This window comes from Pleurodeles waltl, chromosome 10 (assembly GCF_031143425.1).
Source record: "Pleurodeles waltl isolate 20211129_DDA chromosome 10, aPleWal1.hap1.20221129, whole genome shotgun sequence".
In the NCBI taxonomy this organism is placed as follows: Eukaryota; Metazoa; Chordata; class Amphibia; order Caudata; family Salamandridae; genus Pleurodeles; species Pleurodeles waltl.
The window spans coordinates 697,353,468-697,425,556 of NC_090449.1; positions in this window are offsets into that span (position 1 = coordinate 697,353,468).

Here is a 72,089-nt window from a genome sequence, read left to right on the forward strand (position 1 = left end):
TTTCTTGTGGTGATCAGAACCGCGCATCTCACCTGGAGTCTTATATTTCTCCTGACATCTGGCTCTCCTACTTTAAGGAATTGTATGGACCATTGTCGGCAAGTCATACTTCTGACATAATTTCGGAGGAGCCAACAACTTCTGACGAGTCTATGGCTTTCTTGCCCCCTTTTACACTGAACGAAACTGTGTCGGCCATTGCAGCCCAGAAAGCAGCAAAAGCCCCTGGGATGGACGGGATCCCCTCTGATATGTTTAAAGTGGACCAGAACACCTGGGGCCCATATATTAACAGACTTTCTAATGCCATCTTGACTAGCAGAATTTATCCTGACTCATGGAAAGAGGCGATTATAGTGCCCATCCATAAGAAAGGAGAGAGGAACAACCCGGGTAATTATAGACCCATCAGCCTCCTCGACAACCTTCAAAACATTTTCTGTTATCAGTTGTTGAGCAGGCTGAACAAGTGGCTAGTTGAAAATCAAATCTTAAATCATCTACAAGCGGGCTTCAGAGAAAAAACTAGCACATTAGATCAGATATTTCGTTTTACTTCTATTAAATGGAAAGTTGTCGATGTTGACTTAGGCCACCTATATGTAGCATTTGTAGATCTAAAATCGGCCTTTGATCTAGTACCCCGCCACAAACTGTGGGAAGTTCTGTCTAAAATAGGAGTCCCGTGCTCTATTTTGAATATTATCAGGGATCTTTACACTGGCAACTATGGTAGAATTAGATGGGGCCCACAAGGTGAATTAACAGAAAAATTCCTTACTGCCCGAGGTGTAAGACAAGGTTGTGTTCTTGCCCCTACCTTATTCCTTCTCTTCATAAACGCATGCATCCCTTATCTTATGGAGTGCTCTAACGACTCGCCTAAAATAGGAGGGCAGAAGATCCCCTGCCTTCTTTTTGCCGACGACACCCTGCTGGTTTCTCAAACAGCCACAGGCCTTTCAACCCTGCTTTCAAGATTCATTGACTATTGCAATGATTATGGGCTCGAAATCAACCGATTAAAAACCAAGTGCATGGTGTTTGGCGATAGGAAAGGCAAAATGAGACGACCTATCTATTTAGAGGGTGCCGCGCTGGAAAGAGTCAGCGATTTTGATTATTTAGGCCTGAAACTAGAAGACTCGCACAAGTGGCAGCGCCACATCCAGAAGGCAACTTTACGATTGCAACAGCGAGCGAGTGGCATTGCAAGATTTGCAGCTAGATCTCCTTGCTTTGCCATGACGCCCGCAGTAGAAATTTATAAACTACAAGCAAGAGGGGGAGCAATCTATGGAGCTGAACTGTGGGGCCACTGTTGCCTGGATGATTTGATAAAAGTGGAGAACTCTTTCTTAAGGTCATTGCTAAGAGTTCCTTCCAGTACCCCAATGCTCCCAATACGCATGGACCTAAATCTCCCTTCTATCAGCCAGATCGTTGCACTCAAGCCCCTGTTGTACTGGATTCGCCTATGGTCATCAGATTCTCTTGTCCATTATAGATGTGCGCTAGCTAACTTGATGGCCAACAACACTAGCTCCAAAATCAAGTGGTGTGCATATGTAGAAAGGACCCTCTCGCTTCTTGGTTTGGGGTCCTATTGGAAGGAACCATTATCTATCCCTAAGAACGCAACCCAGACTCTAAAGGATGCTTTCTGGCTCCACGTTCAACTTTCCCAACTGTCCGCTGTCTCGTCATCATCCATGACGGGAAACTTTTTATATTTTAAATGTCATTATGAATTTGCACAATATATGGATATAGTATCTTCCCCGTTTGCTCGTTCATTATACATTAGATTCAGGGTGGGCTCTCTTCCTTTGCGTTCCCTCACTTATAAATGGCCTAATTTTAGTTGTTCTTCTAAGATGTGTCCGATGGGCTGTGCCAGAGAAGAATCAGTAACTCATATTCTCTTCCAATGCCCCGCATACTCCAAACAAAGAGCCCGTTGGATTATTCCTCTGTGCAGAAGTAAGGGTTTTAAAAACTGCTTGCTAGCTTTGAGAATTTTTAAATCTGATTCATCGGTTTTAGTGGTTTGTTGTTTGTCAAAATATTTAGACTCAATCTGGCGTATCAGACTGAACACGCTTAAAAAAGCAGAGGGAAATTTAACAATGAATGTGGTAAACAACAATTGATGGATTTATCATTGCATGCACATATCACTTTTATTGTTTCAGATGCATTCCCTACCTGCTGTTTTTATTTTTCTTAGATATTTTTTAAATTGAAATGTCCTTTTTATCTGAAATGGTTTGCCAGGCTTGTATCTTATTCTTTTACCTATAATGCGTTTTTACATAACTATAAGGTGCGATTTTCCATGAGGGAACTGCTTATGTGTAAATATTTCTCTTTTTTTTTTTTTTTTTTTCCCTTTTCAATCTTTTATGACTTAAATTGTTTATCATGTAGCTTGCCGTTCCTTTTTTGTGCGATGCGCTTTTATGGTATTTATATTTACCGAAATAAAGCTAATGAATGAATGAACACTACTCCTGAAAAATCCTGTAGCTGAGTCTCAAGAACTAGTGACTTGTTGACCCATTTCTAAGTTTGTAACTTTGTTCCAGAGCAAGGACCCAGAACACCCAGTTTTAGCCAGCATTAAGGGCTTGTGGAATCAAAGTAAATAGTGCATAGTTCATACACAGAACCGACAAGGGGATCAAATGCAAGTGTTGTAACTTTAGGGAAGAGGAGCTCTCTACACTCTGTGCTGTCCATTCAAAAACCCGGTTCTTACCCTCCCAGCAGCTTATCGCATACTGGACAATTTAAATCTACTAAAGCTTGGATAACATTGGGCATGGGTCGAGGGTTCCTTTGTCCAGTTGTGCTCTCGGTTTTCTTTAAATACTGACTCATATGATCAGAATTTGCTCTACTAAATAATTAACAAAACGTGTTACCTGTGACATCTTCCAGGATTCTCAATGTCCGTAGTTCCTCTTCATCATATATTATTATTGGGAGTATTGAACCAGATGATCACATTAGCTTTAGTTCGAAATGTATGTAGATGATACCTAACACATATTCGACTGCCTAACAACAAGGTGCATCAGCAAAATACCTCAACTTTTCTGGTATACATTCACCCCTGGATAAAAAAACAAGTGCCTATACCTGAACGTGCAAGACTGGCTATTAAGGTCCTTTCTGGCATGTTCCACCTTCACAATAGCCAAAATAATATTGAGTTACCGAATTACCCACACATTCAATTAAATATGTTGGAGTGTAGTTCAACATTAAGCTCTTCTTTGCACAGCAACTGTTAGCAGTCATAATACAGCAATGTAACTCGTGTTTATGTGGAGAATCGTTTCTTTCCTACAAGCAATCTAGTGTTGAAACTGACCAGGCCCTCAAAGTGAATCCAGCTGCCGTAGTTATATGGCAGTGACAGGGTGCTTTTTGTTTTTACAAAAGACTGTTATCAAGCAAGTTAGATAGTGGGCAATAGTAATTACTATTTAGGACAAAATGTGCTGGAAATTGAATGATAATACTAACTGAGAAAACTATGAAATGCAATAATAGATGAATTAGAATAATAAGCTAAATTGCACATTGAGAAAATTAAAGATGAATGTGAGTGGCACTTGGAATAAAATGGCAGAGGATTACTTTGATAGTTTTAAACTGGATAAGTATTGTAAATAAGTTACTTTGCTGAACTTTTCATTAGACAAATTCCCTCTGAGCATGAATAAAATATTGCAGCTTCACAGGGGCATATTAGAGCAAAAAATCCTATTGCAAATACTGAGGAGCAAGTTGAAAAATGGAAAAACAGTTACATTGCAGTTTTCTATTAAATGTGAGCTCAATGGGCACAAAAAGAGACGAGACAAAACGTGAAGATGTTCAGAAATATGCATATATCAAGGAATTTATTTATGTCACACCTTAAAGGTACATGCATTAATGCTGTTTGAAGGGTCACTAAATAATGCAAGAGATTAAGAAGAAATATAATGTATGATATTTTGAGTGCAGATAAGTAGTATGGCACTCACCTGGACTCCAAATCTTTTCAAGTATGGGCTAAGCACAAAACTCCATTGAAATAATAGGTGACTAAATGTAGATTATGTCATTGATAATTCAATTAAGATTTTTGAATTTAATGGAACTGAATACACAAAACAGCTTGAAAAGAAACTGGGGGATATACTAAAGCTTCACACATGGCAGGGCAGCAAGCAAAGTTGCTGCTGTGCATTGCGTGAATGGTAGAGTGATTAACAGCGTCATATTTACTAACATATGGCACTTTTTAACTCTGTGCTTGAGCTAGCACACTTGAGGTTGCCTAGCACCAATGCAACCATCCTTGATCCATGCTGTTAAGGTGCCTGAGCTCCAGTCAGGAATGGGACACCTGCCTGCACAAAATCAATCTGAAAAGACAGTTTCCTCTTGCTACATGTGACTTCTCCTTGTTAGGCCTCTCTGTGATAGGTGCACCATGTTAGCACAAATCCATGTTTACTATCTTTAGTAAATCTGGGATTGGACCAAATTACATGCGTATGTGTACATGAATGGCAATGCTCCACCCATTGAAGGCCTACCACAACTAAATGTCACACAATGCAGTGCAAGCCACTGGGTTGTGGTACATTTCTTTATAAAGTCAGGCAAGGTGGCACAAATAGCCCCTTACTTGGCATTGTAATCCTCATTTAAGGACTTGCGTTGCCTTGTGACAACTTGCATCACATAAAGACAAGACAAGTACTTAATAATTCTGGGTCTAGACCATACCCAAATTCAATTATTTTATATTTAAGAATTGTTTATTGAAAGTTAAATAAGAAACACTTTATCAATGATACTCAATTGCTCAAAGAGAACCACAGAATGGCAATGATGCGCCCACAGATCAAATGTATAATAATCATAAATAACAGATTTCATTTTAAAAGTGAATATCTTGTCTACAGTTCCTTGCTATGAAAAACAGATTGCTAATTCATCTAATCAGCACTCTGGAAATTTTGAACACGCAAGAAGGAAAGGAAATGAGAGAAAGGAAAGAAAAAGAAAAGAAAAATAAGGATTTACTACATAACAATAGAGACCCTACATATAATTTGTAAACAGGCCAATTTGTACATAGAAAATTGCATACCAAGTTCAAAAATAGTACTTAATATCCTAGATCATATATAAATTCATATGTACTGGAAGATATAGGGTGTTATAAGTAGTTTTCAAAACTTCAGTGCTTCAATACCCTTGATAACATTTTCATCGCTCTTTATTCTGTTCCCAAGAACTCAGTTTTTTGTCAAAAGAATGCAGTCCACTTACCTTTACATTGTGAGAGTTGCTAGTCAGGATTGTCCTCTCACCCGGTCCTTTTCTATGGTACCTGAGACAAATTGGGTTGTTTTGGTTGAACAGGGGTGACCACTCTTCAAAGAACAGTCACAATACTGGGCAGGGTGAACCACAAAAATTCTCTCAATTAAACTGTGTTTAACCGTGGGTAGCTTGGCACAAAAAGCAGACAGGCTTAACTTGAAGCTGGATCGGGCCCTGTCGGTGTTTACCTTGGATGTAGAAGAAATTATGAACAAGAAGTAATGAGAAGTTTGGCCAAAGATGCAGGCATCCATAGAGGGAGCGTCATCTTCGGGGAGCCACTGGACGAAGTCTCTGTGAAGGTTTAGATACTCAGACTTCCAGTGGGACAAGGCAGGAGGCCATAGCCGTCTAGAATTCCAGGCCAGATACCCCATATGGTGAAGGACTGCTGAACAGAATTTTCTGTTGCATGAAAGAATGTATTGAGAGCTGCCACAAATTTAGGCCAACCTGTGAAGACATTGGGCAGATAGATGAGCAGGTTGGTTCCAATAAGTGGTGGGTGAAAAATTCAGCTCCTCTGTGAAGTTTTGTCTACTCTGCACTACAGCAAATGAGTTCTAGCAAAACTATGCAAACTGCAGTGTGGCAGAGTTTTTTCTACTGTGAGTGGCTCGCCAATTCTAATTTGGTAAGTGAGAATTTGCATCCCCTAGCGTGATGTTTGGGCACTAAAGCACCTCCAGGCGAGATTTCTCAATGTGGCAGGACACAACTGTTCATGTTGAGCAAGCTATCACTGAATTAAAAAATCTACTTGAGCAGCTGAAAGAAGTAGCTCCCTCTGATGTGCTATGTGGTGCTGTTTGTATTGATTTTACAGTGCAGAATAAGCTCCTGGCACTCTTAGCACAGAAAATCCTGCTTGCGGAACTTCACAGAATCACACTGAGTTTTAAAGTAACTCAACTGCATTCCGCAGAGTAAAAGTCTGCGAGTCCCACCCAGGCCTAGTCCTGGTCTCCTCTTGGGTCTCAGAGCAGCTTGTAGCCAAACATTTTCTTAAGTCCCAAGTTCTGGATTTTGGCTATCTGGGCTCCTTAAACAACATCACCAAGGCTCCAGCACTGGAGGGGCACAACGTAGAGGGTTAGGACTCACTCAGGCAGGGTCTAGCTGTGGATTCAATATGGTGTGAGCCCATTATGCCCCTTTGTCTCTGAATAGGAGGCCACAAAACAGCTTCTCTTTGAAGTGCTCCAAATTTCACCTGACTCCCTTGCCCTGGTTTCAAGCTGGCTGCAGGGGCAATGCAGTGGTGATGAGCCCTTTGTGTAAAGGTAGAGCATAGCTTATTCAGTTGTAAGTGGGGCTTTGCCCAGCATCGCTCCTAATTCTGCCAGCAGATGGGCAATTCAGGCACATCTAATTCTTCTATTGTGTGACTGTATGGGATGAATTCATAAAGTCTAACTGCCAACTACACCCAGTCATGTGACCTGGAAAAGGCTACAGGCACCAAATGGCTAAGGGTAGGAAAAGAGCCAACTTTTGAAAAGTGGCATTTTCAAAATTGCAATTTACAATCTGACTTTACCATTAAAGAGGATTTTAATTGAAATTTTGTAGATGACAAACATGAAATGCTTCTCCATCCCCAATCAAAATTAGCCCTTATTAAAAGAAATAAGGCAACCCAATGTTATCCTATGTGGCAGGTACAGTGAAAAACAAATTTAGGAATTTTTCATTACCAGGATTTGTAAAACTTAAAAGTACTAGGCCTAAACCTAAGGGCAGTAAAATTATATTTCAGCGAAAAAATGGAGGCATAGAGACAAAAGCATTTCGGTAAGACCATCCAAAGGTGGACAAGTGTAACATAATCCCTAGCATTCATTTTGGAAATTATTTGCAGAACCATCACATTTACTCGGTATACATACAAGACCCCCAGGCGTTATATGTTGATGACATATTATTATACATGTCTGGCACTTCTATTCAAACACTTTTTGTTTAAATTTTGTCATCATATGCATTCTCTAGTTACAAATTGGATATTCTTAAAACTGAGTTAATTCCAATTAACAAACATTGTTTTAGAGATATGTTTAGTGACCCTACCAAAATTAAATATTTAGGGATCCTTTACTCAGATTTGATTAGAAATACAAGTCTTGTTAATCTGGAGGAGGTTAAGAACAAAGTGAATCTATTGTCTGACATAGGGTCTCCATCCTTTATATCATGGCGAGAAAGATTAGATACTGCTAAAAAATGCTGTTACTCATTATTAACTATTATTTGTCCATGCTTTTAGTAAAACATCCTCAAAAGTTTTTTCTTATAGAAATAGACAGTCTTCTGTAACTAAAGAAAGCAGGCATATCACTAAATGAGCTTAAAAATCAAAAGAGGAGTGAACTTTCCCAATTTTATGAAATATCACTAAACATTCACTTTAACACTTTCACAAGTCTGGACTTTGCTATCTGAAGAGGCTTCTGAAGGTAAAAACATTTTGCAAAAAATATATCATTCTTTATGCCGGACCTGCAGGTCATCCTCAAACTTTTTTCCTTCCTCCTCCTCTTTTTTTGACCTCGTTTTTGTTGGCTTTTGGTCTCTGGGCACTTTACCACCTCTAACCAGTGCTAAAGTGCATGTGCTCTATGATTAAAACATGGCAACTTTGGCTCATCCCAATTGTCACATTTTATTTTCTTATAAGTCCATAGTAAAGTGCACTACCTGTGCCCAAGGCCTGTAACTTAAATGCTAGTGGTTGGCTTGCAGCTCTAATTGTGCCACCCACTTCAGTAGCCCTTCACACATGACTCCGGCATGTCATTGCAGAGCCTGTGTAAGCAGTTCCAAACCTCAATTTAAACATGGCAAGGTAACCCTCTTGCCAGACCCAAACCTTCCATTTTAATACATAGAAGTCACCCCTAAGGTAGATCCTAGGCAGCCCCAGAGCAGGATGCAGTGTATTTAAAAAGTGGGCCATGTACCTCCAAGTTTTACATGTCCTAGTAGCAAAAAACTCTTAAATTAGTTTTTCACTGCTAGAAGGCCTATCTCTCCAATAGGGTAGCATTAGGATTCCTTTGTTACATTTTATAAGTCTAATTTCTAGTTGGGATAAGATGGGACCACAACTTTGGTGTCTTTGGAATATCAATTTAAAATCACAACTGATGGTGAAGTCAGATTTTAAATTGTAATTTGGTAATGACACTTTTAGAAAGTTGGCATTTTCATACTTTAACCATCTGGTGCCTTTTACCTGTCTCTGAATACACATCTGTGTGGGTGACAGCTGGGCTTGTGTGCATTCCTTCCAGACAGCCACACACAAAGGAGCCTAGGTGTGACTAATGGGCCATCCACAGCCCGATGGGCCATCCTGGGCAGGATGGGAAGAAGGAGCTGACACTCCTGAATGGGCTGTGTCCTGATCCCACACATAGGGTCGCATAACCCCCTCGTAGTGAGTCTGGAGCTAAGGAAGGGCAGAGACTTTGTGCACTTCAAAGGCCTTTCTTTGAAATCTCCCCCAATTCAAAGGCACAACCGGGTATATGTAATAGACCTTTGGCACTACAAACTCAGAACACTTCTTGACCTAAGGATATTTTGTTAGGAAGAAGGACGAATGTATGATGGAACAACTAATGCGAGAACCACACATGCCTGAACAACGCGGTCGGAACAACAACCATGTTGTTTCCACGCATGCCTTTACCACGCACGCCTTTACAATGATTTTTCATTGTAAAAGCATGCCTAGTGAAGTCATGTGTGGAACGGCATGTTCTAGCACCACCTTAAAAACATAACTATCCGACCCCCACCCTAAAAACACAACTACCGTGACCTCCCCACTCGCCCTAAAAACTACCCCAACCCCGACCCCCTCATCCTAAAAACACAACTACTCCGACCACCCACCCTAAAAACAAAAATACCCCAACCCTCCACCTGCCCTAAAAACACAACTACCCCGAGAAAATCCCCACCCGCCCTAAAACATAACTACAATGACCCACCGCCGATCCTAAAAAACATAACTACCCCACCCCTTAAAAAACATGGCACCAACTGCCCTAAAAACATAACTACCCAACCCCCACCACCCACCCTAAAAACAAAACTACACGATCCCCACCTGCCCTAAAAACATAACTACCTTAACCCATCCTAAAAATACAACTATCCCACCCTCACCCACCCTTAAAACATTAATGCCCTGTCCAACCCATCCTAAAAACACTACTACCACACCCCACACCCACACTAAGAACACTACTACCCAACCACCTACCCTAAAAAACATAACTACCCCGGCCTACCACGAGCCGCACTAAAAAACATAACTACCCTAACCACCAACACCCACCCTAAAAACATAATTACCCTGACCCCCAAGACCTGCCCTATAAACATAGCTACCTCGACCCTGCCCCTTAAAAAAAGTAACGGCACCACCCACCCTAAAAACATAACTACTTGACCCCCACCACCCGCCCTATAAACATAACTTCCCCGAGCCCCTACCACCCGCCCTAAAAACATAACTACCCCGCTCCCCACCCCCCCTTAAAAAATGTTTTCGCCACCTGCCCTAAAAACATAATTACCTGACCCTGCCCTAAAAACAGAACTACCCTGACCCCGCAACCACCCTAAAAACATAACTACCTGACCCGCCCTAAAAATACAACTACCCGACCGCCACCTCCCGCACTAAAAACACAACTACCACAACCCTCCCACCCTAAAAACATAACTACCGCCCCCACCGCCTCTAAAAACACAAGTACCCCGACCCCAACCACCTACCCTAAAAACACTTCTACCCCAACCAGCCACCCACCATAAAAACATAACTACCCTGAACCCCCACCCACCCTAAAAACATAGCTACACTGCCCCCTCTCATCCTAAAAACACAAGTACCCCCGACCCCCCACCCCTTGCCTAAAAACATTACTACTCTGACACCCCACCACCCACCCTAAAAACATAATTACCCCTATCCCATGCACTAAAAAACATAACTACCCGACACCCGAACCTTAAAAAAGTGGCCCAACGCCCCCAACCCTACCCCAGCCCCACTTACCTAACCACGTCCTTTCCCAATGCACTCTCCCTTTTTCTCTGCCTTAACCACGCATGTGCATTGTTCAGCACATGCGTGGTTAAGGGAAAGAAAAAGCCTTGCACTGTTCCGGCAAGCGTCGTTCCGCTTGTGATGTAAACAACATTGTTGTTCCGGACGCGTTGTTCCAGACGTTTCCCAAGAAGGACTACAACTCTGTGGAAAGGAGTGTCACTCTGTTGGACTGTGGTGGGCCCCTGTTCTGCTGTGCTGACCTGCTGCCTGATGCCCTCCTTGCTTGGGAGTGAAAAGGACTGGACCTGAATCTCTCCAACCCAGACCCAAAGTGACTCCAAGGGCTTGCTGGCTTGTCTCCTGTTCTTCGTAAGTCTCAGGGACACAAAAGAGTTCTGACACGCCTGCTACAGCTCCTGGACCTGTCTTCAACCTTCTCCTGCCCCCCAAGAGGTGCCTCTCCAGTCCTGGGCCCTTGAAAGTGTTTTTGACTCCTCAAATCAAGCTTTTGGGCTCCTCACAACTGCGAATGGGCCTGCTCCCACCAGAACTGTGTTGTTCACCCGAAGAATCAGTGTGAGCCACTGCAAGTTCATCTCTGGGCACACCAAGCATTGTTGCTCATGACCATGAGGCTCCAGACTGTTCATCCATGACACCCAGCTGAGTCTTCGCACCTGTGGGCCAGAGACAGTGTCCTTGCTCCCGGTAAACTTCTTCCCTGTGAACAGCACTCGTGGCTCAATTATTGAGGAGGTAAAACTTCGGCGATACTTGTCTGACACTGTGTCCGACCTGCATTCCATCACTCTCGGCCTGAACGTTTTGATGTGCAACCAGATATCCCTGGTTGGCGCTTTGTGCTTTTAAGCACTACATTTCAGTTTATTCTTTAAAAAATCATATCTTGAGTTCTTCTAATTTGATTCTTGTTGTTTTGGCCATGGTTTTGTCATAAAATTAAGCATTATTTTTCTAACCACATGAACCACGTGTTGTCATTTTGTGTGGTGTTTTCACTGTTTTACTGTTTAAAGAGTTGCACAAGTACTTTACACATTGCCTCTTAAGTTAATCCTGATGGCTCTGAGCCAAGCTACCAGAGGGTGAGGATGTTACTTTATGGTGAGTATTTTACCTAATCTGATGAGGATTGTGGTTCCTGCTTTGACAGGGTGCATACCTCTGTGAAGCAGAAACACTATTTCTAACACTTTAATATGTCCATTCTATTTCAAGAAACTAATGTGTATGAAACAAAAACCGAAATCATCATTCTTATCTGTATCAAAGCATTCCTGTTCCGGGGCTTAGGCTTTTCTTTTACACTACTACTGAGCAACAAAGGGTCATACACTTTCTCCCATTTCTATAACGCAAATATTAAGATTACCAATAAAGGTGTGATTGGGTAGACATAGTCATCAGGTGTGTCAGTTAACTCATCTTAAAAAAAAATAGTTTATATCATTTCAAGAAATGCAATGCAAGTTTAACTTTCTAGATTATTTCTGTCATAAAAATTATTTAATATTAGCAGCTATTAAGTTGAATATTCATGAGCCTTCTGTAGTAAATCTTGAGGCAGTTACAACTTTTGTCAAAAGTAAAAAGAAATCTGTAGAAGGTAAAGTTTCTTATATTTATAAGAAATGTGTATCTCTTAATAATGATTATTATGGGAATAAGACTTGAGACAGATGCTTCCAATGGCTTATGGGAAAAACAGTTGGTCCAAAATCCTTTCAACTTCTTGTTCTTCATGCACGACTCAAACATTAAATACATTTTAATAATATTTCTTACCTCTAGACTAAAACAAAACTATCTCTAACGAAGTTTGGTCATACAATGAAGAAAAGACTGAGGAGCCACACATGTTTTTCGTACGTTTAAAAGTTAGTTTACCCAGAGTGCATTCAAAAGATAGTACTTTTGGTTTAAGTTCAGAACAAAAGTTTAAGTTTACCTTTGCTAAATGGGCCCAATGCCTGTAATTTTAATGGAGAATGCACGAATGAGGGAATGGATGAGACCAATTACAACCTTTTGTTAACAACTGCAGATGAATGGAAATAAGTAAAGCAGCTTCAAAAAGCGGTGTCAGAAGAAGAACAGCAATGTTGGACCAGAGCAGGTTGTGTTAAGAGAGATGATGACATTTGGGTTTCAGTGGATGGAAGACCTCTGTTGCCAGACTGCTGCCAAATAGTCTGTTGCTCCCAATTTCCACAGCCCTGCTCATGTGGGGAGAAGCACAATTGTTTGACTGTGTAGGCAAACTAGGTTTAATTCCAAGTTCAGACTGATGGTTGAAGCGTTGTGTCATGGATGTTCTGTATGCCAGCAGAACCAATGTTAGAAAGAAAACTGAGTAACACTGAGTCACATAGGGATATTAGGAGGTCCCTTCACAAAGATGCAGCTGGACTTCATCAAGATGCCTGTGTGCAACGGGTTGTTATACGTCCTGGTGGTTGAGTGCATCTTTTTGCATTGGTTGAGGCTTACCCGACCAGAAGAAATGGTAGTCTCATAGTAGCAATGAAGTCCTGAAACTATTGTGAGCAGCATTGCAAGTGGAACAAAGATTTCATTGCAGCTATCTGCCAGAAGCCTCGAGCATTGTGAATGGCATGCTGAAAACCAAACTAGATGAGGTGTGTGCTTTGTAATCTCTGAAATATCCTGATGCATTTCCTCTTGTGTTGATGAGTCTTTGACATGTACCTGATTGGAGGACAGGACTGTCCCTCCATGAAATCATCATGGGCTGAGCAATAAGACTGCCAGCTCTACCTGCAAATGTACTTCATAACATTATTGATGGTATGCTCCTTGATTTCTGCAAAGGACTGGCTAACGTTGTGAATTCTGTGTCAGGTCAAAGCAGCACCACCCCACCACATCAGGAGCAGTATGATGACCTCAGCCCTGGCGACTGGGCGTTGGTGATGAAACATGAGAAAAAAGTGTTTGGAGCTTCATTGGTGTGGGCCATACCAAGTCATCCTGGTGACAACAACAGGTGTTAAGTGTAGTGGTCTCCTCCACTGGATACACGCCTCCCATACTTAGAGTCAAGTGTCCCCTTGATGTGACAGCACCTCTACCAGAAGTGGTAGTCATGACAGAGAGACATCTGAAGCAACCTAGTCAAGCTGTCATGGACCAAGAAGAGCCTTAAGCAGCACATGCTTGGTTTGAGTGGGTCTGGAGAGATCACAGCCGAAGCCAAGACAGAAAAGTCTGGCCCTGTAGTGGTGAATGAGTCAGATTCAGATTCAGGCCCTGACGAAGGACCTAGGGCCAGATGTATGAAACTTTTTTGCATTCGCAAACGGTGCGAAACTCAAAAATCGTCCGTTTGCGAATGCAAAAACGTGGTCTGCGATGCATGAAAGGCATTCGCAGACCAAAAATAAGAAATCGCAAAAATTGCGATTTTTTTGTGTTGTGACCTGGTTTTGCGTGTCACATTTTCCGATTCGGTATTTCCAGTAGGAAATTGTGAGGTGCAAAATGCGATTCACAAAATCCAAGTCGCAATTCGATGCACCAAAAAATCACAAATTGCGATTTTTCGCAGAATGGCATTTTGCACAAAATACCACTAAGTGAAACCAGGTACAACCTATATAAAGAGGCCCAGAATGCCTCAGACTCTTTTCCACAATGGCTGCACTCTACGTAATGGCGAGGAGGATGAGGATCTTGGCAGGTTTGAGGAGAGGGAGGAGGAGACAGGAGTGCATTTTCAGAGTGCGCATTACAGTTTTTGACCAGACTGAGGAGGAAATATTTGAGAGGTATAGGTTGAACTCAGCCATGATACTTGATCTGAGAGCTGAGCTACAACCCATACTGCAGCGCAGAACACATAGGACTCACAGTATCCCCACCCATGTGCAGGTATTATGCTCACTCCACCTACTTGCCTCAGGGAGCTATCAAGGGGTCATAGCAGCAGCTGGTGGGGTCTCACAGAGTACCCTCTCTAGATTTTACAATGCATTTATTAACGCCTTGATGAGCAGGATACACCAGTACATCAGATTCCCCCACACCATTACCGAATCGCAAATTGCGAAAATGCAAATTGCGATTCGGTAAATAGGCCTCGCAAACCACAAATAGCGATTTTTAAGAAATCGTTAATTCCGAATCGCAATTATGATACATGGCCTATTGCGACTCGGAAATAGCGATTTCTTAAAAATCGCTATTTGCGATTCGCAAAGCCATTTCTTCATACATCTGGCCCCTAGTGCTGTGATAGAGCGAGCAGGAGTTGGAGGCCTTTGCCCCAAGAGACAAGAAGGGGAGAAGCTGAGTTTACTCAAGGAACATGTACCTCAAACTAACCCAGAGGACACTGAAAATTCTCTTCTTTGTGAGTTCTGAGGACGAAGGGTTTGAACCAAGAAGATTAAAAAGAACTAGATTACCCCGTCAAAGGTACTACTCACCTGAATGGACATACTTTGCAAACATGGGTAGAGCTTGCGGAGTGTTGGAAAATGGATTATTGGTAGGGCAGGTAGGTACCTACACCTAGCAACAAGCCACAAACCTCCACAAAAGTACAGTTAGGTCTCAGTAAATTAATCCCAGCTCTACCCTTGGTAGCTTAGCATCGAGCGTCAAGGCTTAACTTAGGAGACAAAGTGTAAAGCATTCAAATATCACAAAACAGTAATTAAATAAAACACAGGAAACAGTTTAAAAATCCAAAACCAATTTATAAAAATAGCTTATATTTTTATCTTTAAAATGACACAAAAACGATTAAAATCAGTTCAGGGGAACCGGAGATATGAATTTTTAAAGTATTATTATTTTCTAGCGCTCAGAAACGAAAAGCGCCAATCGGGTCATCTGGTTGCACCAGGACCGGGGCAAAGTCAAACTTTCAGGCCGACCGCGATGGAGCCCTGCTCGGCTACAAGTCGCGGGAGGCCTCGGTTAAAAAGTTACCTTCTGACTTAGTCTCTTTTTCAATGTTTTTCTTCCCCGGGACGAACCTGCCAGTTGGATCCGACCTCCTGGAGCCCTTGTCCGGATACGCGAAGTCGGTTTCCTCGGTGGTGATTTTTACCTTCGGACTTAGTCGTTTTTTCGAGATGAAAATCCTTCGACCGGGGTAAACCTGGATCTTGATCCGACGTCCGTGGAGCCCTTCTCGGATACGATGGCTGGAAGGTCCCGGTCAACTTTTTACGTTCGGACTTAGTCTTTTTTTCGGATGTTTTTCTTTACCGGGACGAACCACGAAGTCAGGCCGGGTCGCGGTTGAGGCAAGCCGGCTAGAATTTCCGCGTCGGGTCGGTCACTTTATGGAGCTTTTTTCCAAAATTTCTCCAATCTTTTCCAAACTTCTGGGGCTTCACCCAGATGTTCTTTTAAGGTTCTTTTGGGGTCCACAGCTCACCCCAAGGGTCCAGAAGTTCTGTGATGGTCCTTGGGAAGTGCGGACTTCAACTCCCAGAGTGCACCTGGCGCAAACTCCTTTTTGGCCACTGGACAGTGGTCAGCTGGTCACTTTTTCAGGAGTTGGTGCAGGGGACTCTGGTTAGCAATTTTTCACCTGTAGCAAACAGGGAGTCCCTCCTTGAACCAGTGGAAGCCAGGCAAAGTCCTTCTTGTGGTGAAGCCCAAGTGTGCAGCTGGTGCAGTCTTTCTGAGTGCAGGGTCCAGGTGCAGGCCAGGGGTCCAGCAGGGCAGTCCTTCTTCTCCTTGTAGTTCCTTCTTCTTGAAATTTGGTGGGGATCTGAGGCGTGGGTGCAGGTCTGCCAGTTTTATCCTTGCCCCTGGGTGAAAAGCAGGGGGGCCCTGGTCCTCCAATCAGGGACAGGGTTGTCCCCCTGTGATGACCACTTCCTGGGAAGTGTGGCAAAAATCCATCCCAGAAGGCAACAGTCTCTAAAAATCCAAAATGGATGAATCTGATTTTTAGAGGAGAGATCTGGCTGAGCCCACCCACTGGTGTGGCTAAAAATCATAAACACACCCCTCTCCTGCCCTCTCCTAATCTAATCAAGGGGGCACCTAGCTGTCTGGGTTTGCAGGATGTGGGGGTGTTGCTGGGTGCTGCAAATGTCCTTCTCTGCCTTTGAAGACCAGTTTGGCAGCCCTCACCCTTCCTGCCTCACCATCTGCTGAGGGGAGATTCTCTCCCCCAAGCACATTCCTTTGTGTGAAGCCAGGCCACTTCACACCTCATTAAAGTGGCCTGGCAGAAGCTGCTGCAGGCTGGCCAATCAGAGCACAGCAGCAAAAGCAATGCAGAGCTGAAATTGGCAACTTTTTAGGTAAAGTCTAAACTTTTTACCTGCACTAGTTATATTAAATCCAACAACTGGAAGTTGTGGGATTTATTATAACAATCAATTTGATACCAAATTCTTGGTATGTAACATTTAAGGAGACTTTAAAATTTAAAATAACGTCTGCCCATTCTAGCCTATGAAGGCCATTTACTTCAATGAGGGAAAAACGAATTTGGCTGTTTTTACCTCACCAGGGCTTATAAATCTATTTTTATAAAGTCCCTGCTTATAGCTACATGGCACCCAGCCCTAGGGGCATATAGGGCACACCTTAGGGGTGACTTATATGTAAAAATAAGGTAGTTTAAAACTTTGGAAATACCTTTAATTCCAAAGTCGAATTTGTATATAACTTTAATTTAAAAGCAGCCAGCAAGGCAGGCTTGCTTTTAAAATGACACTGGGCACCTCAGCAATGCACCTAGGTGTGCACCACCTAAGCTGTGGTCCCTAAACCTACATGCCCTACCATATACTAGGGACTTATAGGTAGGTTAACTTAGCCAATTATAATTAGCCTAATTTGCATATCCATTTTACACAGAGCACTGGCCCTGGGACTGGTAAGCAGTACCCAGGGCACAGCCAAGAGTCAGTAACCACCAGTACCTATCCAGAAAGAGTGGGGGTGATCAGGCAAAAAAAAAGGACTTTCCTACACTGCCCCCCCCCCCAGATGAAAGGTGATGGGTACTAACCTACACCCTGGTAGTCCTCATCAGCTAAGTGGAAAAACCTGGAAAGGCCATCTGCATTGGCATGAGCAGTCCCAGGTCTGTGCTCCACTGTGAAGTCCATCCCCTGTAGGGAAATGGACCACCTTAACAGTTTTGGGTTCTCCCCCCTCATCTGCATCAACCATCTGAGAGGTCTGTGGTCAGTTTGTACACAGAAGTGAGTGCCAAACAAGTAAGGCCTCAACTTCTTCAGGGACCAAACCACAGCAAAGGCCTCCCTCTCAATGGCACTCCATTTTTTCTCTCTGGGGAGTAGTCGCCTGCTGATGAAGGCAACTGGGTGATCATGGCCCTCTTCATTAACTTGTGCTAACACTGCCCCAATCCCTTCCTCTGAAGCATCTGTTTGCACTACAAACTCCTTGCTATAGTCAGGAGCCAGTAACACTGGTGCTGAACACATAGCCTGTTTTAGGGTGTCAAAAGCTTTCTGACACTCTGGGGTCCAAATGACCTTCTTGGGTTGTTTCTTGGAGGTAAGCTCAGTCAGATGGGCCACTATGGTCCCAAAATTCTGAACAAACCTCCTGTAATACCCAGTCAGGCCAAGAAAGGCCCTGACCTGAGTCTGGGTTTTTGGAGCCTCCCAATCCAGGATAGTCTGGATCTTGGGCTGGAGAGGTTGTACATGGCCTCCACCAACAAGGTGGCCCAGGTACACAACAGAACTTTGCCCTATCTGGCACTTGCTTGCCTTGATAGTCAGGCCTGCTTGAAGCAGGGCCTGAAGCACTTCCTTCAGGTGGACCAGGTGGTCCCTCCAGGTGGAACTAAATACAGCTATATCATCCAGATAAGCTGCACTAAAAGATTCCAACCCAGATAGGACTCTATTCACCAACCGTTGGAAGGTGGCAGGAGCATTTTTCATCCCAAAGGGCATCACCTTGAACTGAAAGTGGCCCTCTGGTGTGGAAAATGCTGACCTCTCCTTAGCTCTTGGACTTAAGGCAATCTGCCAATATCCTGAGGTCAGATCAAATGTGCTCAGGAATTTGGCAGCCCCCAACCTGTCAATGAGCTCATCAGCTCTAGGTATGGGGTGAGCATCAGTCCTAGTGACTGCATTTAGACCTCTGTAGTCCACACAGAATCTTAATTCTTTCTTCCCACCTTGGGGATTAGCTTTGGGTACCAGTACCACTGGACTGGACCAAGGACTATCAGAGGGCTCAATTACCTTCAGGTCCAACATCTTAGCCACTTCAGCTTTGATGTTGGCCTTGACCTGGTCAGACAGCCTGTACAGCTTGTTCTTGACAGGCAAGCTGTCACCAGTGTCAACATCATGGACACACCAATTGGTGAGTCCAGGGGTCAGGGAGAACAGACTAGCAAACTGTCCCAAGACTTGCTTACAGTCTTGTTGTTGCTGATCTGTCAGTTTGGGAGAGAGTACCACTCCCTCCACTGACCCATCTTTTTCCTTTGAGGACAGGAGGTCTGGCAGAGGTTCACCCTCCTCCTCCTTCCCTTCATCAGTGACCATCAGCATGGTCATGTCTGCCCTGTCCTGGTGGGGTTTCATCCTATTAACATGCAGGATCCTGTGAGGATTCCTGGGGGTGCCAAGGTCCACCAAGTAGGTGACCTCACCTTTTTTCTCTAGGATTGGATAGGGCCCAGTCCATTTGGCCTGTAGTGCCCTAGGAGCCATGGGCTCCAAAACCCACACCAGCTGTCCTGGGTGATACTCAGGCATGGTAGCCTTTTGATCATGCCAGAGCTTCATGAGCTCCTGACTGGCCTCCAGGTTCCTGCTTGCCTTCTTCATATACTCAGCCATGCGAGACCGCAGGCCTAGTACATAATCCAGCACATTCTCCTTGGCTTCTTTGAGAGGCTTTTCCCAAGACTCTCTCACCAAGCACAATGGGCCTCTTACAGGGTGCCCAAACAGTAACTCAAAGGGGCTGAATCCAACCCCCTTCTGTGGCACCTCCCTGTAGGCAAACAGCAGGCATGGGAGGAGGACATCCCATCTCCTCCTGAGTTTGTCAGACAAACCCATGATCATGCCCTTCAGGGTCTTATTGAATCTTTCCACCAGACCATTGGTCTGTGGATGGTAGGGTGTGCTGAACTTATAAGTAACACCACACTCCTCCCACATGGCTTTCAGATAGGCTGACATAAAGTTTGTGCCCCTATCTGAGACCACCTCCTTTGGGAATCCCACTCTGGTGAACACACCAAGTAGGGCCCTAGCCACTGTGGGTGCAGTGATTGTCCGGAGGGGTATTGCCTCAGGGTACCTGGTGGCATGGTCCACTACCACCACAATGTACCTGTTACCTGAAGCAGTTGGTGGGTCTAGGGGACCAACAATGTCAATCCCCACCCTCTCAAAGGGAGTCCCAACCACTGGCAGTGGAATCAAGGGAGCCTTTGGTTTGCCCCCTGTCTTGCCACTGGCTTGACAGGTGACACAGGAGCTGCAAAACTCCCTGACTTTTTCTGACATTTCAGGCCAAAAAAAATGGTTGACCAGCCTGTTCCAGGTCTTGGTCTGTCCCAAATGACCAGCTAAGGGGATATCATGGCTTAAGGTAAGGAGGAATTCTCTATACTTTTGGGGGACCACTACTCTCCTAGTAGCCCCTTCTTTGAGGGTCCTAGCCTCAGTGTAGAGAACTCCATCCTCCCAGTAAACCTTGTGGGTACCACTGGTATCCCCTTGTTCTTGCCTGGCAGCAGTCTGCCTCAGGCCCTCAAGAGTGGGACACTCTCTTTGTCCCTGGCACAAATCTTCTCTGGTGGGCCCACCTGCCCCTTGCAGTTCTGCCAAGTCAGGCAGAGTTTGCAGGGAAGGTGTCCCTCCCTCAGAGTTCAGATCCTCCCCCTCAGGGTTGGATTCTTCCTGACCCTCTGTACTTGTTGGGGCTGGCAAGCCAGACCCAGTGCCCTTTCTCTTCTTCTTGGAGGCTTGGCCCATTGTTCCAGGGTCCAAGTGTCCAGCATTTCCCTGTTGTGCTGCCTGTGACCTGGTCACAGCACACACCCATTCAGGGAGATCCAGCATCTTTGCATGGACCCTTCTCTCCACTTCTGACCATTCAGATGCTTCAAGATCATTTCCCAGCAGACACTCTACTGGGAGGGCAGGAGCTACAGCTACTTTTTTAGGGCCAGTCACACCTCCCCATTCCAGACTCACCATAGCCATGGGATGGAGTTTGGTTCTGGTATCTGCATAAGTCACCTGGTGGAAGACACCAGGTAAGACCTGCTCTGGAGAAACCAGCTTTTCTGCAACCATTGTCACACTGGCTCCTGTATCTCTCAGAGCTTCCACTTCAGTCCCATTGACTTTAGGCCTCTGCCTATACCTCTGCATGATGGGCGGTAAGGTGGCCATAGTTGCAATGTCCACCCCACCCACGGATACTAAGGTGACTTCAGTGTACCCTGATTCCACCCCTGGGCCAACTTCCACCCCCAACCCTACACTAGCAATCCCCTGGGATTGCCCACCAGTGGGGGGCTTCTTGGTGCAGATAGCATCTCCTCTTTTATGTCCTGGCTGATAACAGTCAAAACACTTGCCGGCCTTAGCAAGCTCCTGAAACTTTCCTGCTTTAGCAGGATCAAAATTCTTTCCCTGATACCCTTTCCCTTTAAAAGTGAATTGGCTCGGGGCTCCCCCTCCCTGAGAAGTTTTTGGGGACTCTTGTGAGGACTCTTTGGGTTTTTTGTCATCTTTCCCTTGGTTCTTCCCCTGAGAAGAACCATGTCCTCCCTTTTTCTGATCACCCCCTGGGGGTCTCTGGTTAACTCTAGTTCTTAACCAGTCATCTGCTGCCTCCCCCAGCTCTCTGGGGTTGGTCAACCTAGAGTCTACTAGATACTGGCGGAGCCTCTCTTGGACACAATTAGTTAGAAGGTGCTCCCTCATAATCAAATTGTACAGCCCTTCAAAGGTACTTACCCTGTTGCCCTGTATCCAGCCCTCCAGTGCTTTTACTGAAATGTCCACAAAGTCCACCCAGGACTGGGTGCTTGTCTTTTGGGTGTCCCTAAACTTAAGCCTATACTGCTCTGGGGTTAGACCAAACTTTTTAGTCAAGCAACTCTTCATACTGGGGTATGAGTCTGCATCCTCCCCACTCATGGTTAGGAGCCTATCCCTCCCAGAGTTGGGAACTAACTCCCAAAGGAGTGAACCCCAGTACTGAGGCTTGACTTTCCTCATCTGGAGGGCCCTCTCAAAGGCCCCCAGCCACTTATCGATGTCATCCCCCTCTACATAGGCAGGAACCACCCCTTTGGGTAATCTGGGGGCAAAACCCCCACCCAGGGACACCTCAGTTTCTTTCTCGCTGCTTCCATCTTTTTTTTCTTTGCTTGCCCACTTCTTTTTTTCTAGGGCAAGCTTATCTGCCTCCAAAGCTATGTAGGCTAGCTGGGCTTCCAGCTCTCTCTCCCTGATGGATGGGTTCTCTCCTCCTGAAAGGACCCCCTTCCTACCACTAGCTTTGGGTCTGCCCCTAGTGACTGTGTCCAGTGAGGACCGTTCCTCCTCTTCCTCACTTGGGGTCTGATGCCTTCCCTCCCCTGAGTGGTTAGAGTTAGCATCTTCCTCTTTTTCTTCCTCCTCTGGAGCTTCCTCTGTCTCTACCTCTTGGGCCTCAGCCCATGCTGTCAGGGATTTAATTAGGATTTCCTTCCTGAGATTAGAGGTTGCAGGCAACCCTCTTTCAACACACAACCCCCTAAGCTGGACTACTGTCAGTGTAGGTAGGCTAGCCAGATCAAGCTCCATGGTTCCCTAGTTTTGTGTCAACAAAAAACTTTTTGCAAAAATTGGTAACAGGAATTTAGAAAAATTACAAAAATTCAATAATTGAAATTAATCCAAATTAATTTAAAAAAAAAAATTAAAATTAAAAACAATTTTTGCACTAGGACAATTTAAAGGATTTTTAATTTGTTTTATCTAAAACTGTAACGTGATATTGAACACAAGTACAGGATCCCGTCGCTGCTTCCAATTATGTTGGAAAATGGATTATTGGTAGGGCAGGTAGGTACCTACACCTAGCAACAAGCCACAAACCTCCACAAAAGTACAGTTAGGTCTCAGTAAATTAATCCCAGCTCTACCCTTGGTAGCTTAGCATCGAGCGTCAAGGCTTAACTTAGGAGACAAAGTGTAAAGCATTCAAATATCACAAAACAGTAATTAAATAAAACACAGGAAACAGTTTAAAAATCCAAAACCAATTTATAAAAATAGCTTATATTTTTATCTTTAAAATGACACAAAAACGATTAAAATCGGTTCAGGGGAACCGGAGATATGAATTTTTAAAGTATTATTATTTTCTAGCGCTCAGAAACGAAAAGCGCCAATCGGGTCATCTGGTTGCACCAGGACCGGGGCAAAGTCAAACTTTCAGGCCGACCGCGATGGAGCCCTGCTCGGCTACAAGTCGCGGGAGGCCTCGGTTAAAAAGTTACCTTCTGACTTAGTCTCTTTTTCAATGTTTTTCTTCCCCGGGACGAACCTGCCAGTTGGATCCGACCTCCTGGAGCCCTTGTCCGGATACGCGAAGTCGGTTTCCTCGGTGGTGATTTTTACCTTCGGACTTAGTCGTTTTTTCGAGATGAAAATCCTTCGACCGGGGTAAACCTGGATCTTGATCCGACGTCCGTGGAGCCCTTCTCGGATACGATGGCTGGAAGGTCCCGGTCAACTTTTTACGTTCGGACTTAGTCTTTTTTTCGGATGTTTTTCTTTACCGGGACGAACCACGAAGTCAGGCCGGGTCGCGGTTGAGGCAAGCCGGCTAGAATTTCCGCGTCGGGTCGGTCACTTTATGGAGCTTTTTTCCAAAATTTCTCCAATCTTTTCCAAACTTCTGGGGCTTCACCCAGATGTTCTTTTAAGGTTCTTTTGGGGTCCACAGCTCACCCCAAGGGTCCAGAAGTTCTGTGATGGTCCTTGGGAAGTGCGGACTTCAACTCCCAGAGTGCACCTGGCGCAAACTCCTTTTTGGCCACTGGACAGTGGTCAGCTGGTCACTTTTTCAGGAGTTGGTGCAGGGGACTCTGGTTAGCAATTTTTCACCTGTAGCAAACAGGGAGTCCCTCCTTGAACCAGTGGAAGCCAGGCAAAGTCCTTCTTGTGGTGAAGCCCAAGTGTGCAGCTGGTGCAGTCTTTCTGAGTGCAGGGTCCAGGTGCAGGCCAGGGGTCCAGCAGGGCAGTCCTTCTTCTCCTTGTAGTTCCTTCTTCTTGAAATTTGGTGGGGATCTGAGGCGTGGGTGCAGGTCTGCCAGTTTTATCCTTGCCCCTGGGTGAAAAGCAGGGGGGCCCTGGTCCTCCAATCAGGGACAGGGTTGTCCCCCTGTGATGACCACTTCCTGGGAAGTGTGGCAAAAATCCATCCCAGAAGGCAACAGTCTCTAAAAATCCAAAATGGATGAATCTGATTTTTAGTGGAGAGATCTGGCTGAGCCCACCCACTGGTGTGGCTAAAAATCATAAACACACCCCTCTCCTGCCCTCTCCTAATCTAATCAAGGGGGCACCTAGCTGTCTGGGTTTGCAGGATGTGGGGGTGTTGCTGGGTGCTGCAAATGTCCTTCTCTGCCTTTGAAGACCAGTTTGGCAGCCCTCCCCCTTCCTGCCTCACCATCTGCTGAGGGGAGATTCTCTCCCCCAAGCACATTCCTTTGTGTGAAGCCAGGCCACTTCACACCTCATTAAAGTGGCCTGGCAGAAGCTGCTGCAGGCTGGCCAATCAGAGCACAGCAGCAAAAGCAATGCAGAGCTAAAATTGGCAACTTTTTAGGTAAAGTCTAAACTTTTTACCTGCACTAGTTATATTAAATCCAACAACTGGAAGTTGTGGGATTTATTATAACAATCAATTTGATACCAAATTCTTGGTATGTAACATTTAAGGAGACTTTAAAATTTAAAATAACGTCTGCCCATTCTAGCCTATGAAGGCCATTTACTTCAATGAGGGAAAAACGAATTTGGCTGTTTTTACCTCACCAGGGCTTATAAATCTATTTTTATAAAGTCCCTGCTTATAGTTACATGGCACCCAGCCCTAGGGGCATATAGGGCACACCTTAGGGGTGACTTATATGTAAAATAAGGTAGTTTAAAACTTTGGAAATACCTTTAATTCCAAAGTCGAATTTGCATATAACTTTAATTTAAAAGCAGCCAGCAAGGCAGGCTTGCTTTTAAAATGACACTGGGCACCTCAGCAATGCACCTAGGTGTGCACCACCTATGCTGTGGTCCCTAAACCTACATGCCCTACCATATACTAGGGACTTATAGGTAGGTTAACTTAGCCAATTATAATTAGCCTAATTTGCATATCCATTTTACACAGAGCACTGGCCCTGGGACTGGTAAGCAGTACCCAGGGCACAGCCAAGAGTCAGTAACCACCAGTACCTATCCAGAAAGAGTGGGGGTGATCAGGCAAAAAAAAAGGACTTTCCTACACGGAGTTCTGCAATGTTGCTGCCCAGAATCTCCACGAGATTCCGCAGATGAACAGAGCTGCTCGACACGCCCAGTTGCGCTATGTTTTTTATGTTTAGGAGCATGATGCAGTTTCTCATGCTGGAAACTGTAGCAAATGGCACCATGCGGTTCCCATGTACGTGGCCATTTTGTTTTCTGTTCTGTGCATGGTGTTGGGCCCTGTTTTTTCAATCTACCCTTAATCTTTTCAAATCTTCCCCCATCTGAATCCACCCCTCATTTACCTTTATTTTATCAGTGTGTGTGTTTATGTTTTGTGTATTTGACATTTTTGTCATTTTTTGTGTGTTTTTCCTTCTATCTTTTTTTTCCTATTCCTTCTCCTTTGTTGTGACCAATCAGCACCATGGCAGAACTGGTGAGCGGGGCCAGAGAGGGAATGGTGTTGCCAGTGCGCCTGCTAGCTGTACACCTTGCAGTCATTGGCACTGCCAAAGGGTGTAGCCCACATCATTTTTTCAGAAGTGGATGTGACAGCACTTGTTCTTTATGTGCAGCACCACCTCTCCCCGATTCTGGCAGCAAGAGGCAGACCTGGGAATGGCTACATGCTGCAGGAGAGTAAACTGTTGTAGGAGAGGGTGTGCTGGTGTATGTGCCGGCACACTGAGGTCCAGTGCACACAGAAGCAGTTAATGCACCGCTCAACGGACAAACAGGGCAGTGAGGAGGACCTGCCTAACATACTGGGTGTCTAGGTGTTGGGGCTTGGTGAGTGATTATTTATTTGTTGTTTTCTCAAAAGCTACTTCTTTTCAAATAATACGCTGCTCACACTTAAAGGTAAGTTAAGTTCACGTTACAACAAATAATATATGATCTAGTTTGGGCTAACCAGGTATTCTTACTTGTTGACGCTCTCTTAGGCTGATTATTTAAGAAGCCATGCAGACTCCTCTGTCCTGTCTCCAAGATAGTGATAGTAGTCATAAGTAATATCAGTGAGTTTATGTTCTCTGTGAGTTTCTTTTTGTAGCTCATTCAGTCCCAGTCACAATTTATGAGGTATAGTATGCATCTATGCATTGAAAAGGGAGAATGGGTTGGCCCATTAGTTGGCCCATTAAAGTTGGTTGATAAGCAAAGTTCATTTGTTGCAATGCATTAGTAGTTCCAAACGTAGCTCAGGTTTAGAAAATTTAAATTAGGGCTTAGGTTTTGAAAATTAAGAATAGGTCAACTCAATACTAGTATTAGAGATGATCTGTTTTGGAAAAGTACATTGTTACTGCATTAGCCTTTGCCAGTCAAAATCTTTTTGGGAGATTAAGTGTACCACTAATATATTTTATTTATCTTCTATATTTCTTACTTCAGCAACCAAGGGCAAGAAGAGGGAAGTTCGGAGGTGGGTCAAGGAGATGGGTGTGCCACCACCAGTGCAGCAGCTGCCGGATCTGCTAGCCTCAGTAAGTCCTCCAGTTATATTATTATTTCTCTAACTTTTACCTCTCCCCAATTAGAATACTTTTTTCTTGTTTTTTACCTGTTTATGTCTCCTTTTTTCCCTACTCATCTTCATTCTATCTAAGGATTGTTAAATGTTTGTTATCCCTGCATTATCCTAGTTTTAATTCTATATTTCATGTTTCTGTAGCTGACTTCCTCCTACCCGTTCTAAACTGTAGCTTTCTTCTACTTTGTTAGTAAGCTTTCCCTCTCTCCTTATTTATCTTGTGGACTGTTAATGTAAGACCAGGAGAGTAGATTTTGGGACAGTTACTCTACCGTGAAGATTGCATGCTCAAGTAAGCTTTTGTACCCATGTCTGTTGAGAAGAGTTTATTTTTCTAGCTTATGCTCAATCAGTGAAATGAGAGAGTGGCCATTGTCATGGTTGACCTCCCCAATGTTGTGTTGTATGTCTTATTATTCATTTATACAGAATTGATGACAGTGCAGCATGGATGGAAAGTAGGATGTTACCATTGCATTTGCCAACTAAGACTTCATTGACCAATTATTCTATCCCTTTATTGTGCTTCTGTGACTTGGCTCTGCCCCTCTATTACAAAACATTTGTGGTTGGCTTGACTTCACTACCTGGCTTTTCTAACATAGTTAACCAACAAAATTCCTAAGTTGAGTGATAGAGGAAGATAGAACTGTAGTGATCTATTGCAGATGTATTTGGTTGTGTTTTTCTTAAAAAATACAGTAATAAGGAAGGGCATATCTGGCATCCAAAATGTGTAATGTTTTTCCAGCCACACCGACCACCAGTGCTGGGGCCAGCACCAGCACACTGGACATGGGAGCAGTTGGGGGGGGGGGAGAAACAGTGTCAGCAGGAACAGGTGCTGGAAGGCCACATTGCGTGCTTAATGACAATTACTAGCATACTCACTGCAAGGGTGTTGTGATTGAGTTCAGAATTGTCCCTTCCATCTGCAACTCAGCAGACAAAAGCTCATGATGAATGCTACAAATGATGGGTTGATGGAAAAGGGAAAGAAGGATGAATGGTTACAACAAAGGATGGATGCAATGGTATATGAGTTAAAGGATTTGTGAAAGGATTCCTAGGTGGGTGATAGGAGATGCATGGATGGGTGAAAGGATGGATAGAAGGGTATATGGCTGAAATAATGCCTGGGCGGGTGAAGGGTAGATGGGTAAAAGGATGCTTAGGTGGGTTAAAGGATAGGTGGATGGGTAAGGATGTACGGATAAATGGATGGATGGGTGAAAGTATGGTTCAAAGGGTCGATAGGTGAATAGATGGATGGATGGACGGATATATGGATTGATGGATTGGAATGTTGAAAGACTAGATGAGAAAATGCAAAGCCTGAATGGTGGGTATCAAAGGGTGCCTACAACAATGAAAAGATGAATGGAGAATTGCTTGGATGAAGAAATAAGAGAAAGGGACATGTTCACCTACTTCACTTGCTTAGCTTGGTTATCAAAGCTTTGGTTCAAAGTGGGGGGTCTACTCCCTTAACTAACTGCATTTGTTAAGCAAAGAAGATATGTATCCTCCCATCCATCATCATTCATCACTTCCATGTCCATGGCCTTTAGTCACCCATGCCATGACGTAACTGCAGCATGCTTTGATTCAGCAGTACAATAATGTTGTTTGGGCAATGAATATCTGTTTCAGTTAATGGAACATTTACAAAGTGTCAATGCATTGCAAACTGAAAACAAGGTGTGTTTTCCTACCCTCCCAGTGTCCACTCTGTCACATACGAGTAATTCACTCGTTTATTCTTTCCTAAATTCAATCCCAGCCTACCACAAAAAATGAAAATTCCGTTTTTGTCATGTGCCACATTTTGTGATTCATATATTTCATGGCTTCCGTAATGGATTCATGCCTGTTCAAATGTTTCCCTTTCAACATTCATCAATTGCAGTGAGGCATGTGATGGTAAAAATATTACCCTATGACACGTAATCAGTCACATCAAATTCCAATGGCCCTAGGGGACCAGCAATGTACTGCTACTGTGCCACTATCATTTTATACAAATGTTTGCACAGAGCACTGTGTACAATTTGTCTGTTTTATTTATTTTCTCTTTCATGATATAGCTACTCCTGGTGGTCCATCTACACGACAGGAGATAGCAGCCTAGCTGTGGTGGCAGAGGTTGGAGGCCATCTGTTTGGAGTAGTAGTGGTTGGTGGATCTGCAGGAAGAGGATGAGGCAGCTGCCTTGACCACAGGATCCAGTCCCTCCAGCTAACTGTCAGCACCTCCAGCCTCCCAGGGGCAACAACATCGGCAGCACCGTTGGCAGCCGCCAATCCACATCAGATCCCTGCTTCCCCCCTGCTCATACCACATATTCCAAGATACAAACCATAGGGGTATCCCCTAATAACCCGCTTTACCAGGGAAATATCTAAAACACACCATAAGTGGTAAACATTGTGGAGTAATTCAACAAATTCAGTACAACAGTGAAAAAACATCAATTTATCACTGGACATATACCCTATCTCAATGGCACCAAAAAAGGATAATTATTAAATAATTTTCATATCATAGTATCTGCAGCCTCAGAATCATGGAACCTAAATTGCAATTTAATTTAACTTATAAAGATTGTATTCATGCTCAACATTCTGTACAACAAATAACATAACATAAAAACATACATTCAAAAAAAACAACATAGCAGCTGTATATAATGTCATGAATTCCAAACTTCCAGCAATTGTTTTATATATATTGTGTGGATGTAAGTCCTTAATTGACAGTGGAGGTTCCAGAAAGTTCCAGAAAGAATCACACTTTGAGGAAATCTGTACCCTCAATTAATTCACTGTTGATACTAATCCTTAATTCAATGAGTTCCGAAATTAAAGCAACTCCTTCATATATAAGGTTGATGCGTTTCAATCCCTATAATGTCTGGGCCTCCTCAGGACCATGGAAGATTGAAGAATCTAATAAATAAATAATACAAAGATACACATATGTAAAAATCAAAATTCCTAAATGTGAGAATGCTTTATAGATAGCATCAAAGTAGAGCCACTAAGAACTACTCAAAACCCATTGAGCCAATAACACCTCAATGAAGCTTCAAATAAAGAAATCTAGACTAAAGAAAGGTCACAGTATCATTTGTATGGCCCAAAAACAATTTTTAAGGCCAACGAGAACATCCCCTAACACTGGTGCTTTGATCATAAGAACAACTGCTTTTAAAAAGGTGTGGATATAAACAAATACAAGCATTTAAACAAATATTTGTGCTCATTATGGTCAGGGGATGCCATGCACTGTGTAAAGTTACAAGACTTTAGTGCCACACATCCAAACAACACATACGTTTACCTAGGCTACAAATGAAATATATGAATGATTGAAAGGCTGAATGAGAGAGGATCGGAAATTCAAAGTTGTAGCGGTTCCTTGATGGAAACGTATAACCGCCTGACTGAAATACTCAGTGAGCAAGTGGTGCGTACGTATCTAAAGACGAGGGCATTCAATGCAAATTATCAAAAACATACCAAATCAGACATTTGCAAGGAACAAATGTATGTGAACTCCAAACGTAAGCCCCTCGCAGGTGACCTCTTACCTGCATACAGCCCGTGTTCTTTATGTCAATACCCCATAAGTTACGGTTCTTTTACATCGTGTCTACACAGTGAAACACAGTGTGAGACAACGCTCCTAAATTATGTTGGAGCATGCAGCACCACATACTATTCAGTGACAGCTAGACCAGTTTGCTTCATCTATCGTCCACCATACTGGGAAGTGCACAAAACAGCATATCTACCAGTTTAATGTGGCAACGTGCTGAGACACGTATTGTTGTGTGACAACTAGACAGGTGCAGGTGATTTATTGTACGCCATACTAGAAAGTGCACTATATCATATTCACATCAGGTAAATGCACACAGCAGTGGTTTAGGCGTGCAATGTCTTTAAATGAGCAACATAAATAGTTCAATGTACTGCTGGAAATTCAAATCTCCCTTCGATAAATTGGAAAACGAATATGATAAAATGAATAAATAAAGAAAGAAAGACATAAAGATCTTACTAAACACATGAATGGAACAATTTATATCTCTCATATGTCCCCAGAAACCCCCCCAAATTGTTAATTATTTACACTTCCGATCTCAGATCACCACACATGTAAAAACATTATGTGACAAATTCAATTAAACCTAAAATACATTCCTTTTTCTACTGAAGTACAAAGCTAAAACAATTTATCCATGGAAAAATGCACTATATCAAGGCTCTTACAATGTATTTTTTTTTCTTCAGAAAAGTGACGACATCTCATTCACATCATTTAGACCATGTTGTGCTAGGCTATACACCTCAATTATCCTGGCTTCTACCTTATTCAAGGCTTGCATAGTCACTGGCCCACTGCCTTTGTTTTAGGCAACAAACAGTACAGATTAAAAATTGTGTTTCTTTTCCGTAGAGAATGCTGCTTTCACAAGATGATCATGTAAATTCCAACCTTTTCTGAAAGGGAACAATCGTTCAGGTACATTGAACGGTGTTAGGACTCTCCAGTTTTTCTCGATAATGGATCTTCCTTTTTGGCCTTAGAATTAAATGTGATCACACATGTCAAGGGCATCGCTCTCATTTGGCTCTTAGGAATTAAGAGTTCTTCCCAAGGGGTGTACCAGGTTCACCCCAGAGCTCTTTTGAGAAAGTTTTTGGGGTAACTGCAACTCGTGAGTCTACTGCTCATATTGTTTGCATTGTCAAAAGAATGGTTATTACTGGTACAGTTCCTTCGGATTCGGGGAATCTGACCACATGGCAGATTTTCTCTGAAGTTACATGGGTGTCTCCTTGAAAAATGTAATAAGGTGTTACGATCTGTGGGTTTTTTGCATAGACTCATTTTGATCTTCCCATGATTGACCATTACCCAGAGGCCCAAAAATGTAAGCTTTTTTGTATCATGAGACATAGTAAATTTCAAATTAGGTGTACGTTGATTGAGCCATTTATGGAAAGCTGCCAGAGTAAGGGCATCCCCTTCCCAAATCATCAAATATATCAATGATGTAATGAAACCATCGCATTATGTTAATCTGAAAAGGATTGTTGTTGGAAATCCAATTCATTTAAAAACAATACATAACTAGGTTGGCTATCTCTGGGGCAAAGCTACACCCTGTTGCCACCCCTTTGATTTGTAGATACAGATTGTCCTTGAAACTGAAAACAATGTTTTTAAGGCAAATTGAGGCCAAATAGACCAAAAAGTCTGTGGGAACCTTATGTGGGTTGGTGTAGACTGTAAAGTTGTTCTAATAACCTCAACTGCTTCATCCTGCGGAATGTTGGTTGAGAGGGCTTCTATATCAAATGTAACCAGGTATTGTCTTAGCTCATTGAAATCTGTGTGTTCCAATTTGTTAATGATATCCATAGAGTCCCTGACACAGGCTTGTGTTTGAACTACAAATGGTTTTAAAAAAGCATCTACATATTGGGAAAGTAGTTCTACAATTTACCCACAAGCTATAACTATCGTCCTTCCCAGAAGAATAATGGAATCCTTATGTATTTTTGGAATTATGTATAATGAAGGAATTTTTCTTTACTTGTTATTAGGAAACTCAAACTCTTTCTTACAGAGCCATCCACTGCTCAAAACGTCTGTCATAAGTTCATTGATTTTACCCCATAAAGAGCTTGAAGGATCCTTAGAAATCAGATGATAGTAAGCTTGGATATTTTGCAGTCACATTGCTTACGTTTCGTATTTGTGTTAGTCCCAGACTACAATCCTCTCACTTTATAGGCCGGTTTGATGATGCTGGAGTCATTGCTAGATAAAGCCTGCATGGCTGACATTTCTGCTTTGCTACAATTTTGTTTAAAAAATATTTTTTTATTGTTAAGTTGACAATCTCTCTGAGTTAAATAGCTTCGAATATTAGCACTTCTGGGGGCATGCTATTACTATCTGGGCAAAAAAAAGACTTAGGGCCAGATGTATGAAAAAAAACCTTAGCGAGCCGCAAAATGCAATGTAACAAAATTGCGATTCGGAAATAGCGATTTCTTAAAAATAGCGAATGCAAATTGCGAGGTCCAAATACCGAATCGCAAAAATATTTGCGATTCGGTATTCGAAAATCGCAAATTGCAAAAATGGTCACCTGGCACAGCCTGATGACATCACAATCAGGAAGTGAGTCAGCCCAGGCTGTTTGCAAGTACCACACCCACAGGAGCAGCAGAGAGTCACAGACCAGCCCCAGGGAGCAGGTTTGTGAGCAAGCCAGGACCTGACATCAACATGGCCAATGCTGCTAATAGGAAGGAGAAGGGAGAGAGGAAGAGGAAGCTGAAGTTCAGTGAGCAAGAATTGGAGGTGCTCACTGAGGAGGTGCTGAGGAGCCATGACCGGCTATTTGGGATGAGCCTACTCCAGGTACCAGAGAGTGAGAAGCGAAAACTCTGGGCTGACATCCAGACCAAAATCTGCGCAGTGGGGGTTGCGCAGCGCTCAGTGGAGGAGATACGAAAGAGGTGGTACGACCTGCGTTCCCGTGCCAAGGAGAGGGTGGCCAGCAGGCTAAAGGAGGCAAGGAGCACAGGAGGCGGACCATCCACCCAGACACCCTCCACCCCCATGGAAGACCTGGAGGAGTCCACACTGCTTCCAGAAGCTGTCAGTGGGGTCATTGACATTGACACTTCCGGCACACCCAGCACCAGTAAAGACAAGCCCAATAATGATATGTAACCCCACTTGTGTATGTACAAATGCCCATTAGGAAATAGCAAGTAGTGCAAACCATTGTGATAAGTACTCCATTCCACATCTTAGATGCAGCACAACAATGCCTTATGGGAGTGGTAGTCCACAACCCAGAGCTGAAATTAGCATATAGAATGCAATTAAGTAGAGCGACACCCAGAAGAAAACAACACCCAGTACATAGTGATACAATGTAAGTGTACATTTATTAACATTGTGCCTCATTTGGTGATACATACATAAATGACATGCTGCACATTGTCGTTGCAGATGGCCCATGCCCAGCAGCAGCAGAATGTGCCATTGTGGGGGATGCAGAAACATAGCCTCTGTCCGACTCCAACACCAGCGAGTCATTGTGTATCACGCCATTCAAACGCAGGGCAAGGGTGTTACCTCTCCCCGATTTGAGTCTGGACTCCGATGACATGCGGGATGAAGGCCACACTCCATCCCCAGAGGCCAGTTCCAGCGGAAGGCAGCAGTCCCTGCCCCAGCGTCACTGAACTCGCCACAGGAGGCCTCACAATGCAGGCACATAGCACACAGATGTAGGTGAGGGCCCATCATTCTTCGGTGGCCTGGAAGCCTCAATGCTCAAAGTGCAGCCCCTGCAAAACAAAAACATGAGGGCAATGCACAGGTAGATGCAGGCACCCAATGCCAATATGGGGGGCTTCACAAGCAGTTGGAGTCTCTGAATAATTAAATCTGCAAGATGCATGAGGGACAGCAAACAGCTGCGGAGAACACCAGGGAACTGACCAATGCCATAAAGGAACTCTGTACTGAGATCAGGCATGAGCAAGTTAGCCACCGCAGGCATGAAAGGCGATTCATGGGAATGTTCAGTGGCTTTTGTAGATCAGTAAATCGCCTAGCTACATTTACTGCCCTGATATCATGGCGTGCTGGGGCTGCACAGGCGGAGGCAGCACATAGCAGTCGGGATGTTGCCCAGGGATTGGTCCAAATTACCAACGTTCTGGATGCTAAGCTGACAACACGTAGTGCTACACCCAGTGAACTGGGAGTTGGGGATACTGAGGAGTCATCTAGCCTCAGCAGCCTTGCAGTGCCCATGATGGATCCTAGGCGTCACAGTGCGAGGCACAGTACTGCCACTGAGCCTGATACAAGAGGTGCCGGCGAGGCCACTGCGCACTCAAGTGGAATGCGTGGTCGTAAAAAGTGACATTGATGGCCACAGGGGACTAACTTCACATGTAGAATTACAGTAAACTATGATGACAATATTGCAACACTGTAAATGGCTCATGTATGACTCATGTGTATTGCTTTGTCCTAGTGACACGTATGTTACCTGAAGTCAAGGTAATAAAGGTGCTAACTACCAGAATACATGTCAGTGAGGTTGTGTTGTCATAACTTACATCTAAAATGGATGTGCGTGATGTCAGCACGCCTTTGCCTGCCCTCTGCTGCACTGGTCCTGTCTGCTGGCTGTAGGGGTGGTATGGGATCATCATCCTCATCTGAGTCTGGCTCTGATAGTTCCACAGGTATGCCCCTGGTGGTAGCTATATTGTGCAAGATCGCACATGTAGCCACTATTCTACAGGTCGTGTCCGGGCTGTATTGTAGTGCCCCTCCACTTTTGTGGATGCACCGGAAGCGACTCTTCAGCAGGCCAAAGGTGTGCTCCGCCACAATGCGGGTTGCCATGTGTGCAGAATTGTATCTCCGCTCTGCTGGTGTTGCAGGATTTAGGTAGGGCATCATCATGTAGGTGCGCACTGCGTAGGCACTGTCTCCTGGAAGGAACAGAGGGTATAATGAGTAGCTGAGCCATCTGACGTCACACTGCCATCAATGCACCATTGGAAAGAGGGAAAATACCTAGTAGATATCCTTCACCAAATTTCCCAGCTAGCAGTCTTGTGTGAATCTCGCTGTGGCGAAATATGTATGAATCATGGGTGCTCCCTGGGTACCTGGCCACAAGATCAGTTATGATATAGGAGGCATTGCACATCACCTGTATATTCATTGAATGTTGGTATTTACGGTTGCGGTACACATACTCTGTGGCCGATGGTGGACAGATTGCAACATGTGTCCCATCTATGGCACCTAGGACATGGGGGAACTGTGCTATCTGGTAGAAATCTATTTTTTTCTGCTGTATTTCCTGTGGGGTGTTGGGGAATATGATGTACTGGTGTATCCTGCTCAGCATGGCGTTTAGAAATGCATTGAAAAATCTGTGATACCCCTTCAGCTGCTGCTATGACCCCTTGATAGCTCCCTGAGGCTAGTAGGTGCAGGGAGCATAATACCTGCACATGGGTGGGTATGCTATTAGCCCTGTGTGTTGTGCGCTGCAGTATGGGTTGTAGCTCAGCTATCAGGTCAAGTACCATGGCTGAGCTCAACCTGTACTTCTCAAAAATGTCCTCCTCAGTCTGGTCAAAAAGAGTAATGCGCGCTCTGAAAATGCACTCCTGTCTCCTCCTCCCTCTCCTCAAACCTGCCAAGATCCTCATTCTCCTCGCCATGACGTAATGTGCAGCCATTGTGGAAAAGAGGCTGAGGCATTCTAGGCCTCTTTATATAGGTTGCACCTGGTTACCACCTGGTTTCAATCCGTGGTAATTTGCATGTGCAAAAGGCCACCCTGCTAAAATTAGCAATTTGCTAATTTTTGATGCATCGAATTGCGACATGGTTTTGTGTGTCGCATTTTGCCTCTCGCAATTTGCGACATAAAATACCGAATCTGTATTTGCGAGTCGCTATTCGGACTCGCAATTTGCGAAATGCTAATAGCGATTCGGTATTTCATGTCGCAAATTGTGAGGCGCAAAATGCGACACGCAAAACCATGTCGCTTCGCTAAAAATCGCAAATTTAGTGATTCCTTGTTTTTGCCCTGCGAATGCCTTTCATGCATCACAGATCATGTTTTTGCATTCGCAAATGGCCGATTTACGCGATTCGCACCGTTTGCAAATGCAAATTTGTTTGATACATCTGGCACTTAGATCTAAGAACACTTATGTTCTCTTCTGTGTTATCTGGATGACCTGCAAAAAACACCTGCAATCTTGTTTTCTGTGAAAATTGGATTACCTCAGTGTTAGATTCTGTAGGCTCCTTATACTTTAAGAGGTACATAGGATAACCCTTTACTCAATGTTTGGTTTTCCGCCTGAGTAAGAGAAAAACTTGATAGGTTGAAAATAGGTACAGGTCCCTGGACTCAGAAACATGGTCCCCTACCACCTGTAGGTTCTTCTACTACTAAGGAACTTTCCTTGTTCGTGAAAATGACCCCTGGTGGCTCCACCTCCCCTCTCCCTCTGCAGCCACCTCTGCCAAAAAAACGGTGGGTCCATGGGTGTTTGAGGCTTGGGGGCCTGAAATGTCATGTTCAAGATCTGACGATGTGTCCGAGTATTTTATAAGCCTTTTTAGTGACCTTGTCTGATACTGTATGTTCAGAGAACTCCGATTATTATATTTGTAAAATGGGTAAACTTCTTAACTTTAAAATTCTTTAGGTTCATAGAAACTTTCGAAGTCTTTTGATTGATTGTGTGCATTTTGAAATCTGCAATGGGTTATCCAACTGTTTCTAATAATTGCTTAGTTAATGCAGCAAAAATGACTTGAATCCGGTTTACTCTATCGCAAACCAGATACGCACCATTTTTTGCCGCAATAGCATTAAAAACCGGCACAAACACAGCAAAATGTGCAAAAGAGACCCAAAATGGATCCCAGAAGCCATGATAGAACACAGGAAGATGACAACCGACCAGGAACCAGCCAGGAGGACCCACGCAAGACCCAGGAGAAGGAGAAGACGAAAAGGAAGTGTTGGTTCAGTACAGAGGAGCATGAAATACTGGTGAAAGAGGTGACGGAACATCAGGATCAACTATTTTTTACCTCTAAATTGCCAATTGTTAGGAGAGAGGCAATTTGGCAACAAATTGTCGATAAGATCAACAGTGTGTCAGAAGTACGGAGAACAGTCACAGAGTGCTAGAAACGCTGGCATGACTGCAAGCGCAGGACCAAGGAAAAAATGGCAAGGAACAGGAAGGCAGCACTGCAGACTGGAGGTGAGAGTCCAGCACCGCAGGAGGCCCTGGACCACATGGAGGAGATGGTGGCAGCCATCATCCCAGAGGAGATCGTCATAGGGATTCAAGGACAGGACAGCGCAGACTACCAGGATACAACACAGATGCAGGGTAAGTGGCTTGGGGAACAAAAATGCCTATTTGTTAATTGCAAGCAGGGGGGGACATACCTCCTACACAATGCATGTTAGCCATGTTAATCAGATAGTGGAAAGGGCAAAGGGGCACAGCACGGGGGCATGAGCTGTAGGGTACAATGTAAAACAGGCCTGCTATCACACAACAGCTGAGTTGTTGTTACATGAACCAGGGCTCAATTTCCATTGTCAGGCCATATCTGCAAGTGGTATTTACAAATGACAACAGTTGTCATTACCACCTCTGCTGTGTGTGTAGGTCAAGTAGCGAATGGCAGTTATGTGCCCATGGATCAAACACATCCAAATTAGATGGTTCAGAAAGACAATGTTATCAATCCCCTGTAATTGATAAAAATGAACAAATTCTGTCAAATGCTCATGTCTATAGGCGCTACAAACATCAGGTATTATATGTAACATTATGAGGTACACAGCAGTAATGTCATACTCATGCTGCACATGTCAGGGTCTACCCTGTGCCTGTGTCACAATAGCTGCAATGCCACCATGCAATATCACAAGTGTCATAGTGCTACGAAAACAGCATTGAGGGGGAGGACATATGTTTCTGGCTAGTGAAACACACCCGCACAGTCTTGAGAGGAAATGGAACTCTGCTAGGACCATCAGTGCAATCCAATGTAGCACACATTCCCCAAAATCATCAGTACACACTACCAATGCTGACACCTATATTTTGCCATGCCAATGCTATACATAGCATATGCTAGGTCTCAACAACATATAGGTGTATGTGAAATTTCAGAGACTGGGTCAGTTCCAGATTGTTAAGTGTGGTGCAAGTGCCATCAGAACACCCACAGCCAGTGCAAGGCCACACCATGATAATGGAAGTAGGCGGAGGGTTGAGTAAGACAAGAAGGTGGCAACATACAATTTGGGTAGAACCTACACCTAGAGGATGTGACGCAGACATTTCCCCAAACTGCCCACCCTACATGTGACATGCAGGAGGGACATAGGCCTGTGAGACTGCTAATCTTAATGACAGGAACAATGAACAGGAACCAAGATCACAATGTGCAACTAGTAGAAAGTCAGGCATGTCACATTACAAATGTCACAACACAGACACACTAATTGTACAATATCTCATTGCAGAGGACAATGGCTCTCCTGGGGATATGCCTGTCCTGGACTTCCCTGATGACATGGATGACAAGCTGACAAACATTAGCAAGCAGACCCTCAAGATGTCCTTGGAACCCTCCAGGCCCCACCTTCAGTCACAAGGAGGAGCACAGATGTAGCAGCCATCACAGAGGACCCACCAACCACCCCAGTTGTACGACCTGCCAGCTCCAACCCAGATGAGGACTCTGATGACACTGGCACCAGCTTTGAGAGGACTGTAGTTGGAGTACAGCGGGAGCTGGCCAAGGAGGTGCAGGGGGGATGCAAAATATGGCAGCCAGCCTTGAGGGGGTGCGTTCATGCATGATGTCATCTGCAGAACAGGCAGCAGTAATGCAAGCGCAAACATCTATCCTGCAAGGACTTCAACAAAGTGTAAAGGAAATCTGAACAGCAGTAAGGAAGTTGCCACAACACCTCGCACACCAAACCATTCACTGCATGCACAAATGCAATCATGACCCCCTCAGGGCCGACCTGGCTGCCTACCACAGTGATGAGGCTGCTATGCTTAAGAACCAGCAGCTCCTCGTTGCTGCAGTACTGCCCTTAATAGCCCCACAGTTGGCAGCTACCGGGATTTCTGACTCCACGTCTTCAAACACTGAAGTGTGTGATGCCCCTTCAAACCCACCACCACCAAGGCCAGAGGAGACGACACACACATCAGAAGATGAAGACGTGGAACAGAGCACTTTCACTCGTAAGAGTACCCAGTACACAAGTCCATGCCAAATGGGCACTTATATCCTAGGTCCTGTGCTTGTTAACATGCCAGTCTTGCAAAAGCTGCTCACATGCACTGTTCTCCAACCCACTGCTTACCTTGACACTATGCTCTGTGATTGCCTCTCACTACCTCCTTGGCAATTCATTTTCCTCTGCACTGTATGATACTTCACCCCAGCATGTCCAATGACATGTCCAATTACACTTGTGTAGTATCACAATAGAATGTGCCACACTAATGGACTCACAATCCTGGACTATGTAAATATTGCACTACGGCACTTTAAAATAAATAGCACTTACACAACCACTTTGTCTCTATGTAATGTGACACATCAACCGTGTAGAAGAGTAATGCTGTATGTCACATGTCAATGGCCATAGAATGTCAATACAACTGCCTTGAAAGATTGTGGGATGATAACTATGCACTGGGGTCTGGATTGTATCATCATCTGTGCTTCCTGAGGGTTATTTCGGAAGTAAATAGAAAACTAACAGTATAATGCTGTGTTGGACTGAAAAAGTCTGCTTCAAGGGATGTTTAAGCAAAAAATCAATGTGTTCAAAATTCCCTTCTAGATAATCTTTATGTATGTGACATCTGACTATAAACTTTCATCACACACACACCATACAGCAGGAATGGATGTGTACGAGTTTATGGACAAATATGTAACCTGGCAGTACAATGTAAGAAATGATTGGTGTGAGTTATGTATACAATACTACATAAGATTATACATCACTCATCTTATCACCTTATCAGGGTTCACATGAACATCAGGTTGCATGCAGACGTACCACAGTGCCCAAGATTCCAAATCTGGTCTCAAACTATGACAGATTGAAAACACACATCCAAACTTAACAACACATTGGGAACCATAGTAACCTTGAGTGGTGGGTGCAATGGATGGCAGATGCATAGAGAAGTAGCTTTGGTGTAGCTGCCAATGTGACAGCTCAATTGGAATTGTGAATAACCATGTCAATAATGGGATTTGGATGCAGGATGGAACACAAATGCTAATACTAAGTTGACCCTTTTTACCCATGCCAAGGCCATGATCCCCAAGCATATGACACATACTGTAAAGGAGTACCTAAATATTTATTAACAGTAAAAAAGGATACTAAAACTAGAGGAAACACCTTAACTAACCTAACCTATCCTAACTACACATTACCCACAACTGTCCCTAACTACCCTAATCTAAATGTACTTATCACATTTAACTAAACACTCTAAACATTAACCCCCCACCCCCCTTACATGACGGGATACATGTAGGACAACATATATTAATCTACCCACAAACAAAACACATGTTAAAATATAATACCCTCCACCCCCAACCCACTTATACTAACTAAACGAACAGCCTATTCTAACCCAACACTAAGCCCTCTAAACCCACTAAATATAAGAACCAGGAAAGAGGAGGGAGGGGAGGGAATCATGGCTGAGGGTCACAAAGTCACAAATTTGCCCTCTGCAGGATCTTCTCTATCCCACAGAGTCTCCTGCTATTGCAAGACACCTCCTGCTGCACCCTGTCCATCCTGTGCAACATCCTTTGCATGTAACGTCTCATGTTCATAAATTCGGCATGTCTATGACTGCAGCAGGGGTTGTTTGTGTGCCACTAGTGGATGGTTGTGCTGGTGCCGGTGCTGTGCTTGGAGGGGGAGGTTCAAGAGCTGCTGTCTGTGGGCCTGGAGCTGAGGAGGTAGAGGGACCTACAACAGTGGCTGTCATCCTTGGCATGACTGCTGTTGGAGCCGTTGTGCTGGTGGTGGCTGTTGTGGGCAAGGATGGCCTCCCTTGGGCATATACCCTCCAGACCCCTGTGGCTCTCTCATGGTGTTAACGCCGTGCCATTGTTCTTCCATTAGTCACATAACAATTGCTGCAAGTACTCCACATGTGACAGGCCAGCTAATGACTATCTTCTGGATGACAATCAAGGCCCACAAGATCTGTGATATGTAAATGGAATTGCCAGGATGGTATGCAGTTGCTAGTCATGAGGGGTATCCTAGTTTGGAACAAAGGAAAGTTGGAATTACATGTCTGTCTTCTACACTGGGATCCTCCTCACACCGAGGTACACATATTTCATAATCCTAACCCTGTGCCTCAGGGGGTGATGGACATGCAACTCATACTTTCAAACATCAAGGACAGCCAGGAAGCTTTGGACAGCTGTCCATGGGTTTAGTCAGTCCACCACAGGTAAGGAGGTCTGCCAACTAGGATAGACTCAAACATTGAACAATCACATCTACATTTATGTTCCTAATAGCGGACAATTGTCAACATAATTTGATCTCACTATTAACTTTCCAAAAACAAGCACATAGATGCAAGCAACCATCTAGGCTTGAGCTGCATGCACATCTATGACATTCTACTCAAGTGCAACATAAAAGTAGTACAACATGTAGAGCTAGATGCTGCTAGGAAGTCAAACATCCAGTCCTACATGTTCATTAATTCACAGGGAGGCTCAAGTCTCTGGGTAATAGTTCCACACCACTGGTCTGTGTGAATCAGGGTATGACTTTCTGACTATATCCTGAACATGGCTACCACCAAATTTTTCATTGTCATAAACGTAGCAACAAATATCCCTGTTCACCTACCCATGCCTACAGCACAGCACTAGAATCCCTAAATATGACTCACCACCACTGATTGTCCTGTTCGAATATGGAACAAAATGTCAAAGTCCAGGCAAGTCACATATCAGATCATTTGCCAGCACATCATTCCTTGCTATGTGTCCAACACACAGGAGTCAATCACACAACAGCTGGAAACACAACACAGAACTAACTTATCAACACTTACTGGATATGTATTGGTCCGCAAATCGAGCCACTTCTCCAATTGTGTAGGGGGCTGGTCCACCTGTAAAACATTAAAGGGTGAAATGGGCTCAATGTCTGCTCACTGTACTAACCTTGGCACAACATATCACTGCGTGTGTGACATTTTATATGATAGAGCAGCACCTCAGGCATGTACACACCCCAACAGACATACTACTGCAAGCATGTATTGACCCTGTCACTCCAGTGAGTGATAGACTCACATATGCACACATGCACTGTCACTAACAATCATGTGGTGACAAACATGATTACTCAATTTAGTGCTGTATTATTTATAGAGGGTACTCAATTCCTTCATTTGTTGTTATGGGAGACATGCAAAGCCACATTCCTGGTGCACTACAATACCAGTCACTCAAGTATTGTGGCTTGTGCATCAATGGACAATCAGTTACTGTGTGATGCTTATGTGGGTTGAGTTTAGCTCGTGAATTATTGTGCTTTCTATGGTTCATTATATGTGGGCCTGTGTTGTCTGTAGGTCACATATGCCACATTGCCAGTGTACCCATAGCAGTATATGCCCCCTATGACACAATGATGGCATGGATCCTGAGTGTTACTTGATTACAATGTTACGGTAAACATGGATTGGCCATTTATCTAAATCAAAACAACAAACAAATACATGCTGACAGTGTATAATTTGATAATCCATGACAGAATGCATGGGCACAGGTGTAGTCATTGCACCTGAAATGTGTTACTCAGGGCCCTGTGTACCTATATCAGATATTGTAAATCACAGTTAGACACATTCATCATCTTACATTGGCCAAGTTGGGTGATCTGTGGTTATACAACGAACGGACAGTGTCTCCTATTTGGAACATGGTTTAGCAAATGTCCTACTATCGCAATTTTGATGAGATAGGTCTAAATTTGTATGCACCCTGGGAATGGCAGCAGTCGCTGGAATGCTGGTCAGCTGATCTTAGCATACACCCATGTCTGTGATAGCCTTCATACTGAGAAGTTAATGATTGCACATATACTGCACTAAATCAGCAGGGGTGTACCAAACGTAAACTAGCAAATTATTTCATCACTTTAAATGTATGATGGAAGCAGTCAGGGGTCTCTTGCACAACATCATGCAGATAAATAATTTGTGACCATGCATTCACAAAGTTCAGGGATCCCATGATGACCCATGAACTTATGAAAATTGCTTGGTTATAAAGTGACACAGATGGCAAATGCATCAGCTCTGTACCAGCAAGTGTGGCCAAGGCAAAATACAAAATACACAGGAACAATGAACATAGGGCCAGATATTCTCTTTTTTTTTTTATTGTGTAGCATTTGATTCATGTTTTTACGCTACAGCTATGGAAAGTAGCATCAAAACTTTAGATATTATCCAGTGTGCATTATTTTGTCATCCATAATTCCTTCAAATGCTGCACAAAGCAAGTCAAAGTATCAGCCTAAGATATTACCAGAGGTTAGGAAGAACTTTGTACGTATGGCCATGAATACAGTTCACTTGCTTTAGCGTGTGAAATACATCTCATTTCTGGTACACTCACAGGCCATGAATAAAACGTACATTTGAGTCGCATTCCCATCATCTGTTGACGTGAAAGCAGCACTAATTTACAAGATCAAGTTATGGTTTGTAAGTTTGTGCAGCTTTTGCGTCAACAAATGACGGCAGTATGTAGCAAATATTGTATAAATCAGGGCCTCTGTATATTTAACTTACATTCCACGTGTCCACAAACATTTCATGCAGCATGTCAACAAATCTGCTACTGTCACTACAGAGCATTTAAATGTGCACATTAGTCTGGTTTGTACTCACCAACAGGGCCACCAATCACCACACCCATGTGATCCAGCAGGTCTTGCTCTCTGGCCACAAGGTCAGCCCAGCGATGTTTGATTTGGTGGTTGTTGTGCTGAGTGTTGAATAGTCTCTTCAGAAGGAACAGCACCTTGGACCATCTGAGCCTCCTCATCTAGGTGTGATACCCCTGTATGACCTTGCCACCAGCCTCTAACATCAGGGATAGGAAGTGGCAGACCAGCCAAATGAAAGACCCCAGCTCCTCCTCACCCATTCTTTCCAGACGTGGTCTTCCCAACATGACAAAAATTATAGGGATATGAAAGGGAAAATAGGAAAATACAGGGAAAGAAGGTAGGAAAATGAAATTTAAAGAACCCACAAATAGCCCAAAAATACCCCAACTAACAATACCCACTACACACTCCGAACAGTACAAAGACAAAATTAGACACCAAAAATGACAAAAACACACTTACACTGATTTACTGAGACAATTACAAAAACAACAGATGACAATTAGAATGGCACACAGGAGACAAAAGCACAATTTGGACAGACACAACTCTCAACACAACCACACAGTCTAGAAGAATCACAGACTGCAAAGTGAAAGTGAAACTACACCCACTGTACCATTTCTGTAAACAGGATATCCTATTACATCACTTCCTGTCTCAAATGCAGCGCTTTTTTATTATGATGCGTGAAACTTTTATGACGCCTACGGGCTTTGCAGCAATATTGTTTTACGCATATGCTTAAAAATTATCCTGCATTCAAAGATCAATATATTTTTCATGGATAGCCAATTTAATGGGGTGTGGTGTTGGAATTACTGCTAGGGACCAATGGATGTATAATGGCTGTGAGCGTCATTTTTCAACGCTTATGCGGCATATTTTGATGCATATGCATCTTTTTTTACACATTTACGTCAAAATATCTGTCTTTAACTGTGTTTGTGTAATTTTTCTCATTTTTTAACGTACATGAAAGCTGTAACTATACAGAGATAGGCTATTAGGGCCTGCCGTGTGTGTTCCAGTGTTTGGACACATGAGCCAGACCACACTACGGCAGACCACAATACTCATGTTGTTGTGCCAGATTAGCACTCTTAACTGATGCAACAGCAACCCAAACATTTGGGATAAAATTGGCATTCCCTAGTTTGAGCAGATGGTGCGTCAATGGAGGATAGCAAGGCTACGCAACTTAATGCATTCACTCATGGCCTGTGTGTTTATGTCTGTGAATGGTTGTTGTGCCTCTGTGTGAACGTCACAAGACGTGTTTTGCATAATGTGCTTGTATGCATGTGTTGTAAATGTGGATAACCATCAGATGCCATTCATTGAGGTACATCAGTCAGTATTTGTGTTTGTCATACTCGTAGCGTTTTATGCTGTGTGAACTTCCCTGACTTTGGTGACAAAATATCTCCCATGACAAACTATGCACAGGATAGATAGAGGACGGTTGATAATGGCAATCTTACAATGGTAAGCCATCACATGTACTGGAATGTTGGATACCACTTCCTGGTTACTTGTTTGTATACTACCCATGAGTCATACATTTGAAAATTCTAGGTAGGTACAGTGTTTTGTGACACAGAGTCCCAACACCAATCCAAAAAAGTTATGGTATACCACAGTTTGAGTCTTATAAATGACCTATGTTTCTCCTGTGGCAGTGGAGGACCAGCAGACCATGCTCCCTGTGTTCACATATTTCCATTGGTTCATTGCACAAAGGTGTCCAGTTCAAGTGTGTCAACATGTGTACCCTGTGTCAGTATTGGCCTCCATGTTGTCACAGTTACATGCAGGTCTAGTCATGAGTCTGTGGAGCCATTCCATGCATTTACAGAGTATCCGTCGAAGCAGATTTGACCTAAAGCCAAATATAAATTGATGACACACATGGAGATAGTCCAGCTATGGCACTGCAGAACTTTTATAAGGCTAACAACAGGGCAACCTTGGTGTACTCACAAACTTTATGGATCAGTAATAGGAAACAGGCAGGTTTCATCACAACATTTGTACACAGGGTGGCCTCTAAAATTCCCACTGCAACAGGGAACATCAGTGCCTCTGATTAATCTAACAGCTAGTCACCAAACAAGCTCTATTAATAGGTTGGGGCCGATGTGAATCTGTGTGTGGACTGTCAGGGCACAAACATGTTTTATCCTTTCATACACATTAGCAAACCTTGTTTGTTGTGCTGGAGGCACCGTACCAAATCCATGCATACATCCATAGTACACTGTCACTGTTCGGCACTCATGAAAACATGAAACCCAGACAAGGGATGGGGGCTGGATTAGGCAATTTGAATACATGTACCAGACCATAATATGATAAGTAAACTGATTAAACTATACTATACATTTGAGGATTCATCTAGACCTACCAGACACAATACCCCGGGAGGAAAGAGAGGGCATGGAAAGCAACTATGAGACACTTGTAGCCACAGGGAACCTCTATCGTAACGCAAAGACAGGAACCAGTCAGGCTAACAGGATGCAGGGTCTGTCAGGAAGAAAAATGAACAAGGCAAATACACAGTGAGCAGACTCTGACTGGGAAAAGCTGGAACAACACTGTGGGAACTAAAAACTGTATTTGTGCTGTGGGCTGCAACATTACACAATCCCCCAAGGACTGTGTTACACAAGTGATTTATAGGGCAATGCACAACAAGGATATTCAGAAAATTGCAGCTTCTAAGCAGTTCCCGGCAGCAGCAACGGCAGTGCAGGTTCAAATGGCTGCTCTGCATGGAAGTGCTCACAGGTGTGTGCAGCTTCAGTCTCTCACAAGTCCTGTAGTTGAGAATCAAGTTCAAGGGGCCAACAGTACCTTTCAACTGGGAAGCAATGGACAGGTGATTGCAGGTCCTACTGACTACTAGGCAGTGTATTATTGGATCTGAAGTCCATGCAGACAAATTAACTATGACTATGGCATGCCATGCTGAAGAGGGAAGCACACAGGTGTCAGAATGGGAATCTGGGTGTGTGTAGATGAAGGTTATCAGGGTACAGATAGTCCATTTACAGGGCCCCCTAGAGAATCGTGGGCAGAGAGTGAGAACATGGCAGTGGCGGGACTTATTATTTGGGATGGGCTTTGCAGGGCATGTCTTGTGAGCAATGCTTGTCATACCTGGGGCACTCGTGCTAGCCATTTTCAGCTTAGATGGACTTCTTGTCACACATGCTCCTTGCAAAGATAGCTGATGTCACACTTACTGCTGTCAAGGGTCTGGTCATACATTCCTCTTACCAATGCAATAGCACATCCACTGAGTCATATATGAAACACTTTTTTACCTTATGATTGATGGTGTCTTAGTTGTGTGTCATGTGCTGCAATGGTCCATGTTGGCAACATGGATGTGTCTCATAGCTGTGGTCCTCTGATTTTGCCCTTCACATGTGAAATAGACCAGACATATGTCATTTCCTCTGTGTGTGATGTTGGGTGTACTTTCATACCCATCAAATGTGATGTGGTTTTTTCAGTGTCCTAATCTGTATTTCTGCAATGCTCCATGAGGCTAATCTCTGATTATGATTCCTAGGGATCATGTGATGCATAAATAATTACCCAGACCAGGACTGAGTGATGAAGTGAGGTGTTTAATGACATATGGTAAGAAAGTAGTGATGTTGACTAGAGATAAAAGAAGTTTTGTACAATGTGTTGTCTCCGACGCAATCCTGCTGCAGTGTTTGGATGGTTCCCCTCATGTTGACGAACAGCATCCTCCTCTTCCTCCTCTTCAGGCATTTGTGGGTCTGGTTCATAGAGGTGAATGTTCCTCCTTACACAAATATTGTCCAGGATGGCATAGGTCAAAATGATCTGGCAAACCATTTCAGTTGAATATAAGTGGCTTCCTCCGGTGATGTCGAGGCACCGGAAGCTGGACTTCAGGATGTCATGAGTCCTCTCTACTATGGTGCGTGTCCTTCTATGTGCCTTATTATAGGCACGCTCTGCTGCTGTGCGTGGGTTGGCAAATGGGATCATGATCCATGGCTGGATCCCATAACCCTGATCAGCTGAAAGAGAAAATGAGTGTAAATATTTGGATGTTGCTTGCACCTTCATTATCACTTTGCATGGCAGTTGTTATCTTGTGTCGTCTGTGACTCATCTATGTTTGTGTTATTGTGTGGGATCCGAGGCTTCTAGAATGTTCTATCAGCATTGGGTTGTTTATTTATCTAAACTGGTGTTTGGCTGATTGACCGGATATCAGAGGAATATTTGTAAACTTGCAGTTCATTGTATATCTCCCATGCATTATGTCATGTGTCTTCACTGGAGGTGACATGATACTTCCACACACAGAAACGATTCCACTGTGATAGTAACACGGTTGCACTATGTGGCCTGAATGTCCCATCCAATTCAACATATGTAATGGCGTGTGAAAAACAACAGTGAGGCCCTTTGATTTGGCTAGGTGACAATGTACAACACATCTCCATAAGTTTGCAGCACTGAAGTGTTGACAATTGACAATGCACAAATATCCCATGTGTGACACGTTCTATGCAACCCTATTTTTGTGCCCTCACTGAGTTGGCTCATGTGAAATCGTGTACCTACACTTCTGAACCTACTCCAGGTAAGCTGGCTGACTTGGTTGTGGGGGTGAAGGTTTAAGTGTCAGAAGGTCCATATGCCTGTATATCTGTTGTGCATATGTGTAATTGTCTCAATCCGTATGTGTAGCAATGTGCACTTTGCAATATTGTCACAATATTGTCACAGTCCACTTCCTTATTGGTAGCGGGCAATGTCACCCCAGGAGTGAGATGTTGGTACTGCCTTAGTGATTCCATGTCACCTTCATTATAGTCATCATCATGCTATGTGTCTCATAGAGTTTGATCTGCAGCGAAGCACATTACACACCCCTTACACAGTACGTATTGCTTGGAAGGGTGTGTGATTGAGTGTTATTGATGTGATATTGTAAGATTAATCTTCCAAGTTGTACTGCCAGTTAAGGTCATGTCATTGTCACTGGGTGGTTTTAAATTGGTCCCTTGTGGCTCTGGAGGGCATCTGTTGTTATTTGCATCTGTCATTTGTCCATAGGTGTGTATCCCATTGGGTCAGGATATCAAACATGACTAGCAGTGTCACAACCTCAGTGTCTTCCTGGCCACATGTCAATGTAGTGATGTATGTGTTGTGTGTCCTACAAGGTTGCTGTGCAGTGTGTATATAACTAGGTTTCTGTACTTACCAACAAGTAGGCTATTTCCATATTGTTCATCCTGGAAGTGTTGATTGATGGTGCAGTGGCAGAGGATGAATGAATCATGTACACTCCCAGGATACTTTGCCACGATGTTGGTGATCAATCCACGGTGATCCATAATGGCCTGCACATTGATGGAGTGTGTGTGCTTCCTGTTGCGGTATAGATACTCGGTTGCAGCAGGTGGCACAATCCGTACATGTGTGCAGTCAATGGCACCAAGCATGTGTGGGAAGCCGTTGATTTGGTAGAAGCCCTGTTTGGTCTCCTGCTGCTTCAGCTGTGTGCTGGGGAAGCTGATGTAGCGGGGTGTGAGGGAGATGATGGCATCCAGTACCTTGGGAAGGAAGGCAGAGAATGAGGGCTGTGAGATCCCGGCAACCAGGGCACCAGTGGTTTGAAAAGAGCCACTTGCCAACATGTGGAGGACAGCTAGCAGCTTGGTCTCTGGTAGAATGATGTGGGCTGTCTGCAAGCTGGGTGCCAACTCTGGCTCAATGTGGCGCAGTAGCTGCTATATGGCTTGCCAGTTAAGTCTGTACCTCAGGATGATGTCATGTTCCCTGAGGACCTGAAGGGTTGTCCTGGTCCGGAATATCCTCTCCTGCCTTTGGCGTTGCCTTTCAGATCCCTGCGGGTGTGGTGGAAGCTGCTGCTGTTGGTCCTGTGCTCTGCGTCTTCGTGCATGCTGGATGAATAGCACCTCCATGTCTTCCTTTTGGAGCTCTGATGTTGCTGCTGTGGGTTTTCCTTAAGTACTGGTGTGTTTGCCCCATTTTAATGCCTGCCCTGACCGAGGTGTTAATTTTTGACACAAATCGGGATGTGTGACATTTTTTGACTCCCAGCCTCCCAGCCGTATGGGATTTTTTCGCGGTTGGATAAATATGGCCCACGGGTGTTTAAGTCATTTTTTGGACGGGAACACTTACCTTGCATGTCATTAACAGAAGGCGGTTTCACGCATCCAGAAAATGACACACACAGAGATATTTTGACATTAGAGGGGTCTAGCGTCAACGTATATGGCGTTAGGTTTGCGCCGAATTTGCGTAAAAAAAATGACGCAAATCTGGCGCAAGCGGAGTATAAATATGCCCCTTGGTACCTACTCTGCTGAACTGAGTAAGATAGGATTTATAGAAAATATAAAAATGTAAAAGGGGAATTACAGTATTTATTTTACTTTATTCTTCAAATCGCAAGTAAGGTCCCACTCTCACGTAGGTGAAATCCAACCAAAGGGTTACTCAAAGGATTATTCATCGCAGGCAACTAGACTGAAAGAAACACAGAGTTAGTGGGTTTTAGTATTTATATCATAACTTTAGAACAACTGAGACCAGACTACCACCATCACACAACAAAGAAGACCTGATATGATAACAAAAACAAGCAATGGTAACTTCTTCTGAGCAATGGGGAGCTAGAAATTAATTAAAAATCAAATTGTGAGGGTGGATAAATGGGGCCGGTGTGGGAATTTGCTCAGGTAATAGAAAATACTGCAGTGACTTGGTGCCATTTTTACCAAATCTGCCCACAAGTGTGCTATCAATTTATGTTATGAAATTAGGGGCCAGATGTAGAAAAGGTTTTACGGGTCACAAACAGCGAAAATCGCTGTTTGCGACGCGCAGAACCCACATTGCGATGCCCATTTCCAGTTTGCGAGCCGGTAACCTGATTACCATGGGACTGCGAGTCGCAAATAGGAAGGGGTTTTCCCCTTCCTATTTACGAGTCGCAGCGCGATGCAACCAGTGTCACACTGGTGGTAACCCATTCGCAATGGGAAGGGCCTTGAAAACATTTTTTTAGAGCAGGCAGTGGTCCAATGGACCACTGCCTGCTCTGAAAAAATGAAACTGACACGTTTCATTTTTTCATTTTGTAATGCATCTTGTTTTCCTTTAAGAAAACGTGCTGCATTACAAAAAATAAATAAAAAACTGCTTTATTTAAAAGCAGTTACAGACATGGTGGTCTGCTGTCTCCAGCAGGCCACCATCCCTGTGAGTGCTGCGACTCGCAAGGGGGTCGCAAATTGCGACCCACCTCACTGATATTAATGAGGTGGGCCTTTGCGACCCCCTTGCGACTCGCAGATGGTGTCAGGGAGCCGTCCTGCATTGAGACTTGCAAATTGCGAGTCACTCAGACTCGCAATTTGTGAGTCGCAAAGCAGGATTTTCCTGCATCTGGTCCTAGGTCACACTTCAAAAATCACATGGCCTGGGGCTTGATGAATAGATGGTAAAAGGGATTTGGTAAAAGGTGTGACAAATACAAATACTAAGCAACAGCAGTAATTATCAGGGTGATGAGAAGCACACCATCATCCATCATTTGTGGAAGGAAATGATGCAATGAGTATGACATAGTTCAGTTAAATGTATTGCAAACAGTCCTTCAGCCCCTGACGCCCATGATATTTAATATGTAAATGTTATGTCATCTAGGTTTGAAAAACTTATAAATTATGGGGGAGCAAAGTGAACCCACACAGTTCTAAAAAATTATTATTAAAAAGAAAATGATACTATATTGCCAAATTGGGCAGTGCATCTGCATTCTTCTTAGAATGTCTGTCACTCTTGGGTGCCTGGCTTAACCGGTCTGGTAGGTAATCAGGAGTGTTGAGCTTTCGTCTTTCACTCCTTCAGGACATGAGAAGGACAGCGGAATGTAAAATAAAAAGTATATTGTATACTCAAGGCAGAGGAAGGTAAGCTTTATAAGGAGTATACCAAGAAGACTCGGAGGCAGAGCAAAAACATAAGAGGAGTTTCACAGTGAAGCGAGCAGTGCAGCACACACACTAGCAGCGTTTTTCAAATCAATGCACCTCTCCCCAAGCCATAAAGCTGAGTACTAGACCTCAAAGTGATCATCATCAAGGTTTCCCTCTGACGTTGATAACTTCCTTCTTCTGGCTATTGAGTCAGTCCCATTCTGAGTTCTCCCATCCTCCTCATGACTCCAAGCAACTTCTTCCCAGTCCCAGTCCCGACCCCAGTAAGATAGACTTGTAGTTCACTGCTGTTGAAGAACAAGTAGAGAAACAGAATTAGAGTATTTTGTGTATAGGTTTTTATTTGGTAACTAAAGTGACTGGTCTCATATCTGAAGAATCAGAAAAAAGCAGTTGACTCTTTCGCTAAATTTGAAAGGGCCAATCGCCTTAAAAAAATGATCACCCATCAGGCCCCAAACATGGCAAATCTTCTAAATCAAATTTACTAATTAGTTGAAATCCATCCCTCACTGTCTGCCACCACATAAATCATCAATCAACACTCACAATCACTCAATAATATATCATCACCCATTGGTGCAATAGTTACCTCTTCCAATCCAAGTGTGGTGGAAGGTCCACAATTTTATCTCCTTTTTGATGCAAGCAATACATTGGAATGTGGCTTTCTGGTAAATCAATGATCTTCTGGGGCAGCCCTACAAGGTGATGCCAACAATGGGTAGGCAAGGGAGGGAGGGAGGCATTGTCTCCTTTGTTCTGAAGGGAATGGAGAGGCTTCTTCACAACTCTAATCCAGCCATATGTAACTAAAAATGGTGTAGCATTAATTGGACACAAAAATAATGTTCCACTAGCTCATATTTATTTTTTGGCACAGAAGTTCAATGAGAAATAATTAAAAAGTACTACAGTGGCATACACATTCAGGGAAGTAGAGTTCATCATCAAACTGGTGGTTTGCTCTGAAACTGGTCAGCTAACACCCTTGAGTCTGACCAATCATCCCCCTCCTCCTGTACTGTTTCAGGAACAGTGGAATTATGTAGTATGAAATGTTGGTTCATTTTGATCATAGTTATTCTCTCCATGTTTTGAGGCAAGAGACAGGTCCTTCTCACTGTGACAAATGCTCCTGATGCACCTAACACACATTCAGAAGACACACTGGCTACTAAACAAGCTGGAAACTTTATTGCCAGCCTGCTGAGCACTGGCTTTTGGCACGTCTTTGCATACCAATACCTCAATGTGTTTTGATCAACACAGACCTCTTTTGGGTCATTAGACATTCCTGGACAATCTTCTCAATGGTCATAGGTGGTGCCACTTGCTCAATCTCTTTTGCTTTCACCTCTTCACTGAACATAAGGGTTGCCACTTGAAACCAAGCCAATGCAGAGGTTGGGACCAATTTGTCTGTTACAGTAGCTGTGCTTGTTGCCAGTGTTCTTGTTGCTGGTGTTAACTGCTCTGAGACAAGACTGCCCTCTGTGGAAGTTAAAGATGGCACCCCAGAACCTCTGCCCAGGAGTGGGACTCTAGTAATTTCCAGCCATTCTTCTTCAGCTCTCCGGCTTGCTCAACAATTTACCTTGTGTATTTTTAAACATTCCCTTCAGAAAAAAGAATCAAAATGGCCAGAATGTTTTTTGTACTGTGGATCAAGTAGTGTGGCACAGATGTACTCTTTGTATAACATGTCTTTTTGTAGCCTTGCATTAACAGCCAAGCGAAGGATTAAGCTCTCAATCAAGGAATGAACTTCTGCATTTTCGTTCACACTTGAGAGTGTAAAACTTTCAGACACCTAATTTAGCTGGTCCTGTAGCAGATGCAACAGGATAGCTTGGCCCATAGTACTGTCCTCCTTGCTAACTTCCCATGTGAAAACATTCCAAGGAAGTAGCATCTGTGTAGGGGTGGGTGGTGAACTCATCTCCAACTGTAGAGTTTGCAGTGTTTTTCCTACTCCGCTCTCGGCTTAGAGCGTGGCGTTCTGAAAAACTCTGCAGAGTGGAGCTAAGTTTCCTTCCTCATTCGCACTCGCCAAGGTTAATTTAGAGAGTGTGAGCAAGGCAAATCTTAATGAGACAACCTCCCACTGAGATTTCTCAGTGTGGGCAGTCGCAAATGGTTTCCGCCACTCATATTGAGAAACTTTCAGTTCGCTTTGAGGTAGGTGCGGCTTAAATAGAAAATCTACTTGAGTGGCAGAAAAGAAGCAGCACCATCTTGCACTTCACGTGGTGCTGTTTGCGCTGATTTGTCAGCGTGGGACAAACACCTGGTGCTAAAAATCAGTGCGGATGGCATTACCTAACGCAATCTGCCAGTTGCGGAACTCCACGTAGCGTGGCGTAGTTTTTGGGTCACTTTGTGGAGTTCTACATAGCCGAACTTTGAGAACTCCACCCAGACCTACATCTGTGTCAGGTATTTGACTAAGCCCCATTTGTCTGCATCCATGATCATACTTATCCCAATTGCATCCCCTATATGACATAATTATTGATCTGTGTGTACTGCTCAAACAGGCAGTGCAACATGAAATAGTTTGAGTTCCAACATGTTGGCACCTCCTGTACGGGTTTTAACTGGTACTATTTTAGCACAATGAATAATCCTCAACTGCTTCTGATCATTAAAAGAATGGCTGAAATGAGTGTAGATTCTTCTGCAGGTGGTCAGTTTGTTACTGACTATGTGCCTCATTGCGAGTCTGTCGGTTACTAGACTGTCAAACTCGCCAATGTGGTGTTCCGAGCACCTCATAACAACCCTGGTGGTTGGGCCACCAGTGAACTGTCAGCTCACCCAGGATCAGAGATCGTGGCGGTCTGGACGTGGTTGCGGTCCTAATCTGTAAGAGCAGCTTTGCAAGCCACACTGTCCTGGGGATTACGACTCCTTTCTCTACCAACAGTTTCATGGCGGTACCACCGCCCTGAAAAGGCTGGCAAAGAACGGGTGCTTGGGTGCCACTCATTCCACAAAAGAAAAAGGGAGGAGGTGCAGGGCTAACATTTTTGCCAACTTCCCTTTGGACAAATATGGATGGTTGTGGCAGCAGGGCCCCTCCTGCCTGCGCATGTCCATAATGGTAGTCAGGAATTTTATCTTTCTTGTTCCAGTGATGAGGGGGACCTCCAAGAATTAAGAGGAGGTAGACTCAATGTGCATATTAGGGCAATCACTGTATGATGTGGTGTCTCCATCTGACTCTTGTGCCATTTCGAGGTTGATGAGCCGTGTGATACTTATGCAGTGCTGGGGACCGGACTGCTTTGTGTAAAGCTACCCCCCCTATTCTTGCTCATCACCTTCACCTGCCACAGTGATCATAGCTGATTCTTCTTTCTCACCACCACCACCTCCTGCAGCAAATGTTTTAAGGTGATCCCCCACCGGATTGCATGATGTTTTTTAATATGGGTTGTTTGGCCTCCAGTACCATGACATGAACCAGGAAAGGGAGCCTATTTCAATGTTATCCTCCTGCTTGTTAATTGTAAATAAGTCCCAAACATGGGACAAGTATTTTTTTAGTGAGCCACTGGTATCACTGCCAATGCCCGAAGAACTGGAAGTAGATGGGTGTTTTGACAATTGCCTCTCTGCAGTGGGTACTTCAACTGAGGTAGTAGTGGATGCAGGTCTCAGAAGGGGCCTTACAAATGTGGAGGTTGGTGGTGGTACCAGTGCCACATCCCTTGGAGCAGGTTGAAAAGGAGGGGTAATCTCAGTGTCCTCTGAGCCAGCTTCCATGACAATGACTGGCTCATCCTCCTCACCCGCTTCCATAATTCTAAGGCTTACAGGAATTTTCGGTTTCCCTTGTCTCCTATGGCATCTCTCAGACTCTGCTGGGGTCGATTCCACGTCCAAATCATAATTATCAAAAGGAGTGCTTGGAGAAGGTGGTGGGAGCCATTGATTCAAAAAGAGGAGGTCCTTTCTCTGCAGGAAGCTCAACCTCGTGTTCTGCTACAACATCAGAAAGTTCTAATATTGCTCCCTGCAGATGCTGTCTTATTTGCTCTGTTTCCTGAATCAATTGAGTATTACTTTGTGAAAGGGGACAAACCCAATTCAACATCACTGCTCATCTGCATCACCATGATCGCAGTGGCTGCTTCGCTAACAGACATGGGATTGGGCTCACTTTAGGGTGGTGCCATTGATGCTGGAGTGCTGCTTCCAGTGTTGTCCCCAGAGGCTGGTGTAGTAGGCACAAGTCTTCGGAAAAAGGGGGTACTTGGTTTGCCTGTTGTGGAAAGCTGCTTCTTCTCATTAGCCACTCTCTTGGCAGCACCTTTCTTTGGGGCGATCCTAGAGCAGTCCATGGGCAATGGCACTAAGCTGCACAAGCAGAAGAGATTGGAGGACTGATGTCACATGTTTTTGTACAGGCCTTCTGTCTGTCAGTACTCTGGGTGATGCCTCTTCTTTTGTGCACCTAGAAGCAAACAAGCAAGAGAAATGTTTAGTGAAATATGGCATTGTTGCAGTTGGTTGATTAAGTTATTATCCTAAATAATTAACAACAAATTATAAAACCATTTTAAAGTAATACTACCCCACCGTAAGATAAAATTTCATTTTCAATCAGGATAACAACAAACAGATGTAACTCTTTGCTTTATGTGCATCTATTCTAAGAGAGACACCTGTGGCAGTCGGGGAGGTGCATGGGAAAATGGAATAATTATCCTTAAACAAAGAAGGCTGGTGTGCTCCTATGGCAGACAGGTGGTCCAGGGGAAAATAGAATAATACCTAAAAAAGGAATGCTGTTGTGTGGCTGTGCACCTATGACAGTTAGAACTAGAATAAGCATAAAAAAAATAAACTAAAAGAAAAAATGTAAAGTACAAAAACAAAAATGAATTGCTGATGTTTGTACTAAGGAAAACTCGTTGGGAGGCAAGGAGGTGCAAGTGAAAAATGAAAAAAATGCAGATAGTATAAATAATCAAACATAAATATACAATGATCCTCAAGCAAATAAGTAAGCTGATTTCAGGGAAAAGTAAAAAAGGAACAAAAACAAACATCCATAGCTTTCTTCTATAAATGAACTGAGAAAATGCCTTTGAAAACTGGACTAAATAATGGATAGCTGTACAAAAGTCAATCAACAACTGCCATCAAGGAGGCATGGAGAATAAATACATGCAAGCCTATGGCAAAGCACACTGTCTGGCTACATAAAATAGCCTCCAGACACATGGTCAAACCAACAACAGCGAGCAAGGAGGCATGGAGAACAAAGAACACATGCAAGCCTATGGCAAAAGCAGACTGGCTGGCTGCACAAAATGGCCACCAACCACATGGTCAAACAACAACAGTGAGCAATGTTATGGAGAACAAAGAACACATGCAAGCCTATGCCAAAAGCACACTGGCTGGCTGCACAATATGGCCGCTGGCCACATGGTCAAACAACAACAGCGAGCAAGAAGGCATTGAGAACAAAGAACACATGAAATCCCATGGCAAAAGCACACTGGCTGGTTATAAAAAATGGCCACCAGCCACTTGGTTAACCAACAAGTAAGAAGGATTGGAAAACAAAGTACACATTCAGTTCTATGGACACAGACTACACGAGATGGCCCCTGGACACATGGCATGGAGGACAAAGATAAATGATGGCCTATGTTAACACACTCACAAACACACACTGGCCAGATAAAGGAAGCATGGTAACACTGAAGAAAACACTATCATTTTAAGCAGCACCAACACACATCATTCTATGGCATCAACTATTACCTCACATATATACCTTTTGCAGGGAAAGAACAAAAATACAAACAATAACCCACATTTTAAATTTATTCTAATGTTATTCCTGCCCTAAAGTATGTTTAATTAAAACAACATATGCCACAGAACCAGTTATTTCATGCACTGATGACTAATGCTGGGCCTACAAGCTGGATGCCTCATTGACAGACTAGGCCACATAGTAAAAAAAATAAATATTGCAAATGTAAAAACATGGAGAAAAGGTATTGAACTGGGAAATGTTTTTCCATTACGAAAGGTGAAAAATGAGATGCAAAAAATAAATAAATAACTAGGCCCCTACTGAAACTCCAGGCCACCCGCCACAATGAAATTTTAAAATCAGATAAAAGTACAAAGAAATACTGGTGCATGCCCTATAAAACAAACAACACCATATACCAGTGGTTCCCAAACTTTTTCGATCCCCGGCTCCCTTGACCTATTGGCCGTGTTGGCCACGGCTCCCCATAATGTAACTTTTTTTTGGCGGGTGGGGGAACGTAATCCCAGCCTGTACCTGTACCTACACTATTTACAGTTTGTCTTCTTTATTCTCTCCTTCAGGTTGCTGAAACCCATTTATTGGAAACTATTTTTGTTCTTTGGTCATAGGGATATTATTAATGGTACTTTGGCTCCCTCCGCTGGTCACAATAATTAATGCAGGGGGTTTTGTTTCCAATACCACGATGAAAAGCTGCAGATTCAAAGCACCTCCGAGTGGTTTCCAGACTGTGTGCGGCGCCCCTGGCTAGTTTTGAGGGCGCACCAGGGAGCCGCGGCGCACAGTTTGGGAACCACTGCCATATACAATAGTTTTTGAACTTATGTGTGTGTCATCACAAAAACAAAGTCCATAAATCCAATTATGTAAATGAGTAGGCAAAGAGAGTGATCCTTCCACCTCCACATCCAAGTGAAAAGTGACCAGGCGATGGACAAAGCACTGGGAAGGGTCTGCTTGACAGGAATTGTGAGTCTCTTGATCACTTCCTTCATGTTGGGAAAAAAAGATTTAAAAAAAAATAACTTGAACGGTCACTTGAAGTAGAAAAACACTCAAAAATGTATTTTTGAGTAGATTTAGCTGCTTCTTGGGTAAAGAATCTGCTTGAGCGGTGCACTTCAGTTGCTCTTGGTCTCTCACCAATGGCACTATTATGGCAGCATGCTAGTGGGCACAAAATCTTGTGCGCTCTTGCAAGAGGCCTTACAGTATCATGGCACTGGCCAGCACACACCAAAACGAATTCCCAAGTGTGTCAACGGAAACAAATTCTGCCATGACCGGATGGCAGAATTTGGGAACCCTGCATAGTGTGGCATGCCCGAATTCCACAAACTCCATTAGTAAAGTGAGTTCTTCCACCCAGGCCTAATACTTTGCTAGCAATGATGGAGAGAGTTTTTGGAACTTTGGGATAATGGTGCAGATCCAACTGAACCTCCTTGATCTGAACTGAACTTGAACATCATTTTGAATTTCTTTTGCTATTGGATAGGCGTTTTATCCTTGATGAAGCAATTAGTGAATTTGAACTATGCTTTTATTAGAGACATTTGCATTGACTTTGTTAAGGAAGTAAGAAGAGTACTGAGGCCTGAGTCTGCTGAAGGAGAGCAAGGTTGTCCCTTTGAAGAACACAGAGTAGGGCTACAGAGGGCTCACAAATATCTTGCAAATAAATGTATTGCATTTCATTGCATGGACTTTGTAGTTTGCACAAGTGGAAATGGACAGAGAGGACTTTACTGCTGCTGTATTCCACTTAGCAGCCTGATTCTAGCAAAGTGATGGAAACTAATACCAGGAATATTACAATTTACAAGAGACGGTTGTACATAGTAATAGGTACATTTAGTGTTGTAGTTATAGCATTAGTTGTTTTTCTTGAATATTATCCTAACTTTCATCTTCCATAGCAGATCAGCCTCTGCCTAGTGATACCTCTTAAGCCTTGAATGCTGCAAACAATAGAATGTACACACTAGATGAGAAAGAATTATATGTAGACCCATCTAGAGGAATTTTTTCTTCCAATGCCTATTCTAATTTGCTTTATGAATATGCTGACATGAAGTAGGTGAAATATTGCTGTGTGTACATGCAATTGCCAGCATCAGCTGCAGAAGGTATTACATGTCACCACATTACTTTGACATATGATGTTTGTTAGAAAGGGGGTCTTTGGTTGGCAGTCAGGTTACCGCTTGTGCAAGCAAGGACCCCCCCTCTAGTCAGGGTAAGTCACACACAATTAAAATTATCCTGTGCGGACCCTCTGGTAGCTTGGCACTAAGCAGTCATGCTTAACTTAGAGGGCAATGTGTAAAGTATCTGGGAAATAAATCATACAACAACACAGTATAGCACCACCAAAAATACACCACACAGTGTTTAGAAAAATATATAATAATTTTCTTGGTAAATGCAGGTCAAAACAATTAAAATGAAATAGGTATAATGTTGAGATATCACTGTAAAAGTGATATAACGTGTTTGAATCCTTTAAAAGCAATCAAAGGATCTTTCAAGCACATAGTACATGGTTTGCGTGTAAAATCTCCTCAAAGAACCGCAGAGGAGGAGAGGCATGGAAACAAAGGGGGTGTGCATTGATTTCTCGGGCCGCACACAGCGATGCGTCATTTCGTTTTCACACAGGGACGGCTGTGCATCGATTTCTGGTGCTCGGTCATGGATCCTCTTTGGGTTGCGGGGTTTTCGGACGCCCCGGGGACGATTTGTGTATTTCCTGCGCTGGCAGGTTGAAGTCACAGGAGCTGCGTCGATTCGGTGGGCATTGCATCAAATTTTCTACTGCACGGCAGGCGCTGTGTCGATACCTCTCTGGAAGTCGGGCTGCGTCGTTCCGGCTCGGCTGTGCGTCGATCCGGTGGCCCGTGCGTCGTATTTCCGGTCACTACGCTGGCGCTACATCGAGCTTCTCAATGCAAAGACAGGCTGCATCGCTCCGGTTTGGCGTGCGGTGATTTTTTCACCATGGTGCAGGCTGTGCATCATTTCTGGCAGGCTGTGCGTCGAGTTTCGCCACACAAGCAGTCCTTCTTGTAGAGTCTTTTTGGTCTTGAGACTTCAGAGAACAAGAGGCAAGCTCTATCCAAGCCCTTGGAGAGCACGTGTTTATCACAGCCAGAGAGCAGCAAGGCAGTAGGGCAACAGCAAGGCAGCAGACCTTCACAGAAAGCAGACAGGTGAGTCCTTTGGGTAGCCAGGCAGTTCTTCTTGGCAGGATGCAGGGTCTGGTTCAAGTTTCTTCTCCAGGAAGTGTCTGAGTTGGTAGGGGCAGAGGCCCTGTTTAAATACCCAAATGTGCCTTTGAAGTGGGGGAGACTTCAAAGAGTGGCTTAGAAGTGCACAAGGTCCCCTTTCGGTTCAATCCTGTCTGCGAGGGTACCAGTAGGGGGTGTGGCAGTCCTTTGTTTGAGGGTAGGCTACTGTCCTTTGACATGCAAGTGTCAGGCCCTCCACCCTCCCAGCCCAGGAAGACCCATTCAAAATACAGATGAATGCAAGTGAGGGTGAGTATCCTGTGCTTGGGGTGTGTCTAAGTGAATGCACAAGGGAGCTGTCAACTAAACCCAGCCAGACATGGATTGTAAGGCACAGAAGGATTTAAGCGCAGAGAAATGCTCACTTTCTAAAAGTGGCATTTCTAAAATAGTAATATTAAATCCAACGTCACCAGTCAGCAGGATTTTGTATCACCATTCTGGCCATACAAAATATGACTTTCCTTCTCCTTTCAGATCAGCAACTACCACTCAAACAATGTATGAGGGCAGCCCCAATGTTAGCCTATGAAGGGAGCAGGCCTCACAGCAGTGTAAAAATGAATTTAGGAGTTTTACACTACCAGGACATGTAAACTACACAGGTACATGTCCTGCCTTTTACCTACACAACACCCTGCCCTATGGGTTACCTAGGGCATACCTTAGGGGTGACTTATATGTAGAAAAAGGGGAGTTTTAGGCTTGGCAAGTACTTTTAAATGCCAAGTCCAATTGGCAGTGTAACTGCACACACAGGCCTTGCAATGGCAGGCCTGAGACATTGATAAGGAACTATTTAAGTGGGTGGGACAATCATTGATGCAGGCCCACTAGTAGCATTTAATCTACAGGCCCTGGGCACACATAGTGCACTTTACTAGGGCCTTATAAGTAAATTAAATAATCCAGTTGGGTATGATCCAATGTTACCATGTTTAAAGAGAGAGAGCATATGCACTTTAGCACTGGATAGCAGTGGTAAAGTGTGCAGAGTCTTCAAACCAGCAAAAACAGTAACTAAAAAGTGGAGGGAGGCAGGCAAAAAGTTATGGGTGACCACCCTAAGGCTGCCAGGTCCAACATGTGTCCCCCCCAGCTGAAAGTGGGGAGAGCAACCCAACCTCCTGGGAGCTCTCATCGCTAAGGCGGAAGTATCTGGAGATGCCATCAGCATTGGCGTGGTCAATCCCCAGGCGGTGCTCCACCATAAAGTCCATACCCTGTATGGAAATGGACCATCTCAAGAGTTTAGAATTCTCACCCCTCATCTGCATGAGCCATCTGAGGGACCTGTGGTCTGTTTGAACCCGGAATTGAGTCCCAAACAGGTATGGACTCAGCTTCTTCAGTGCCCAGACAACAGCAAATGCTTCTCTTTCAATAGGACTCAACGCATCATCCCCCGGGCGTCTGAAAACCCAGCAACCCGAAGAGGATCCACAACCGAGCACCGGAAATCGACGCACAGCCAGAACATTTGATGCGCTTGATTTATGGAACAGGACATTTCAAATTTTTTTTTTCAAATTGTGATTTGGTGTTTACTGAAGTTCCTTTGTTAAAGCATTTGAATCCCAACTTCCATGCTGAGATGATAGAGACAGGTAATAGTTTCCTTAAAACTCTTAAGACACTGGATACAACTTATGCTTATACAAACAATCTGACATGTTCCTTAAATGAAATTGAGAAGACATTTTTGGAATCAGTTGAAGATAGAAAGAGAGCAACAGATGAAATAGAAAAAATGGATGGGATCAGAAGTATAAAGGACAATAGACTGAAGAAGAATGAAACACAGAGACTTAGGAGTTATGCCAGCGCTGCTTTTAGATTGGCTACGTAGAAGGAAAATGTTTGTGAGTAGGAATGATTTATCCCTTAACAAAATGTTCATGGGTAAGAGTGAGTGTGATCATGATTTCAAACATGGAGATACTTGGCTTGCTTTTTTAGGAGAATGTGAACTTGTTATTACTGAAGTTTATTCTGCTTGTGGAGATCAAGCTTATTTCAAATTGCCCAATGGATGGTATGGTACATGTTATTTAGCTGTGGTTTTCCCAAAGATGTATCACATGGAGCATTTGAATGATCCTATATGGCAACTGAAACCCAGAACTAAACAAGGTATAAGTGGTGCTAAAATTGTGGGAGATACTTTTGGTGCAGTGATTCCAATGTGGGTGTGATTTTGAATGATCTCAAGGCAGAAAGTTGTCCATCATAGTGGATAAGTTGTCTACGAGTACAGTACGTTCCTTATTGGCTGTAGATACTGAAATGATAGCTATGAGATCCAAGGTTTTGCAGAATTCTCTTGCATTAGACATTCTGCTCACCAAGGAGGGTGGAGTCTGCTGGATGTTAAAAGTCCGAACTCTTGTTACCTGATAAAAGGAAGGATTTGAAGGCATATAGTAAGAACACTTCTGGGTTGAAAGATTTGAAGGAGTTTAAAGCAACGGGTGCTTGGGAAGCTCTTGGAAATGTATTTGCTGCAGTTGGCAAATAGTTTGGAAACTTATGAAGTGGAATTGTGGGTTTTATCTTGAGACCATTGTTGATAATTGCCCTCTGTGCAATATCTTTGGTTTGTGGCCTTTAGGTTATGTAAGCGAATGAAAGTCATTCAGGAAATGAAAAGGATGGTAGTGGATGTGGAGTTAGAAGTGAATCTGTGTAGATGCTTGCTGATTTCAAATATCTGGAGGAGTGTAGACGGAAAATGAAGAAAATGACAAGGTTTTATCTGGTCCATCTGATAAGACCTTATTTTGATTGTGATTTCTTGAATCACTATCTGACGGGGAATTGGAAAGGCGTAATTTTGGTTCCACTCTTGGATGTTACAGAAATCGTATAAACATGTAACTAACAGTTTATAAATTGTGTGCCTTAACATTGCTAATGTAAAGTGAAGCATCAAAACGAATTATTGAAGGTGCATTTACTGTAGAAGACTAGAGATTCACTTATGCGTGTGTTCTAATATTTAACTTTAGCATGCAAATCTGTATTTCTCATTCACATTTACACTTATGCTTTTGAGGTATATCGCTTTATTGAAGATTCCATGTATGGTCATGTTTTCATTTATAATTGTTTCATTTATTCTGTAATTGTAAGATAGTTATAATCATGTGTTCTGAATGTGCATTGATTGTTTTATTCGGTTAGCATGACCTAAAGCCTTAAGCATTTGGGGTATATTTATACTCCGTCTGCGCCGATTGTGCGTAAAAAAAATTGACGCACATTCAGCGCAAACGTTGGCCCGTATTTAAACTTTGACGTCCGAGCCCACGGATGACAAAATTCCGCCGTGTGCGTCATTTTTGGGATGTGGCAACCCGCATTGCGTTAATTATATGCAAGGTAGGCGTTCCTGTCCAAAAAATGGCTTAAAGGGCCGTGCGTCGTATTTATGCTTTCATGCAAAAATGATGCACGGCCGGGAGGCGGAGCCTGAAAATGACGCACAGCCCAATTTGCATCAAAAATGAACGCCTGGGTCATGGCAGGCATTAAAATGGGGCAAACACACCTGTATTTAATCAGAACACACAGAACAAACAGCAGAGGAGCAAAAGGGAGCCATGGAGGTGATACTAATCCAGCGTGCACGCAGACGCAGAGCCCAGCAGCAACAACAGCAGCTACAACAACACCAGCAGGGACCCCAAAGGCAGCGCAGAAGGCAGGAGAGGATATTCCTCCCAAGAACCACCCTTCAGGGCCTCAGGGAACACAACATCATCCAGAGGTACCGGTTGAACTGGCAGGCCATTCAGCAGCTGCTGCGAAACATTGAACAGCAGTTGGCCCCCACTTTGGTGACACCCCGCACCATCCCAACAGAAACAAAGCTGCTTGCCGTACTTCATATGCTAGCAAGCGGCTCTTTCCAAACAACTGGTGCCCTGGTTGGTGGAATATCACAACCATCATTCTCCGCCTTTTTGCCCAAAGTACTGGATGCCATCATTCGACTGACACCCCGCCACATCTGCTTCCCTAACACACTGCAGAAGCAGCAGGAAACAAAACAGGGGTTCTACCTCATCAGTGGCTTCCCACACGTCCTTGGTGCAATTGACTGCACACATGTACGCCTTGTGCCACCTGCTGCAACTGAACACCTCAACCGCAACAGGAGGCACACACATTCCATCAACGTGCAGGCCATAGTCGATCACCAGGGATTGATCACCAACATCGTGGCTAAAAATCCTGGGAGTGTACATGAATCATACATCTTCCGTCACTGCACCATCTATGAACACTTCCAGGATGGACGGCATGGCAATGGACTACTTGTTGGTAAGTACAAAAACCTACTCATATACACACTGCACAGCAACCCTCTAGGACACACAACACATACACCACAACAGCAACATGTGAACAGGAACACACTGAGGTCGTGACACCACTAGCCATGTTTCTTAAGTCACCATTGAACCTGTCACACATCGGAAATTACTGTACAGCCTAATGTTAAGACATCAATGAGTGTGTTTGCCTAAATGTCACCTTGCATAAGTGTCACAATGACCTTTACATTAATCCATTGCATAAGTTTCAAGGTATGGGATGTCCAGGGTACATTGATATTTCAATTTTAACTGTGCATGGAACTATCATCTCACCCCCAGTGAAGACACACGGACACCTGTATCACAAGTCACAATGAAATGGAGGGCACACTGTACTGCAAATCCCAAAACATGCTGCTGACAAACGGTTAGTAGACAAACACTCATTCAGCCAAGGAAACAACACAATGCAGATGGTACAGCCTACAAGCATAGGATGCCACATTAGTACACAAAAGAGTCACAGACAACACAGGACAACTACTGCCATGAAAGGTCTTTTCAATAGTGCCAGCTACATCAACATGATCCCAATCATTTTCTCTTGCAGCTGATCAGGGGTATGGCATCCAGCCATGGATTATGACACCGTTTGGCAACCCAAGTACTGCTGCAGAGCGTGCCTACAACGAAGCCCATAGGAGGACACGCAGCATTGTCGAGCGGACCTTCGGCATCCTCAAGTCAAGGTTCCGCAGCCTCGACATCACTGGTGGTAGCCTCCTATATTCCAACGAGGTGGTCTGTAGGATCATCCTCACATGTGCAATACTGCACAACATTTGTATCAAAAGAAACATTCCCCTCCTGGAACCAGAGCCACAAATGCCTGAAGAGGAGGAAGAGGAGGATGCTGGCCTGCAACAGGAGGGGGAACTACAGAACACGGCCGCTGGTATACGCAGGCGGCAACAGATTGTAAATAATTTCTTCTGAATATGATCACCTTCACCACTTTAGTTAATGAATTTAAATAAACACCTATTCTAATCACCATATAATGGTCTGGCTATTCCTTTTTGCACATCTTCATCTCTACTTATCAGAATATGAGTGTTGCCTCATGGAGAATTGCTGAGATACTGAGTAGGACACGGAACATCCCAGAGCTAATGTGATGCCTAACATACAATGGTCACATACACACACACTCTTAATGACATATATCATGTACATATCTCCTTTGAAAGCCAATAGCAGAGGACCACAACTATTTCACACATATATGTTGAAAGCAAGGTCCAACACAGCATATGGCACACAACTAAGACACCATCACTCAATAAGGGGAAAACAAGCCTCATACATGAGGCAGTCAATGTGCTTTGGCATCAGTAACAGGAATGCCTGACCAGACCCTTGACAGCAGTAAGTCCAACTGCATCCAATCTTTGCAAGAACTATCTCTGACTAGAGTTCCCTAGAAGCAGAACATAGACAGCACAAGTGCCACACATATGACAAGCATTGCGCACATGACATTCCATGTACATGTCAGCTCATTTCCTAACTCCTGACACACCCATGCACCTAGTCACAACCCACCTGTTGGAAGAGGTCCCTGGAATACTAAGATGTGTACCCTGATATTACTTCCTCTACACACACAAACCAACATTAGCAAACCAGTGTGCTACACCCTTTCCTGTGGTATGCCATTGTCATAGAACATCTGACTGCAAGGACGTCAGGTCAATTTATACACTGTCTTCTAGTTTCAAAGCCCTGTTAGCACATGTAGATTGCTTCCCCTTGTGAAAATGTCTGTTGGCCCTTAGAATGTAAGTCTCACCTACAGGACTGGTGAGAAACAGATGCAGCCCACACCTGTGATCACCTCCATGCACAACACCCATTTCAAAAAGCACTGCCCCTGATGATGCCTGGAACAGCATAGGAGTTGCTATTATGTCAAATACACCGTCAAGCATTGATCCTAATTAAGCCGTGTAACACAGCCCTTGGGTTCATGCGTCACCTTAAAAAACACAGGACGTACACAGTTTGACATGTCAACTTTCTAGTTTGTCCTCAAAACAGTCTCAGTCAGACCACTGATTACGTAACTTGTCAAGTAACTGGATCCTGAATCACCTTGCATTCTGTCAGCCTGATTGGCAACTGTCTGTGCGTCACACTAAAGTATCCCTGTGTCTACATATGTACCACACTTGCGTTAGCAAACCTCTCATTCATCAGGGGGCATTGGGCATGGGCTTCTTCCATGCATACCCAAATGCATTGTATAGCATCATCTGCCTTTTAACTGTACCATTTGAGTTACATCCTCTTGGAGAAGCAAAATTCATGGCCCATCCCTCGTCTGGGTTGCATTTATGCATGAATGACAAAGTGTGACAGTGTCCCAGGGCCGTAGGCAGGGATTGGGTACGGGGCTTTCAGCACAACCAGCAACCTCTGATAATGTCTATGAATAATACACAAATGTCAGGACCCTGACAGTTCACACACAACATCACAGTGTGCACAACATAGTGATGGGCCGTGTGTGGTGAATAGCTGCGAGAATAATCAGCACAGAGTCTATGATGTTCCCAGATGCAGTGGGAAGTGCAGAGGCCAACCTGTGTACAAATGTTGTAATGACACCTGCCGGAACATGACACCTGAGACATTATCTCACTCAGCACACCAAGGTTGCCCTGTTGACTGTCTCATTACACGTCTTTAGTGACAGGGTGGGACCATCCACATGTTTGTTCACATGTCCACATCTACTTTACTCACATTGATCAACCAAGGATACTCAGTAGATACAGGAAAAGCTGCCACTGACTCATGATGAGTCCTAGACCGAACTGTAACAAATAACACCCCAAACAATCTACAGGATCATCCTTGGACCACACACATGAACAAGACACCTATGTGCAATTGATCACTGGAAATAAGTGATCACATGCTGTCTTGTATGCTGGTCCACCACAGCCACTTGATAGTTGGGGCTCACTTCTATGGCCTCAACTGTGGTGTCATCATACATATGAGATTCACCCTTGTCTGTCTGTGCAAACAACATGGTACCCCCTTCCTCAATGCATGTGTATGACTCACTGTGGGATTCTCCAAGTAGTGCCTAGGAAGCCGTTACCAATACTCTAGGACATATGATGTAGAAAATGTGGACTATTGACATGAACAAGCGTCTGCCATCCATCTGGTGCATGCTATGTCACATGTGGTGTCTACGTGACCCTAAACCTTGGAAGTACACTTTACGGGTGTTGTTACATGTATGACTAACACATGCCCTCGCTCATTTCCAATATGACTTACATCTAAGGATTGGACACATGGACGTCACATTCATACAACCATATGTACAATTATGCTTCATGTGATACACACACACTTGGTCAACCAACACATTAGTTGTCAAAGCACACAATTTGAGCCAAAGGCATTTAGGTATTGTACATATGTGTGTCACATTGCTATCCTCTCCTTATGCCAATCATGCACAATTTGTGCAACACATATGTAGGCCACAGTTATGACCATCTATTGCGTCAGCCAACTGTAAAAATACTGTGAAGGGAGTAATGGATCATGTTCCGCTGCAGTATGATGTCACACATGTGAATATACACCATCAACACCATACTGTCTTCAATTAGCCAATCTCTGATGTGTTCCAAATGTAAAATAACCAAAAAAAAAGTAAAAATGCCCCAAACCAGTTAATGCACTGTAATTTTGACGTCCCTGGCGTTGTGCGTCATTTTTTGACAACCAAAACTGTATTTGCGTAATGTTTTTTACGCACAGGAGTGCAATTAAGCCCTCATCCAGATAATTGTGCAGTCCATGTATCATTATGTGGATGCGGGTTAATATTCACATCTGTGCGTCAAAAAAAATGACGCAAATACAGTTTTTGGTAAACAAAAAATGACGCATAACGCGAAAAAGGCGGGACTTTTCATACAGGAAGTGATGTAATAGGATATCCTGTTTACAGATCATGTACAGTGGGTGTACTTTCACTTTCACTTTGCAGTCTATGATCCTTCTAAACTGTGTGGCTTTGTAGAGAGTGTTGTCCTGAGATTTTGTGCTGTTTTTGTCCTGTGTGCTATCTATATTGTCAATTTGTGAAATAAATATTGTTTGTGTATACTGTACTACTGTGTTTTTGTCTACATTTGTACATTGTGTACATACCAGGGAGCAGGATCTCTTGGACCACCTGGGAATCATGATTGGTGGCACTGTTGGTGAGTACGAATTATGTTAATGTGCACGATTAAATGCTCTGTAGTGACATCAGGGGATTAGTGCAATGTCTGCCAGCTAACTTGCTGACTGTGTGTAATGCTGGGGAAATATAAGGAGATCATTTATGCACCATGGCAAGGATCACAATTGCTAGCTTTCAGGTAGCACGTGCTCAGCAAACTCACAGGTTTCTTTTCCATGAAGGAAATTGGTGCGGCCTTTTTGTCAGAACAGCTCACAAAATATGAGCCAATCATGTCTGTATAGTGTACTATTGACAGAGAAGTACAGATGTACCAACATTTAGGCCAACTATGTTGACGCAATTGCTAGACTGACTTTAGAATCACTACATGATGCTGAAAATGAGTGCTGCCTTCACGTCAATTGATAATAGCAAAGTGGCTCAGACATATGTCTCATGTGAGTCTGGTGAGTGTGGAAGGAAAGCGTTCACAGAAGTACTATGAATGTGTGGGATTATTGTGTTCCTTGATCTTTTTGGATACATGTCAGTTCTTGATTTGAAAACATCGTGAAAAGTTGTACGGTGCCCTCAGCTAACATCTTAAGATGTTTCTTGGAATTAGTTGAGCCACAATCCAAATATGGATGGCAGTCCAAGTGTATGCACATGGCCTCACATCTACATGGTTGGTGCAAATCACCATAGCTGGGCCACATGAATTGACTATAATGTAACAACAGGATGGCTTACAAAAGTCCCTGCCCCTCCCTCTGTACATTGGGCCTATGTGCAATAAATGTGTCATGGCCACAAGGCATGTTTGACTGGTAATGCAGTCCTCAAGTAACCAGGCTTTGGATGTCTCTCTTGGATGCACATGATGAGACGATTACACTCCATATTTTTTAGTGCTCACCAATTATGGGGCATGTTTGCAACCACATGATAGTTAGGGCCAATGTATGTGTGCAGATTGGTGTGTAACTGTCACAGGAGACCCATGCTATGTACAAGTTGGCCGTGATATATCAGATGCAGTACCATCATGTCTGAATGACTGCCATTTCATTATTAAGACTACACATTGTAAATGTTTATGAAATTGTTGCACTGTGCACAGATTTTGAGCACATTTCTTCCTTCCATACCTTACAGGTGGACCGGCACCCTACACTGTGGGAGAGGTGGCGACATTTGAGGACCCCGACCACTCCAGTAAGTGTTGATATGTCTGTTATGTGTTGTGTTTGCTGGTTATGGACTTGTGTGAGCTTTTCCCTTGTTCCATGAGTGGGAAGGCAGTTCACACATGTTTTGAGTTTGCCAATGCATATCCAATGGTATCATGTAGGGATTGTAGGACATCCCTGTAGGCCCCACTGTGAGTACAGGGGATAGTCATGTGTATGACACTTGTATCACCAAGAGTCGCACTGGAAGTCAGCCCCAATTTAGTCAGCCTGTCAGACCCACATTCTCTAAGATTGGTACAGCAAATAGCTTTCCAATAGACATCTGCTTCCCTATTTACCTACGTTATTTTGAAACAGTAGGTAGAACCTCATAGCAGCATGTACTTCCACATGTAGTGCAACAAGTCTGTGGAACCTGAGTGCAATGGCCTAGGTGAGCATGCAATTCATGATCATGGGTGTTCTAGCAACTCTGAGTCTGATGTAAGTCAGGCCTCACTGGAAGTATATGTTGTGTACCAAGTTCTGCATTTCCTGACATGTCTGACCCTTTGAGTGCTCTAGGGTTTGCTGACTCCTAATTGTAGATAGACCTTACCTGTGGTGTGTCTGTAGAGACAAACATGTGTGGAGTTTCCTATACACTCCTAGGTGTACATGTTGTTGGAAAATTATAGTTGTGTATCCACCGCCCCCCCTCAAACACGGCCATGGGTTTGTGAATGGGGTACCTAGTACTGATGCTACGAGTATGTTACACATACATGTGAATAAGTGACGGTTTGGTTGCATACTAGTATACACACTCAGGTTTGGCACTTGGTACTATACTGGCAAGTCCAGTTACAACTTGCAGACCATGTGGCTTTAGTTTTGCTTTCCGTACACTGACATTTGTAGCCCAGGTCTTGGCGGAGGATATGCAGCATGATTCTTAGATGATAACTGTCAGAACTCAGATTGCAAGTCAAAGACAGTTATTACCCATCTTGTAGGTTATGGATGTGCTTTGTGTGATGTGACCTTTGTAGTCTGGCCTGCCATATACTTCCTCAGGG